This window comes from Odocoileus virginianus, chromosome 1 (genome assembly GCF_023699985.2).
Source record: "Odocoileus virginianus isolate 20LAN1187 ecotype Illinois chromosome 1, Ovbor_1.2, whole genome shotgun sequence".
NCBI lineage: Eukaryota > Metazoa > Chordata > Mammalia > Artiodactyla > Cervidae > Odocoileus > Odocoileus virginianus.
In genome coordinates this window covers 19752617-19824705 of record NC_069674.1, presented here as the reverse complement: position 1 = coordinate 19824705, position 72089 = coordinate 19752617, and the positions used below count along the sequence as shown (strand labels likewise).

The 72089-nt window shown below is 40.9% G+C and overlaps 1 protein-coding gene across 2 annotated transcripts; it reads left to right on the top strand.

Moving 5' to 3' along the window:
• Nucleotides 1-41209: 41209 nt before the first annotated feature.
• Nucleotides 41210-71817, top strand: BPGM (bisphosphoglycerate mutase). 2 transcript variants are annotated; one of them, XM_020880062.2, is made up of 4 exons: nucleotides 41210-41518; nucleotides 51122-51247; nucleotides 53225-53886; nucleotides 69577-71817. In XM_020880062.2, the coding sequence occupies exons 3-4, from the start codon at nucleotides 53286-53288 to the stop codon at nucleotides 69753-69755; spliced, it is 780 nt and encodes a 259-aa protein (XP_020735721.1). In that variant the 5' UTR covers nucleotides 41210-41518; nucleotides 51122-51247; nucleotides 53225-53285; the 3' UTR covers nucleotides 69756-71817. The 2 variants fall into 2 exon arrangements, with proteins under 2 accessions (XP_020735721.1, XP_020735720.1); XM_020880061.2 differs by lacking the exon at nucleotides 51122-51247 and having other exon boundaries at nucleotides 41212-41518.
• Nucleotides 71818-72089: the final 272 nt, after the last annotated feature.

The following is a 72089-nucleotide window of genomic DNA, read 5'->3' as shown; positions in this document are numbered from 1 at the left end:
TGCTCCAAAACAAGAGAAGCCAACCCAGCGAGAAGCTCTTACACCACAGTGAAGAGTAACTCCTGCTTACGGCAACTAGAGAAAGCCCATGCAGCAACGAAGACTCAGCCCAACCAAAAATAAATAAATTTAAAAAGAAAAAAAAGAAACTTTCAAGATGCCAAGAAATTTAGCCTGCTATTCTAAAAAGTCACTCTAGTTCACTTTTGATGCATAAGAGGTAAACAAACCCAAATTCTCCTCCATTTTATTGAACAAATTGTAGCCTGCCTTTGAGTGAGTTTTCTGTAGTTTACCTGCTGTTAGATCTTCAAAAAGATTTACCCACTCTCCCTTTCACTCCTTGACCTTGGCCTTGGCCATGTGACTTGCTTTGGCAGATGTGACACAAACAGGGGCTTCACACTTGCTTGAGTAGTTGGACTTGCCTCTTGCACCTCTGTCATCACTGTGAGAAGAACGTGTCTTAACTAGTGACTCATCTAAGGACGATGAAGAGCCACTGCCCAGCTGACCTGCAGTTTTGCGAGATTAAATGATTATCGTCTTAAGATACTGAGTTTTGGAGTGGTTTGTTACATAGAATAGGGGGGACCATAGCCAACCAATATATATATTCCAATAGTTCCACAAATGACCAGATTTTCCCCAGTTCTGTTTCAGTTCCCAGAAAATACCATTCTTTTTTTTCCATTTGTTGGAGGCTAATTACTTTACAATAGTATAGTGGTTTTTGTCATACATTGACATGAATCAGCCATGGATTTACATGTATTCCCCATCCCGATCCCCACTCCCACCTCCCTCTCCACCTGATTCCTCTGGGTCTTCCCAGTGCACCAAGCCCGAGTACTTGTCTCATGCATCCAATCTGGGCTGGTGATCTGTTTCACCCTAGATAATATACATGTTTCAATGCTGTTCTCTAGAAACATCCCACCCTCACCTTCTCCCACAGAGTCCAAAAGTCTGTTCTGTACATCTGTGTCTCTTCTTCTGTTTTGCATATAGGGTTATCGTTACCATCTTTCTAAATTCCATATATATGTGTTAGTATACTGTATTGGTCTTCATCTTTCTGGATTACTTCACTCTGTATAATGGGCTCCAGTTTCATCCATCTCATTAGAACTGATTCAAATGTATTCTTTTTAATGGCTGAGTAATATTCCATGGTGTATATGTACCACAGCTTCCTTATCCATTCATCTGCTGATGGGCATCTAGGTTGCTTCCATGTCCTGGCTATTATAAACAGTGTTGCGATGAACATTGGTGTGTACGTGTCTCTTTCAGATCTGGTTTCCTCAGTGTGTATGCCCAGAAGTGGGATTTCTGGGTCATATGGCAGTTCTATTTCCAGTTTTTAAAAAAATCTCCACACTGTTCTCCATAGCGGCTGTACTAGTTTGCATTCCCACCAACAGTGTAAGAGGGTTCCCTTTTCTCCACACCCTCTCCAACATTTATTGCTTCTAGACATTTGAATAGCAGCCATCCTGACTGGCGTGTAATGGCACCTCATTGTGGTTTTGATTTGCATTTCTCTGATAATGAGTGATGTTGAGCATCTTTTCATGTGTTTTTTTAGCCATCTGTATGTCTTCCTTGGAGAAATGTCTGTTTAATTCTTTGGCCCATTTTTTGATTGGCTCATTTATTTTTCTGGAGTTGAGCTGGAGGAGTTGCTTGTATATTTTTGAGATTAATCCTTTGTCTGTTGCTTCGTTTGCTATTATTTTCTCCCAATCTGAGGGCTGTCTTTTCACCTTGCTTATAGTTTCCTTTGTTGTGCAAAAGCTTTTAAGTTTCATTAGGTCCCATTTGTTTATTTTTGCTTTTATTTCCAGTATTCTGGGAGGTGGGTCATAGAGGATCCTGCTGTGATTTATGTCGGAGAGTGTTTTGCCTATGTTCTCCTCTAGGAGTTTTATGGTTTCTGGTCTTACATTTAGATCTTTAATCCATTTTGAGTTTATTTTTGTGTATGGTGTTAGAAAGTGTTCTAGTTTCATTCTTTTACAAGTGGTTGACCAGTTTTCCCAGCACCACTTGTTAAAGAGGTTGTCTTTTTTCCATTGTATATTCTTGCCTCCTTTATCAAAGATAAGGCATCCATAGGTTCATGGATTTATCTCTGGGCTTTCTATTCTGTTCCATTGATCTATATTTCTGTCTTTGTGCCAGTACCATACTGTCTTGATGACTGTGGCTTTGTAGTATAGTCTGAAGTCAGGCAGGTTGATTCCTCCAGTTCCATTCTTCTTTCTCAAGATTACTTTGGCTATTTGAGGTTTTTTGTATTTCCATACAAATTGTGAAATTATTTGTTCTAGTTCTGTGAAAAATACCATTGGTAGCTTGATAGGGATTGCATTGAATCCATAGATTGCCTTAGGTAATATAGCCATTTTGACAATATTGATTCTTCCAATCCATGAACACGGTATGTTTCTCCATCTGTTTGTGTCCTCTTTGATTTCTTTCATCAGTGTTTTATAGTTTTCTATGTATAGGTCTTTTGTTTCTTTAGGCCGATATATTCCTAAGTATTTTATTCTTTTTGTTGCAATGGTGAATGGTATTGTTTCCTTAATTTCTTTTTCTGTTTTCTCATTGTTAGTGTATAAGAATGCAAGGGATTTCTGTGTGTTAATTTTATATCCTGCAACTTTACTATATTCATTGATTAGCTTTAGTAATTTTCTGGTAGAGTCTTTAGGGTTTTCTATGTAGAGGATCATGTCATCTGCAAACAGCGAGAGTTTCACTTCTTCTTTTCCTATCTGGATTCCTTTTACTTCTTTTTCTGCTCTGATTGCTGTGGCCAGAACTTCCAAAACTATGTTGAATAGTAGTGGTGAGAGTGGGTACCCTTGTGTTGTTCCTGGTTTTAGGGGAAATGCTTTCAATTTTTCACCATTGAGGGTAATGTTTGCTGTGGGTTTGTCATATATAGCTTTTATTATGTTGAGGTATGTTCTTTCTATGCCTGCATTCTGGAGAGTTTTAATCATAAATGGATGTTGAATTTTGTCAAAGGCTTTTTCTGCATCTATTGAGATAATCATATGGTTTTTACCTTTTAATAAGATAAAATCAATGTGGTGTATCACATTGATTGATTTGTGGATATTAAAGAATCCTTGCATTCCTGGGATAAAGCCCACTAGGTCATGATGTATGATTTTTTAAATATATTGTTGTATTCTGTTTGCTAGAATTTTGTTAAGGATTTTTGCATTTATGTTCATCAGTGATATTGGCCTGTAGTTTTCTTTTTTTGTGGCATCTTTGTCTGGTTTTGGAATTAGGGTGATGGTGGCCTCAAAGAATGAGTTTGGAAGTTTACCTTCTGCAATTTTCTGGAAGAGTTTGAGTAAGATAGGTGTTAGCTCTTCTCTAAATTTTTGGTAGAATTCAGCTGTGAAGCCATCTGGTCCTGGGCTTTTGTTTGCTGGAAGATTTCTGATTACAGTTTCGATTTCCTTGCTTGTGATGGGTCTTTAAGACCTTCTATTTCTTTCTGGTTCAGTTTTGGAAAGTTACACTTTTCTAAGAATTTGTCCATTCCTTCCAAGTTGTCCATTTTATTGGCATAGAGCTGCTGGTAGTAGTCTCTTATGATCCTTTGTATTTCAGTGTTGTCTGTTGTGATCTCTCCATTTTCATTTCTAATTTTGTTAACTTGGTTCTTCTCTCTTTGTTTCTTAATGAGTCTTGCTAATGGTTTGTCAATTTTGTTTATTTTTTCAAAAAACCAGCTTTTAGCTTTGTTGATTTTTGCTATGGTCTCTTTAGTTTCTTTTGCATTTATTTCTGCCCTAATTTTTAAGGTTTCTTTCCTTCTACTAACCCTGGGGTTCTTAATTTCTTCCTTCTCTAGTTGCTTTAGGTGTAGAGTTAGGTTATTTATTTGACTTTTTTCTTGTTTCTTGAGGTAAGCCTGTAATGCTATGAAGCTTCCCCTTAGCACTGCTTTTACAGTGTCCCATAGGTTTTGGGTTGTTGTGTTTTCATTTTCATTCATTTCTATGCATATTTTGATTTCTTTTTTGATTTCTTCTATGATTTGTTGGTTATTCAGAAGCATGTTATTTAGCCTCCATATGTTTGAATTTTTCATATTTTTTTCCTGTAATTGAGATCTAATCTTACTTCACTGTGGTCAGAAAAGATGACTGGAATGATTTCAATTTTTTTGAATTTACCAAGGCTAGATTTATGGCCAGGGATGTGATCTATTCTGGAGAACGTTCCATGTGCACTTGAGAAAAAGGTGAAGTTGATTGTTTTGGGGTGAAATGTCCTATAGATATCAATTAGGTCTAGCTGGTCCATTGTGTCATTTAAAGTTTGTGTTTCCTTGTTAATTTTCTGTTTACTTGATCTATCCATACTTGTGAGTGGGGTATTAAAGTCTCCCACTATTACTGTGTTACTATTAATTTCCTCTTTCATACTCGTTTGCGTTTGCCTTACATATTGTGGTGCTCCTATGCTGGGTGCGTATATATTTATAATTGTTATATCTTCTTCTTGGATCTTTGATCATTATATAGTGTTCTTCTTTGTCTCTTTTCACAGCCTTTAGTTGAAAGTCTATTCTATCTGAGTATTGCGACTCCTGCTTTCTTTTGGTCTCCGTTTGCGTGGAATATTTTTTTCCAGCCCTTCACTTTTAGTCTGTATGTGTCCCTTGTTCTGAGGTGGGTCTCTTGTAGACAGCATATATAGGGGTCTTGTTTTTGTATCCATTCAGCCATTCTTTGTCTTTTGGTTGGGGCATTCAACCCATTTACATTTAAGGTAATTATAGGTATGGTCCCGTTGCCATTTACTTTGTTGTTTTGGGTTTACGTTTATACAACCTTTCTGTGTTTCCTGTCTAGAGAAGATCCTTTAGCATTTGTTGAAGAGCTGGTTTGGTGGTGCTGAATTCTCTCAGCTTTTCCTTGTCTGTAAAGCTTTTGAATTCTCCTTCATATCTGAATGAGATCCTTGCTGGGTACAATAATCTAGGTTGTAGGCTATTCTCTTTCATTACTTTAAGTATGTCCTGCCATTCCCTTCTGGCCTGAAGGGTTTCTATTGATAGATCAGCTGTTATCCTTATGGGAATCCCTTTGTGTGTTATTTGTTGTTTCTCCCTTTTCTGCTTTTAATATTTGTTCTTTGTGTTTGACCTTTGTTAATTTGATTAATATGTGTCTTTGGGTGTTTCGCCTTGGGTTTATCCTGTTTGGGACTCTCTCGTTTTCTTGGACCTGTGTAACTATTTCCTTCCCCATTTTAGGGAAGTTTTCAGCTATTATCTCCTCGAGTATTTTCTCATGGCCTTTCTTTTTGTCTTCTTCTTCTGGGACTCCTATGATTCGAATGTTGGGGCGTTTCACATTATCCCAGAGGTCCCTGAGGTTGTCCTCATTTCTTTTGATTCTTTTTTCTTTTTTCCTCTCTGCTTCATTTATTTCCACTATTTTATCTTCTATCTCACTTATCCTATCTTCTGTCTCCGTTATTCTACTCTTGGTTCCCTCCAGAGTGTTTTTGATCTCATTTATTGCATTATTCATTTTTAATTGACTCTTTTTTATTTCTTCTAGGTCCTTATTAAACATTTCTTGCATCTTCTCAATCTTTGTCTCCAGGCTATTTATCTATAACTCCATTTTGTTTTCAAGATTTTGTATCATTTTTATTATCATTATTCTAAATTCCTTTTCAGGTAGATTCCCTATCTCCTCCTTTTCTGTTTGACTTGGTGGGCATTTTTCATGTTTCTTTATCTGTTGGGTATTTCTCTGCCTTTTCATCTTGTTTAGATTGCTGTGTCTGGAGTGGGCTTTCTGTATTCTGGTGGTCTGTGGTTCCTTTTTATTGTGGAGGTTTCACCCAGTGGGTGGGGTTGGACGATTGGCTTGTCAAGGTTTCCTGGTTAGGGAAGTTTGCGTCGGTGTTCTGGTGTGTGGAACTGGATTTCTTCTCTCTGGAGTGCAGTGGAGTGTCCAGTAGTGAGTTTTGAGATGGGTCTATGTGTTAGGTGTGACTTTGGGCAGCCTGTATGTTGACACTCAGGGCTATGTTCCTGTGTTGCTGGAGAATTTGCGTGGTATGTATTGCTCTGGAACCTATTGGCTCTTGGGTGGTGGTTGGTTTCAGTGTAGGTATGGAGGCTTTTGGATGGTCTCTTATTACTTAATGTTCCATGTAGTCAGGAGTTTTCTGGTGTTCTCAGGTTTTGGGCTTAAGTCTCCTGCCTCTGGATTTCAGTTTTATTCATCCAGTAGTCTCAAGACTTCTCCAACTATACAGCACTGATAATAAAACTTCTAGGTTAATGGTGAAAAGATTCTCCACCATGAGGGACGCCCAGAGAGGTTCACAGAGTTACATGAAGGAGAGGAGAGGGAGGAGGGAGATAGAAATGAGCAGGAGGAGAAAAGGGGAGACTCAAGAGGAGAGAGACAGATCTATGCAGTTCTCTGTTCCCAAAGTGTTCTCCATAGCCCAGACACCCACAGAGATTCACAGAACTGGATTGGGAAGAGAAGGGGAAGGGAGAACATAGAGGTGTTCTGAGGTAGAAAACGGAGAGTCAAAAGTGGGAGACAGTAACCAACACACTCCTGAGTAAAAATGGGTACTGAATATTGGATTCTTAAATGTCCAGAATTGATATATCAAATATTGAAAAACAAAGATTAAAAATCTAGAGGTTAGACTCTTAAAAATACAATATTAAAAACAAAAACAAAAAAACACAAAAAATTTTAGAAATATATATGAAGTTCAGTTTAAAAATAGAGCTTTTCCTTTTTTTTTTGCGAGGTTATAGTGAAATGAAAATGAAAATTAAGGAGCAATAGAGGAGTAATAGAGGACTTTAAAAGAAAATAAGAGAAAAAAATAAAACAAGGAAAAAAATTTTTTTCCTAAAGAAAAAAAATAGTAAAAATATATGAAAATGAAAGTTAAGGAGTAATGGAGGAGTAATAGGGAATTTTAAAAGAAAATAAAAGAGAAAAAATAAAAAAGAAAAGGAAAAAATTTGTTTTAATTAAAAAAAAAAGTAAAAATATATCTAGGAATTTCTCTGGAGTTGTTGTGGTCAGTGTGGGTTTGGTTCAGTTTCAGATAGCTCCTCGTTCGAGCTTACACTCCTCGATATCTATAGGCCCCTTCCGGTGTAGTCGGTGTTACCTACAGGGATTTTAATCTGTTGCAGTGGTCACTTCTGCAGCCGTTCCCTTTGTTCACTTGGCTTCTGTTTGCCGGTCTCTTCAGTGTCTAATTTCCTCCCTGACACAGGTGGGTGGAGGTGGTCTCTTGTTCAGGTTTGCTGGTTCAGTCGTGCTGCGGGGAGGGAAGGGCGCTGTAGACAAATGTCACCGGCGTGTGTGGGTAACACTCAGTTACCAGTGTTCTGGCCACACTGGGTTTGCCCCCGCTCATGGGTGTGTGCTTTCCCTGTCTACACTGCTCAGGGTCCCGGCTGCTCTATGTGGCGTGGGCCCTGCGTGGCGTGTGGTTCCAGTTTTTGGGTATTCCACAAAAGCACAGACTCGGTTGGGCCTGCATTTTGTGCCTTCCCTGGCCTGAGCAGCTCAGGCCGCCAGGAGTTTGATGAGCGCACTCTCCCCGGGTGCAGGGCGCCTTATCCCCTCCGTGGTCCCAGCCTCAGTTTCCGCGCGCGCCAGTCAGATGCATGCAGCTTGTGTCTATTTGTGGGAGCTGGCCTCTAGCCGCGACCCTCCCGGTGGATGCTGACCATCCAGAATCTCAGAAAGTCTTTGGTTAGAAACTGGAGGCCTGTTTGCAGTGTGGTAGGGAGTGCCATCTCTGGGGCCGAGTTTGCCCCTTTCCCCTCCCCCCTGCCTCCTGCCTCCGGCGGGGTATGGGCCAGTCCACCAGTGGCTAGCTCTTCTCTGGAATTGCTCAGTCCCTTTGTTCTGCGAAAGGCTGGCAGTGTGTTCGGGCCGGTTAATTTTCTCTCTCTCTCTTTCTTGCTATCCCACTGTTTAAGTTGCTATCTCACTTTAGCTCCCTCTGATTGCCCTCAGGGCATTCGGGCCCGATCCTTACCCTAAGCAATGCCGCCTGCTCCTCTCCGTTCTGCCCCCACTTGCTGGTGGCAGATGCGGGCATCTGGGGTACTTTTCTGCTGGGAGTTGCTTTTAGGCATGTAATCTGTGGGTTTTATTTATTTTTCCTCCCAGTCAGGTTGCCCTCCGAGATTCAAAAACTTCCTCCAGACCCGCCAGTGCGAGGGTTTCCTGGTGTTTGGAAACTTCCTCTATTAAGACTCCCTTCCCGGGATGGGTCTCTGTCCCTAGCTCTTTTGTCTCCCTTTTATCTTTTACATTTTGTCCTACCTCCTTTCGAAGATGATGGGCTGCTTTTCTGGGCGCCTGATGTCTTCTGCTAGCGGTCAGAAGTTGTTCTGTGAAGTTTGCTCAGCGTTCAAATGTTCTTTCGATGAATTTGTAGGGGAGAAAGTGGTCTCCCCGTCCTATTCCTCCGCCATCTTGGCTCCTCCCTCTCACCCAGAGGCCGAGAATGATGGAGAATTTGGCTACTGACTCCCATCTGTCATTAGCTCGGGAGCTGTTCCCAGAGATGTTAACTCCCTGGCACTTCCAGTCAGCCTGGCACCCAGCATGCTCCTGTGGTCAAAGAAAGCTCTTGGGTGAAGGGAGGCAGGGATGGGCAACAGAAAGCTATCAGTGTGTACAGGAATGTTGAGTGCCAAGGGGTTATGAGTGGTGCCAAAAGTATCTACTTCAGAGGCATAGCTGACTATACAGACACTACTGAAGCTTCCTCTTAATGGGAGGAAACCAAAAGATCAGCAACCAAGGGTGGCAAGATGTGGAAATTATAAACTGTAACCATTGTGGTAGCAGTCCTATTCTCTTCCCAGACGGATCTTTGCATTCTTCTCCTCAACCCCCAAGCAGTCACTGAAGGTCAGGCTAAGGGAGGCTTGAGAAAATTTCTGCCTATCTTCTTCAAAGACCCTGGAGACAGTTCAGAGGAGGAGTTTTACAGAGCACAGCCAGCAAGAGAATACAGTGCCTTTCTCATCAATGGGAACTTCATGCCTATATTCCAAGAAAGTAATATTTCTTTCTCATGCTATAAATTTGAACCATCCTATTACTGTACAGGCTTGACGGCCACAGGATTATTTCCCTTCAAAGGGAAAGACTGAAGCTGAGGTCCTTACCATTCTTCAATATAACTTTCACATAGCACTTTCCTTTTAGAGTTTATGATATGCCCCAGTCTCCATGCAAGTCCCAGCCATAGGAGCTTTTTGTACCTCTTAAAATCAAACTGAGTGAGTAACTAAGACTTGGGCTGTTTGTAGTCCTTGAGCTGGACAAAGAGGGAGGTGCAGGAAAGGAGAGCCTCCCCAGGCCTAATATTGCAGGGCACTCCAGAAAGACAATGGTTGGCACTGATTTTAGAAGACCAGTTCTCATGAAGCTGATTTTCTTTTTTCTTAACTTCCCCAGAGGAAGGATTCCTTTTATTAGTGGGAAGTACAAGATAAGGAGAGCTTTCCTGGTGGCTCGGATGGTAAAGAGCCTGCCTGCAATGTGGGAGATCTGGGTTCAATCCCTGGGTTGGGAAGATCCCCTGGAGAAGGAAATGCCAACCCACTCCAGTACTCTTGCCTGGAGAATCCCATGGATGGGGGAACCTGGTAGACTACAGTCCATGGGGTTGTAAAGAGTCAGACACGACTGAGCGACTAACACTTTCAGTTTCACAGGATAAGGAATAAGTAGTTAACTAGACAAGGATGGTAGTTAAGTGTTGTGGGCAAGAGAACTGCATGTGAAAAATGCATTAGGCCAAAGTAGCAAGCCGCTGACAATGTGCTCCACACTAGTCATTAAGGAAATTCAAATAAATATTAAACTGACAGGCTACTCTACACTCGGGCTTCCCTGGTAGCTCAGCTAGTAAAGAATCCACCTGCAATGCAGGAGATGCTGTTCAGTCCCTGGGTTGGGAAGATCCCCCGGAGGAGGGCATGGCAACCCACTCCAATATTCTTACCTGAAGAATACCCATGGACAGAGGAGCCTGGTGGGCTACAGTCCACCAGGTTGCAAAAAGACACAACTTTTTGGACACAACTGAGCAACTAAGCACAGCACCGCTCTCTGCACTCCCTGGAACAGCTAAAATAAGACAGACAATACCCAGTACTGTGAGAATGTGGGACAGTCAGAAGTCAATTAGAGGTCACATGTATTTCTAGTGGGGAGTAAAATGGTATAACCACCTTAGCAAAGAATGTGGTAGTTTCTTAAAAACATATCCTAAACCAGTGATTCAGTCCATTTAGTTCACTGATTTCTAAAATGTCGATGGTCACTCCTGCCATCTCCTGTTTGACCACTTCCAATTTACCTTGATTCATGGGCCTAACATTCCAGTTCCTATGCAATACTGTTCTTTACAACATCAGACTTTACTTCCATCACAAGTCATATCCACAACGGGGGGCTGTTTTGGCTTTGGCTCTATTTCTTGTTTCTGGAGTTATCTCTTCACTGTTTTCCAATAGTATATTGTGCACCTACTGACCTGGGGAGTTCATCTTTCATTGTCATATCTTTTTGCCTTTTCATACGGAAGTGTTTTGCCATTCTCTTCTCCAGTGAACCAGGTTTTGCCAGAATTCTCCACCATGACCCATCCATCTTGGGTGGCCCTACACGTCATGGTTCATAGTTTCATTGAGTTAGACAAGGCTGTGGTCCATGTGATCAGTTTGGTTAGTTTTCTGTGATTGTTGTTTTCATTCTGTCTGCCCTCTGATGAATAAGGATAAGAGGCTTATGATCTTAATGGCTTACGACCAAAAAAGATCATAATGACCAAGATAACAACGATGGTGTGATCACTCACCTGGAGCCAGACATCCTGGAGTCCGAAGTCAAGTTGGCCTTAGGAAGCATCTTCAAACAAAGCTAGTGGAGGTGATGAAATTCCAACTGAACTATTTCAAATCCTAAAAGATGATGCTGTAAAAGTGCTGCATTCAATATGCCGGCAAATTTGGAAAACTCAGCAGTGGCCACAGGACATGAAAATGTTAGTTTTCATTCCAATCCTTAAGACAATGACAAAGAGTATTCAAACTACCACACAATTACATTCATCTCACACACTAGCAAAGTAATGCTCAAAATTCTCCAAGCGAGGCTTGAACAGTATGTGAACTGAGAACTTCCAGATGTTCAAGCTGGATTTAGAAAAGGCAGAGAAACCAGAGGTCAAATTGTCAACATCTGTTCGAGCATAGCAAAAGCAAGAGAGTTCCAGAAAAACATCTGCTTTAGTGATTTTGGGCATACTGACTATGCCCAAAGCTTTACTGACTTTGGGCATATTGACTATGCCCAAAGCCTTTGACTGTGTGGATCACAACAAACTGGAAAATTCTTCAAGAGATGGGAATACCAGACCACCTGACCTGCTTCCTGAGAAATCTGTATGCAGGTCAGGAAGCAACAGTTAGAACAGAACATGGAACAACGGACTGGTTCCAAATCGGGAAAGGAGTACACTGAGGCTGTGTATTGTCACCCTGCTTATTTAACTTAAATGCAGAGTTATAGGTCATGTGGAATTCTGGGCTGGATGAAGCACAAACTGAAATCAAGATTGCAGGAGAAATATCAATAACCTCAGTTATGTAGATGATACTACCCTTATGGCAGAAAGTGAAGAGGAACAAAAGAGCCTCTTGATGAAAGTGAAAGAGTGAAAAAGCTGGCTTAAAACTCAACATTCAGAAAACTAAGATCATGGCATCTGGTCCCATCACTTCATGGCAAATAGATGGGAAGACAATGGAAACAGTGACAGACTTTTTTTTTCTTGGGTTCCAAAATCGCTGCAGATGGTGACTGCAGCCATGAAATTAAAAATGCTTGCTCCTTGGAAGAAAAGCTATGACAAACCTAGACAGCATATTCAAAAGCAGAGATGTTACTTTTCTGACAAAGGTCCATCTAGTCAAAGCTATGGTTTTTCCAGTAGTCATGTATGGATGTCAGAGTTGGACCATAAAGAAAGCTGAGTGCCAAAGAATTGAAGAGTTTGAACTGTGGTGTTGGAGAAGACTCTTGAGAGTCCCTTTGGACTGCAAGGAGATCCAACCAGTCCATCCTAAAGGAGATCAGTCCTGAATATTCATTGGAAGGATTGATGCTGAAGTTGAAGTTCCAATACTTTGGCCACCTAATGTGAAGAACTGACTCATTGGAAAAGACCCTGATGCTGGGAAAGACAGAAGGCAGGAGGAGAAGGGGGCGACAGAGGATGAGATGGTTGGATGGCATCACCAACTCAATGGATGTGAATTTGAGCAAGCTCCAGGAGTTGGTGATGGATAGGGAAGCTGGCATACTGCAGCCCATGGGGTTGCAAAGAATCAGACACAACTGACTTAACTGAATTGAACTGACCCCAGTGATCCAGCAATTGCAGTCGCAGGTAATTATCCAAGATAAGTGAAAATACTTATTTATAAAAGAACTTGTATGAAAATTTTATAACAGCTTTATTCATGATAGCCCCAAATTGAAAACAACCCAAAATTCATCAACAAGAGGATGGCTAAACAAGTTGTGGTATGTTACCACTTGGCAGTAAAAAGGATGAATTATTGTACCAATACATGCAACAGCATTACTGAATCTCATAAACATAATGCTGAGAGAAAAATCTAGGCACACACAAAAAAAGGAGAAAATTGTATGTTTCCACTTAAATAGAAAAAGCAAAACCAAGGTTAAACAAAGTTAGTGGTTGCTTTGTGGAAGTAGGGGGACCATCTGGGAAGGGAGTACTCTTTTTTTCAGGAAATTCAGGAGATCTTGTAAGGGTATGAGTACACAAGTATGTCTAGTTGTTAAAATTGTTCAGTATGTAAATCTCATCTTAAAAACTGTGAAAGTAATGATAATCAAATGGAGGAGTTGGTAGTGGATGGTACAGATGAAACGAGTGCTAGAACATTAATTGAAGTTGAGTGATGAATTAGTGGGGTTCATTATACTATGCTATTTATCTATGTTTGAAATTTTCCACACACAAAGAATGACTTTTTAAAAAAGACAGTAAGCAAAAATTATCAAAAAGCTTTTGGTGAACTAAAAATAATTTAGTACAGCTGGTATGGGGAGTGTCTTTTCCACTGTTTCATTTCATAGGAATCTTCCCAGACAGTGGTAGACTGCCGACACCAAATCTCTTAGTCACACTTCATCGGAGACAATGGAAGGTTACAATGACTAGCTAACAAACAAATAATTGTGGTGGGAAAAACAGCCACGTGTATCTCATGTGTAAATAAAGCTTACCAAATATTGTTCCCTGAGGTACCTTGCACTAATTGGAAAAACAGGAGCCATTTAGTTGCCATGGAATATGGGTATGTTTATTGGTACATACTCAGACCAGTATAATCCCTTTTCTTAACTTAGTAAAACCCCCAAAGTGGCAGTAACTAAAACACACCACACCCAATCAACAACTAATTAAGAAAAAAGTATGAATGTCTTATAAATTTACAATTATATCTGAAAATATATAAAAATACGCTTCATATATCACTTTCTATTTTAAAATAGTTTAATGCCAATGTTTTTTTTGGTATTTCCTGAGAGTCTACATTAAATTTCCTTCATCTAGATGCAATGCATTTGTACATGTTTATGTGTAAGTGCATGAAATCAGGGGTCTCCATAGACTTGTTAGAGTGAATACAGATTTCTTTTTTAGGAAAAACAAAATTTCCCTTCAATTTTACAAATAAGGGAACTGAAACCAGGAGAAATGAAATGACTTGTTTAAGGTAACAAGGGATAAGACCACCACTCAGATCTTCTGATTTCCTCAAATTGAGGTAGACTGTTCTGCAATGTTCATGGATATGAAATGCTTTCCATTAGCTGTAGAAATCCATACTGAATAACTCAAGAGAACATTATCTTGGCAATTCATTGAGTACTATACAAATGCAGAATTTTTCGAAAGGTTTCCAATGCATTAGTAGAAACATTTTGCCCTAAGGAGATTCCAATCCTAGAACAGGGTGAGATCATCAAAAGATTTTGAAAAATACTGGCAGTTCATCCTCTGCTGATGCTTGTGGTACAGGATTGTAGTCAACATTGAACTGCTCAAGACCCTTTCTTCTCTTATTTTCTCTTCTTTGTTGTTGTGATACTAAGTCATGTCTGACTCTTTTATGACCCCATGAACTGTAAAACTCCAGGCTCCTCTGTCCATGGGATTTTCCATGCAAGAATACTGGAGTGGGTTGCCATTTTCTCCTCCAAGGGATCTTCCTGATCCAGGGATGGAACCCGCATCTCCTGCACTAACGGGTGGATTCTGTAGCTGAGCCCCCAGGGAAGCCTTCACTGGGTGTCACCACATGCTTTTTACACTAATTTTTTTCTTTTTTCCATTTATTTTTATTAGTTGGAGGCTAATTACTTTACATCATTGCAGTGGTTTTTGTCATACATTGAAATGAATTAGCCATGGATTTACATGTATTCCCCATCCCGGTCCCCCCTCCCACCTCCCTCTCCACCCGATCCCTCTGGGTCTTCCCAGTGCACCAGGCCCGAGCACTTGTCTCATGCACCCAACCTGGGCTGGTGGATTATAATCCATTTAATGGGTCATGAAATCAACTTACTGGGACATGATTAGCATTTTAAACAATGAAATTAATTAGGTTAGAAAATATCAGTATATAACACATTCAACCAGCATTATTTTTTGAAATTTTTGTTTCTGTCATATACATATGTGTGTGCACTGGGTAACAATTTCTAACTGCATTACAGTCAAAAACACTTGAAAGTCAGTGGCTCTCATGGGGTCTCATAGGAACTCTAAAATACTTTAACTCTGATTACCCCTTTCTCAACTCATGTTTGTACTGTGTGCTATTTTTTTATCTCATTTTAAGAAAAACACATATAAATAATCATTTATCATAATATACAATATACAATGTCTGGTTTTACCCATGTTTGCTGATTTTTTTTATATCTGTGAACTTTTTTATTACAGTAAAACACATAAAATTCAGTTCTAACCATTTTATAATGTACAATTCAGTGGCATTTAGTGCATTCACAATGATGTGCAACCATCATCCCTATCTGGTTCCAGAATGTTTTGATTACCCCAATAGGAAAATCCATGCCAATTAAGCAGTTACTCTCCATTCCTTCCTCTTCCCAGGCTCTGGCATCCAGTAATCTGCTGTCTCTATGAATCTGCCTACTCTTGACATTTCAAATAGAATCATAAAGAATTTGATTTTTTGGGTCTGAATTTTTTCACTTGGCATAATGTGTTTGAGATTTATCCATGTTGTAGCAAGCATCAGTACTTCTTTTTTTTTTTTTTCTTTTGTGGGTGAATAATATTTTATTGTATTAATATAGCAGATCTATTTATCCACCATCCATTGATGGACATTTGGTTGTTTTTACCTTTTGGCTATTGTGAATAATATTGCTATGAACATTTGTGTCCAAGTATCTGTTTGAATATCTGTCATCAGTCTTTGGAGCAGGAAATGACAACCCACTCCAGTAATCTTGCCTGGAAAATCCCATGGATGGGGACTGGTAGGCTACAGTCCATGGGGTCGCAAAGAGATGGACATGACTGAGCGACTTCACTTTTACTTTTCACTTTCATGCATTGGAGAAAGAAATGGCAACCCACTCCAGTATTCTTGCCTGGAGAATCCCAGGGAAGGGAGAGCCTGGTGGGCTGCCATCTATGGGGTCCCAAGAGTCGGACACGACTGAGCGACATAGCAGCGGCAGCAGCATCAGTCTGTGGGGTTATATACCTAGAAGAGGAATTGTTGGGTCATATGGGAACTCTCCATTTAACTTTTTAAAGAACTTTCAAACTTTTTTCCATAGTGAAAGTGAAAGTGAAGTTGCTCAGTCCTGTCTGACTCTTTGAGACCCCATGAACTGCAGCCTATCAGGCTCCTCCGTCCATGGGATTTTCCAGCCAAGAATACTGGAGTAGGGTGCCATTTCCTTCTCCAGGAGATCTTCCCGACCCAGGGATTGCACCCGGGTCTCCTGCATTGCAGGAAGTCGCTTTACCGTTGGAGCCCCCAGGGAAGTTTTCCATAGTGGCTGGATGACCCCATGGACTCTAGCCTACCATGCTCTTCCGTCCATGGGATTTTCCAGGCAAGAATACTGGAGTGGGTTGCCATTTCCTTCTCCAGGATATCTTCCAACCAGGGATTGCGCCCGGGTTTCCCACATTGTAGGCAGACGCTTTACCGTCTGAACCATCAGGGAAGTTTTCCATAGTGGCTGCCCATTTAAAATTTCTACCAGCAATGTATAAGGGCTCTAATTTATCCACGTCCTCATTGATATTTGTTTAAAAAAAATTTTTTTTTATTGGAATATGGTTGATTTACAACATTTTTTAGTTTCAGGCGTACAACAAACTTTATCAGTTAACCACCCATTTTTTAGATTCTTTTCTCATATAGGTCATTATGAAGTACTGAATAGTTTCCAGTGCTATACAGTATGTCCTTATTAGTTATATATTTTATATATAGTCATGTATATTTCAGCCCCAATCTCACAATTTATCCATCACCCTTTCCTCCTGATAACCGTAAGTTTGTTTTCTGTATCTATGATGTTTATTTTATCCAAAAAATAATCAGGCATTCTACTGGTTATGAAGTGGTATATCCTTGCAGTTTTGACTTGCAGTTCCCTAGTAGCTAATGATGCCAAACATTTTTTTGTGTGCTTACTGGCCATTTATATATGCTCCTTAGAAAAATGTTTATTTAACTCATTCGCTCCCTTTTTGATTGTTTTGTCTTTTTGTTGTTGATTTGTAGGAGTTCTTTATAAATTCTGGATACTAGACACATCATTTATATAATTTGAAAATAATAGTTCCAAGTCTGTATGTTGTCTTTTCACTTTCTTGCTAACATCCTTTGATGCAGAAAAAAAATTTTAATTTTGATGAAGCCCAGTGGATTTTCTCTTCTGTTTCTTGTGCACTCGGTGATATCTAAGAAACCATTGCCAACTCCAGTATTATGAAGATTTACCCCTATGTTTTCTTCCCAAGGTATGGTTTTAACTTTCACATTTAGGTCTTTGATCTATTTTTAGTTAATTTTTGTACATGATGTAAGATAAGTGTCCAATTTCTTTTGCATGTTGGTATCCTGAAATTGTTTTTAGAATCATTTTTCTTCTTTCAGGAGTGCATTTTTGAAAATGCCCCTTTAGGGAAGTTTTGTTGGAGGTAAATTCAGTCTATGTCAGTCCGACTATGTTTCTGTTTCCCTTGTCCTTGAAAAATAGTTTTGCAAAATCTAGGCTGATGGTTATTTTCTCTTCAGAACTTTGGAAGATGTAATTCTACTGTGTTCTGTCTTCCATAATTGCTATTGAGAAACTAGATACCTACTTGTTGTTCTTTGTAAATTACCTTTTTTCTCTGCCTGTTTAAGAACTTCTCTGTCTTTGATATTCTTTGCTTTTACTAAAATATATCTGGGTATAACTTCCTTTTTATGTATCTATTCTGTCTTGGACTCATCTGTGGATTCATGTCCTTTTATTTGTTTTGGGAAATTCTCAGCCTTTGTGTCTTCAAATGTTGCCTTTTTTCTATTTTTTCTTCCTGGAACTCCAATTAGATGTGCTACACTTTCTCATTATATCCTCCATGTGGTTGACTCTCTCTTTCATATTTACTGCTCTGTCTCTATGCATTACAGACTGAGCATTTCCTTCAGACTTAATATTTTCTTCACTTGCATATATTGTGCTGTTTAATTCATCCAGTAAGTTATTAATTTCAATAATTATGTTTTATTTATAAAGGTTCTTTTTTTTTTAATATGCCAGGTATTTTTTTTATTGGCTGTATATTTTGGTCCTTTTCCAGTTTTTAATTCCATCTTTCAATATATAATTTCTCAAGAATTTAAATGTATTGTTACTGTTTACTCCTATCTTCCATCCAGGATATGTTTTAAAATTTCTAATTATATTTGATTATATTTAATCTTTGCAAATCAGAAGGCCTCAACCAGGGACATGGATTTGTTTCTTCATGAATATGAAGGAGTTGGGGGGACAACTGATTTGAAACCACTCTGGTCCCCTTCAAAGAGCTTGACTTAATGGAAGAGTCTCACTTTCCATTCTGGGGAAAGCCAAAGGTTTAATTTTCTAATCTCAGTGCTGGTATTGACATTTTCCCTCAAGGCAGTCCTAGCCTTTTCATTTGTTTAAACTGCTCTTCATTCCAGATTTAGTTGTTTTCCTTTTCCATTTTTGACATGTAGGGATACCACTTTGTATGTTAGTAATGTATTAAAACTATATTTGAAATTTATTCAGTTTCTAGTCATCTATCTATTCCATCATAGTCCTAGCTGTGAAAGTGTGAGAAATATTTTAATCTATATAGTTGAACGTTATTAACTTTAGAAGAAAAAAGAAGTGAGAAATAAATAATAAGCCATGTAGATGTGTTACATAACAGGATTTAGCTTCTTGGGCCATGATTATATCATGTGTCTTTTTCTGGGGGCTAGAAAGAGGGACTGGAAAAGGTCAGTTTTCATTCTAATCCCAAAGAAGGGCAATGCCAAAGAATGTTCAAACTACCATACAATTGCAATCATTTCACTGCTAGTAAGATTATGCTCAAAATCCTTCAAGCTAGGCTTCAGCAATATGTGAACTGAGAACTTCCAGATGTACAAGCTGGGTTTAGAAAAGGCAGAAGAAACAGAGATCAAATTGTTAACATCAGTTGCATCACAGGGAAAGCAAGGGAATTCCAAGAAAACATCTGTTTCATTGACTATGCTAAAGCCATTGAATGGGTAGATCACAACAAACTGTGAAAAATTCCTAAAGAGATGCAAATACCAAGACTATCTTACCTGTCTCCTGAGAAACCTGTATGCAGGTTAACAACAGTTAGAACTGGACATGGAACAAGTGACTGGTTCAAAATTGGGAAAGGAGTAAGACAATGTTGTGTATTGTCATCCTGCTTATTTAACTTATATGCAGAGTACATCATGCAAAATGCTGGGCTGGATGAATCACAAGCTGGAATCAAGATTGCCAGGAGAAATATCAACAAATTCAGACATGCACATGATACCACTCTAATGGCAGAAAGGGAAGAGGAACTAAAAACCTCTTGATGAGGATGAAAGAGGAGAGTGAAAAAGCTGGCTTAAAGCTCAGTGTTCAAAATATTAAGATCATGGCATCCAGTCCCATCATTTCATGGCAAGTAGAAGGGTAAAAAAGGCAACAGTGACAGACTTTATCTTCTTGGGCTCCAAAATCACTTCAGGTGATGACTGCAGCCATGAAATTAAAAGATGCTTGCTCCTTGGAAGGAAAGCTATGACAAACCTAGATAGCATATTAAAAAGCAGAGTTATCACTTTACCAGCTTTCCAGTAGTCATACACAGATGTGAGAGTTGGACCATAAAGAAGGCTGAGCACTGAAGAACTGATGCTTTTGAGTTCTGGTGCTGAAGAAGACTCTTGAGAGTCCCTTGGACTGCAAGGAGATCAAATCAGTCAATCCTAAAGGACATCAATCCTACATATTAATTGGCAGGACTAATGCTGAAGCTGAAGATCCAATATTTTGGCCACTTGATGTGAAGAGCTGACTCACTGGGAAATATCCTGATACTGGGGAAGACTGAAGGCCAAAGGAGATGGGGCAGGAGAGGATGAGATGGTTAGATAGCATCACCAACTCAATGGACATGAGTTTGAGCAACCTCTGGGAGATAGTGAAAGACAGGGAAGCCTGGCATGTGGCAGTACACTGCATAGCAAAGAGTCAGACATGACTTAATGACTGAACAACAACAAGTATGAGAAATATTAGAATAGATGAAGAGAGTTCAGTTCAGTTCAGTTGTGTCCGACTTTTTGTGACCCCATAGACTGCAGCATGCCAGGCTTCCCTGTCCATCATCAACTCCTGGAGCTTACTCAAACGCATATCCATTGAGTTGGTGATGCCATCCAACAATCTCATCCTCTGTCATCCCCTTCGCCTCTTGCCTTCAATCTTCCCCAGTAGCAGGGTCTTTTCAAATGAATCAGTTCTTTGCATCAGGTGGCCAAGCACTGGAGTTTCAGCTACAGCATCAGTCCTTCCAATGAATATTCAGGACTGATCTCCTTTAGGATGGACTGGTTGGATCTCCTTGCTGTCCAAAGGACTCTCAAGAGTCTTCTCCAACACCACAGTTCAAAGCATCAATTCTTCGGCGCTCAGCTTTCTTTATACTCCAAGTCTCATATCCATACATGACTACTGGAAAAACCATAGCTTTGACTAGATGGACCTTTGTTGGTAGAGTAATGTCTCTGCTTTTTAATATGCTCTCTAGGTTGGTCATAACTTTTCTTCCAAGGAGCAAGTGTCTTTTAATTTCATGGCTGCAGTCACCATCTGCAGTGATTTTGGAGCCCCCCAAATAAAGTCTCTCACTGTTTCCATTGTTTCCCCATCTATTTGCCATGGAGTGATGGGATAAGATGCTATAATCTTAGTTTTCTGAATGTTGAGTTTTAAGCCAACTTTTTCACTCTCCTCTTTCACTTTCATCAAGAGGCTCTTTAGTTCTTCTTCACTTTCTGCTGAAAGGGTTGTGTCATCTGCATATCTGAGGTTATTAATATTTCTCCTGGCAATCTGGATTCCAGTTTGTGCTTCTTTCAGTCCAGCATTTCTCATGATGTACTCTGCATATAAGTTAAATAAGCAGGGTAACAGTATACAGCCTTGATGTACTCCTTTCCCAATTTGGAACCAGTCTGTTGTTCCATGTCTGGTTCTAACTGTTGCTTCCATCACCAGTCACATCCACAACTGGGTGTTGTTTTTGCTTTGGTTCCATCTCTTCATTCTTTCTGGAGGTATTTCTCCACTGATCAGTAGCATATTGGGCACCTACTGACCTGGGAGTTCATTTTTCAGTGTCCTATCTTTTTGCATTTTCATACTATTTGGCAGCTGCATGGCACTGGAGTGGATACCCCATGTCCAAGGGCAAATGATAAATTTAATAAAAAAATAATAATAATAAAAATAAAATATTAAATTAAATTAAAAAATTATTAAAAAACAAAACAAAACAAGGCAAAGGAGCAGCCCCAGCAAGATGGTAGGAGAGGCAAAATCACATTTAGAATCAAACCCCATACCTGCCAGAGATGCTCAGAGAGCTCAACCAAATGTGCACACCAGGACCCAGAGACCCCACAGAGACTGAGCCAGAACTGTGTTTGAGTGTCTCTTGTGGAGGTACGGGTCAGCAGTGGACTGCTGCAGGGACAGGGGCTCTGGGTGAAGCAGACTTGGGTATGGCATAAGCCCTCTTGGAGGAAGTCGCAATTAACCCCACCATAGGGCTGCCAGAACTTACACAGTACTGGGGAAACAGACTCTTGGAGGGCATAAACAAAACCTTGTGTGCACTAGGACCCAGGAGAAAGGAGCAGTGACCCCATAAGAGACTGTACCAGACTTGCCCCTGAGTGTGAAGTCTCCGGTGGAGGCGTGGGTCGGTGGTGGCCTGCTGCAGGGCCGGGGGCACTGAGTGTAGCAGTGCGTGCATGGGACCTTTTGAAGGAGGTCGCCATTATCTTCATTACCCCCACCATAGTTTGGCCTCAGGTCAAATAACAGGGAGGGAACACAGCCCCTCCCATCAATAGAAAGTTGGATTAAAGATTTACTGAGCATGGACCTGCTTATCAGAACAAGATGTTTCCCCCTCAATCAGTCTCTCCCATCAGGAAGCTTCCCTAAGCCTCTTATCCTTCTCCATCAGAGGGGAGACAGAATGAAAACCACAGTCACAGAAAACTAACCCATCTGATCACATGGACCACAGCCTTATATAACTCAATGAAACTATGAGCCATGCTGCATGTAGAGCTACCCAAGATGGACGGGTCATGGTGGAGAGTTCTGACAAAATGTGGTCCACTGGAGAAGGGAATGCAAACCACTTCAGTATTCTTGCCTTGAGAACCCCATGAACAATTTGAAAAGATGAAGAAATGTTAGTTATAAATGGGGCTAAAATGATTTGAACCAAGTTCACTCTAAAGATTGAAAAAGACAAATGTCATCTTATATCTGACTACTTAAATTTTAAGTCACATTTTCATGAAATGATATGTTTCTTGAGAATAAGGACTATATTTTTCCCATTTTACTCAGGGCCCCAACATAAGATAAGTACTCATGTTCTTTTGGGGATTTGAAACTGCTATGTTTAAAAGATCTTTGAAGGTTATGTAGTCAAATATCTTAAATTTACAGACAAATAAATTGGATAACAGTTTTATGGAATTTATCCTGAGGTCACATGAGTTTGAGCAAACTCTGGAAGATAGTGAAGGACAGGGAAACCTGGTGTGCTTCAGTTCATGGGGTCACAAAGAGCCAGACACAACTTTAGTAAATGAACACCACCACCACCAACACACAGCTAGTATAACAGATCGTGGGAGTAGACCCAAAGTCTCCTGACTCCAGGCCACGTTTGTGCATTATACAACACTATACCACTGAATTGAGTCAATGTGAATTGTTCTACTGTGTGGCTTTGCATACCAGAAAAATGGGAGAAAATTCTCTTTGAATGAATTGTTTTTCTTCTTTTCCTTTTACAGAACTAATGACTTCATACATAACCTTGTTTGCTGAAAGAAGCACTATTATTAGTGCTAGTGCTAAACAGTGCTAAAAGAAGCACTATTAAAGGAGGATTATTTTCTATGAATATAAATCCTCTACTATATTTTCAAAAAATAATTTATACCATAAGGGCAATTTTCTGGGGTAATAGTTCAACTCCTAACCTCAGTGATTAAGGATATGCCCAGGAATAAGCAAGAACTACAGCTTTAGTTAGAGATCAGGAAAGATCTGACTTGTGCATAAGAATCAAGGTGTCTCAGACAGAGATGTAACTAGCAAAGAAGTGAAGAGGGAAAGAAAGAGCTGTATATGTGTGAGGTGGGTCAAGTTGGGACCTGAAATCCTAAAAGATGGATGTGCTTAGCTGATTTGGGGGAGGTTTTGAAGAAGGGAAGACTAAATGTATACTGTCTTTGTCTACTTTTCCACCTCCCTTTAGGGTGAGGCTGAGTAGAATCGGATTGGAGTTTCTATAGTGATTTGTTTGGTAAAAGGCTGCCACACAGTTGAGGGTTTGCTTGTAGCACTATAAACTCCCATTAGACCACTGACTGCTCACTTGTTTTACGCAATGTTAGGAATACAAGATAATATATACAGGGTATCTTAACTTTCTTCCCCATAACAGAGGTGAACTATGGGGGCAGGGTAGGGAGGATGTATAGGATAGACATAGCTGGGCTGAATAGAGCAGGGACTCATGAAAGACAGGTGTTTGTAAATATAGGTGAGAAGAGCAAGAGATGTAAGTAACATAATGACAACTCTCCATGCCCAAGAAAGGCTGTCCATAGCTCATAGACAGGATTAGTAACGGGTCACCTAGAAAGAGACTACACCTGTTTTGTTAATTAAATAGTCCCTTTGGGCCATTGATGGATACAGCAGGGAATAATAAAAGATGCAGTGGAAAAAAAAAAAAAGATGCAGTGGATACACAGAGAGAGAAGGTGGTTAGAGTGGGTATGGAAGACTAGTCAGGAGGTGCAACCCCATGTACTGTAGCCTACGAGGCTCCTCTGTCCATGGAATTCTCCAGGCAAGAATACTGGAGTGGGTAGTCACTTCCTTATCCAGGGGATCTTCCTGACCCAGGGATTGAACCCGGGTCTCCTGCATTGCAGGTGGATTCTTTACCATCTGAGCCATCGATAACTTCAGCCAAAGTGAAATGATACCAACTTAAATAACAAAAGGGTTATAAGTACAGTCAAAAAGATATTTGAAAGTTCTAAGAAAACATTACATAAAATTTTGGTGCCACAAACTTGAAAATCTAGATGAAATGAATGTTACATAGGAAACATGAATTACTGATACTGACTTAAGAAAAAGAAAACTTCAGCAGACTGGGTTGCACCAGGGGTGAGAAGTGGGACTGAGGATAGATATTTTTACATGCTTTTTACCCCGTCACTCCCACCTCTCAAGCTAGGATGATTAACCAAAAGGATTCTATCAAATATTCAGAATGAAAGTTATATGTATGATATTCACATTTTTCCAAAATCAGAAAAGAAGTAATTTTCCCAATTCATCTTACACAGAATAACCCGGGGACCAAAATCTCGCCACGAATCATTCAAAACTGTAAACCAACCTCTTAAAATACATAAATAATAAAATATAACAACTGGTTCTAATGGCATATTTGTAAACTATATTGTGCCCAAATATGCTTTATTTCAGAAATGAAAAGCTATTTAAATACTATAATATCTATTTATTAACAGAATAAAAGATTTAAAAAGCAGAAGGCCAAGAGCCAGTCATTATAGCATAAATCAGAGGCTTAAGAAGCAGCCAGTGTGGGCTCCAGTCAAGAGAGGTAAAGAGGATTATTCTAAGCAAAGAAGAGGGACAGTGAGTCAACTAAAAACAATGGGTTGAGTCTGTAAATTAGAAATTTGGTGATCTTTCCTGTTGTTTTTTTTTTTTCCTGAAGGGTCATTCAACTACAGTAGAAAGGTCCATTGCATTGTGTGCTTAGTCGCATCCAACTCTTTGTGACTCCATGGACTAGCCCACCAGGCTCCTCTGTCCATGGGATTTTCCAAGCAAGAATACTGGAGTGGGTTGCCATTTCCTACTCCAGGGAATCTTTCCCACCCAGGAATCAAACTGAGTCTCTTGCGTTTCCTGCATTGACAGGCAGATTCTTTACCACCGAGCTACCTGGAAAGCAGAAAGATCCTTCCTAAGCACAAATAATTCAAGCTGTTTAGTATTCCCCATGAGGCTCCCACTGGTGTGTTACCAGTAAAGCTGGAATTTAAAAACAAAACTAGTAGTATCTGATAAAATCACAGATTTATTTGTGAAGTTGGCTGGTGATAAGAAGTCATATCAGCCCAGAGATTATACCTGTGAGATGTAAAGATCTCTAAGGAGAACTCAGGTGATCAACAGACAATTGGGTTAGATGATACATATGGGCTTTGGCTGCACATGGCCCTGAGGAGGAAATTGGCCCTTGTCACTCACTTGGTGACCTTGGGTCATTTACTTCAACTGTCCAAGAGTCTATATTCTCATCTGTAAAGTGGGGATAATATGACATATCTCTCAGGGCTGTTATGAGAATTAAATGAGATCATGAAAATGAAGAAGTTAGAAGAAAGTCTGGCATGTAGCAAAGCATAGTAGCCCTTACCTTATATTGATTATCTGTTGAAACTGAGGCTGATGGCCAACATTTCACGCGTGCTTTCTCCTCTGACCACCAGGGAGCACACTGAAGTTGCCCTTCCCAGGTGACAAATGCCTTAGTTCTGCAGTCTGAGACCTCAGAAATGCTCTGGGTAAGTCACTCAGAAGGGCAAACCAACCTTCTGGAAAGGCGTAAACAGAATATCTGCTTTCCTCCTGATATGTTAGTTCAGCAAGGAGTGCACAGGATAGAAGTTAAATAGTGGCTGAATAAAAAATTATATATAAACATCAAGGTACACTAGGTTTCTGGCATTAGGAAGCAAGGTGATTTGAGGTATTAAGTTTCTTTTTCTTTTATATTTCAGAAAACTTTATCACTTCTTTGAAGTATTATTCTACACATAGCTTCATTTTCTCCCTCAAAAGAACACTGTGAGGCACACAGGGCAAAGAACAAATTTTACCTATTTAACTGGTATGAAAACTGAGGCTCTGAAAAGTTTAGTGATTCACTCAAAGTCAAAGAGGTATTTGGTGTCAGAATCTGAACCACCCAGATCTTAAGATATCATTTTCAGGAATGCTCTTTTGTTTTTTTCTTTCCCTACCTCGTCCATCCCTACTTCCTTCCCTCCCTTTTTTTCCTTCTTTTCTCTTCCTTCATTCCTTCCAGCTCCTCCCCTTTTCTTCTTCATTATGCAGTATTTCACACATACATATGTCTGATCTAAACAAAATGAATGCCCATTAATCCACCATCCAGCTTAAGAAATTTCAATACAACCAGTATTTGTGAAGCCCCACAAATTCCTAACTGTCATCACTGTCCTGGATTTTGCCATAATGGTTGCCTTTTCTTTCTAGTTTGATCATCTTATCACTTATGCATCCCTACAATATCTATATTGCTTTATTCTGCCTATTGAACTTTCTATAAATGGAATCATACAGTCTGTGTTCTTTTTGGCTAATATTATACATCTGAGATTCATTCCTGTTGATGTGTACAGCTGTAGCTCATTTTCACTGCTTTAGAATACTCCATTGTATGAATATACCACACTTTATTCATCTCTTCTCCTACTGATGGGCATTTGGGTTGTTTTCCATTATGTGCTAGTCTAAACAAAACTGCATACAACTCTTGTATATGTGCAAGAGTTCCTCCAGTGAAATCACTGACTCATGGAATGTACCTACCTACGCTTTAGTGGCTAATGCCAAATTGTTTTCCAGACCGCCTGCACCAGTTCCCATAAGCCTATGAATTCCAATTAGTCGTTATTTTCATCAACTTGAAATTGTCAGAAATTTTAACCAATTTCACACCTTGTGCTCATATGTTGGATTCTAAACTCTGCTCTCTAATAAAAGGAATCAGAGTTTCTTGGGGAAATTGTTGATTCCAGGGCAGGTAATATAAAGATGAACTTAGAATATCTTTTCCCAGATGGTAATAACATGATCCAAACGCAAAACAAAATACAGGGACCAATCCAAAGTAGCTCCTAAGGAAAACAGAAAGAGAAATTAAGGAAACAATACCATTCACCATTGCAACAAAAAGAATAAAATACTTAGGAGTATATCTACCTAAAGAAACAAAAGACCTATACATAGAAAACTATAAAACACTGATGAAAGAAATCAAAGAGGACACAAATAGATGGAGAAATATACCATGTTCATGGATTGGAAGAATCAATATTGTCAAAATGGCTATACTACCCAAAGTAATCTATAGATTCAATGCAATCCCTATCAAACTACCAACAGTATTTTTCACAGAACTAGAACAAATAATTTCACAATTTGTATGGAAATACAAAAAACCTCGAATAGCCAAAGTAATCCTGAGAAAGAAGAGTGGAACTGGAGGAATCAATCTGCCTGACTTCAGACTCTACTACAAAGCCACAGTCATCAAGACAGTATGGTACTGGCACAAAGACAGAAATATAGATCAATGGAACAGAATAGAAAGCCCAGAGATAAGTCCACGAACCTATGGTCACCTTATCTTCGACAAAGGAGGCAAGGATATACAATGGAAAAAAGATAACCTCTTTAACAAGTGGTGCTGGGAAAACTGGTCAACCACCTGTAAAAGAATGAAACTAGAACACTTTCTAACACCATACACAAAAATAAACTCAAAATGGATTAAAGATCTAAATGTAAGACCAGAAACTATCAAACTCCTAGAGGAGAACATAGGCAAAACACTCTCCGACATAAATCACAGCAGGATCCTCTATGACCCACATCCCAGAATTTCAGAAATAAAAGCAAAAATAAACAAATGGGACCTAATGAAACTTAAAAGCTTTTGCACAACAAAGGAAACTATAAGCAAGGTGAAAAGACAGCCCTCAGATTGGGAGAAAATAATAGCAAATGAAGCAACAGACAAAGGATTAATCTCAAAAATATACAAGCAACTCCTCCAGCTCAACTCCAGAAAAATAAATGACCCAATCAAAAAATGGGCCAAAGAACTAAACAGACATTTCTCCAAGGAAGACATACAGATGGCTAACAAACACATGAAAAGATGCTCAACATCACTCATTATCAGAGAAATGCAAATCAAAACCACAATGAGGTACCATTATACGCCAGTCAGGATGGCTGCTATCCAAAAGTCTACAAGCAATAAATGCTGGAGAGGGTGTGGAGAAAAGGGAACCCTCTTACACTGTTGGTGGGAATGCAAATTAGTACAGCCACTATGGAAAACAGTGTGGAGATTTCTTAAAAAGCTGGAAATAGAACTGCCATATGACCCAGCAATCCCACTTCTGGGCATACACACCAAGGAAACCAGATCTGAAAGAGCCACATGCACCCCAATGTTCATCGCAGCACTGTTTATAATAGCCAGGACATGGAAGCAACCCAGATGCCCATCAGCAGACGAATGGATGAGGAAGCTGTGGTACATATACACCATGGAATACTACTCAGCCATTAAAAAGAATTCATTTGAATCACTTCTAATGAGATGGATGAAACTGGAGCCCATTATACAGAGCGAAGTAAGCCAGAAAGATAAAGACCATTACAGTATACTAACACATATATATGGACTTTAGAAAGATGGTAACGATAACCCTATATGCAAAACAGAAAAAGAGACTCAGATGTATGGAACAGACTTGTGGACTCTGGGAGAAGGCAAGGGTGGGATGTTTCAGGAGAACAGCATTGAAACATGTGTATTATCTAGGGTGAAGCGGATAACCAGCTCAGGTTGGGTGCATGAGACGGGTGCTCGGGCCTGGTGCACTGGGAAGACCCAGAGGGATCGGGTGGAGAGGGAGGTGGGAGGGGGGACTGGGATGGGGAATACATGTAAATCCATGGCTAATTCATATCAATGTATAACAAAAACTACTGTAATGATGTAAAGTAATTAGCCTCCAACTAATAAAAATTAAAAAAAAAAAAAAAAAAAAAAGCAACAAGAAAAAAAAAAAAAATAAAACCTATAACCATAAAAAAAAAAAAAAAAACAAAGTAGCTCCTAAGTGCGAGAGCCGGAACAATTTGAGAAGCAAAATAAATAATTATAGTGTTAGACTATAATTCATAACTATCATAAATGAGCCAATACTGGTAAAATAATCAAATAAATAAATGGTAGAAATGGGACAACTCTTCCTTATGGTAGAATTTGAATTAATATAAAAGGAAAGAGAAAAAAAAAATAAAATCACCATGCAATACCACAATAATAACTTGAAGACAAGTTGCATCAATAGATGATAAAATTGGTGGGTAAAAGTTTGAGGAGACATAAAGCCTGCATGATTATAAAAAATCTCCCCCAACATACTTATTAATTACAAAGGGAAAGACATGATTTTATGGGGGAGAAACTTGGCAGAAACCATATTAACCAACTGGGTTAACACCACCAGTAATAAGATATATCAACATAATGAACCCTGTGATATATGATGCAAGCGAGGATAATAGTATTTCATGGTATTCTCACCTACCTGGAGAAGCTCAGTCCAATCATGAAAAAAACATCAGGCCAACTCAAACTCAGAGACATTTGGCAAAATCACCTACACTCTTCAAGAATATCACAATCATGAAGGACAAGGAAAGACTGAGGTGCTATTACAGACTTCAGGGAACCAAGGACAATTAACAATGAAACATAATGTGAAATATTAGGTAAAATCCTGGAATAGAAAAAGGACATTAGTGGGAGATTTGTGGCAAAATTTTAATAAGTTCTTCAGTTTAGCTAGTAGTACTGTACCTATGCTAATTTCCTGGTTCTGATATGCTTATGTCAGATGTTAACATTGGGGGAAGCTGGGTGAAGGATACATGAAAAGGTACTAATCTGGCACCTTTTCTATCAGTCTAAATTTAGTTCAACATAAAAAGTTCTAAAGACAGTTCTTCACTAATCCAAATTTGTAAAATTGGTAACTAAGTGTGAAAAGAAATAGGTGCAGGTGTATGAAAATAAAGGTAGAAGAAGAATATCATCTGTATGCTTGATTAAGAGCCTTGTGATGAGGGTGAGAGAGTGAAAAAGTTGGCTTAAAACTCAACATTCAAAAAACGAAGATCATGGCATCTGGTCCTATCACTTCATGGCAAATAGAAGGGAGAAAAGTGGATTTTCCTGGACTAAAAATTCACTGCAGATGGTGAGTACAGCCATGAAATTAAAAGATGCTTGCTCCTTGGAAGAAAAACTACAACCAACTTAGCGCATGAAAGAGCAGAGACATGACTTTGTCAACAAAGGTCCGTATGTTCAAAGCTATGGTTTTTCCAGTAGTCATACATGGATGTGAGAGTTGGACCATAAAGAAGGCTGAGTGCTGAAGAATCGATGCTTTTGAACTGTGGCATTGGAGAAGACTCTTGAGAGTCCCTTGGCCTGCAAGGAGATCAAACCAGTCAATCCTAAAGGAAATCAGTTCTGAATATTCATTGGAAGGACTGATGCTGAACCTCCAATACTTTGGTCACTTCATGCAAAGAGCTGACTCATTGGAAAAGGCACTGATGCTGGGAAAGATTGAAGGCAAAAAGAGAAGGGGGTGGCAGAGGATGAGATGGTTATATAGCATCACTGACTCAATGGACACGAGTTTGAGCAAACTCTGGGAGATAGTGAAGGACAGGGAAGCCTGGCATGCTGCAGTCTATGGAGTTGCAAAGAGTCGGACATGAATTAATGACTGAACAACAATGCTTGAAAAAGTTGTTGGATAATGTGGCTCAAGTATGAATGAGGCAACAGTAAACTTCTTAATACCATCCCCAAACCTAGACAGACTGACTATCCACCTAGATAGGAAGCACTAGACCCTAAGACCTATCCAGCAAGGGCAGTGGCTTTATAAATAAGGTCACTCATGCACTTTCTCTCTGAAACAAGCCAATTAAAGGAGGTAGAGGTAAGGTGCACTCAAGCTTATTCTCCTATATTTACTAATGAGGAAGTTTTTTTCCCATTCCCCAGAAGATAAGTAACCTTGAGAGCTAGACAGATACCAGCTATATTAGACCAATACAGTTCCTTCCACGTGGTAGCAAATATCAAGCACTTGGAATAAGTATTTCCTGCAATCCTCAGCTATAGAATGTTCCAGGTCAGTGATTTTGGTAGGGGAAGATTTTATACTTTAGATTCATTCCTTTATTGATTATGGAATGATTCAGGTCTTCTATTTCTTCTTGAGTCAATTTTAGTAAGTTATGTAGTTTTTATATACTTTTTCATTTAATCATTTAATATACTTTCATTTAATCATATGTATTTTCAAAATGTATTGTCATAAAATACCACCACCTCTGCCCCATCTCTGGAAGCAAGCGTCACCTTCTGGGCCTGGGGAGGCAGGGGTTGGCCAGTGGTGGGCATTTTATCTTTTGCCACCTATGATGATGGCTATTCCTATCTCCACACGGGTGGCAAGCTGTGACTTGACCTCACAGACAAGAAGAGAGCCTCTAGTGAGAGACAGGATTGGGGAAGTAGGAGATCCCAACATCTGTATGTTTGAAACATTACATAATTTAAAAATTCTAAAAAATAAAAGAATGATTAGGGGTTAGTTAAGTGAAGGAGGAAATAAACACATCGCAGGTGGAAAGAGCAGCGTGTGCAAAGGCATGCAGAAATATCATTGGAAGTATGGGTAACACGCTTGATGAAGGTGCTTAGCAAGCAATGGAAGATGAGAAATGGGAGAGTATTGGGGGAGGGGGTGAAACCATGTAACTCAGACTGGGACTTGGACCTACAGTCTTTTAATTGCAATCACAGACCTGGTTCCAGGACTTAATGAAGCTCAGGTTTGAGGTCTCATTTACAGGAAGAATTCAGGGAGAGACAAAGTGATAGGTAAGGAGTGAAATTATTTAGAAAGAAACACACTCCACGGAGTGTAGGCCATCTCAGAAGGTGAGAGCAGCCCCAGGGTATGGGGTTGTTAGTTTTTATAGGGGTGAGTAATTTTATAGGCTAATTTGTGGGAGGAATATTCCAGCTATTTGGGAAAGGGGGTGGAGATTTCCAGGAATTGGGCCACCGCCCACTTTTTGACCCTTGCAGTCTGCTTTGAAACTGTCCTTGCACCTGTGGGTATGTCATTTAGTTTGCTGATGTGTAACAATGATTGTATACGGAGGCTCAAGTCTGCTGCTGCTGCTGCTAAGTCACTTCAGTCGTGTCTGACTCTGTGTGATCCCATGGACGGCAGCCCACAAGGCTCCCATGTCCCTGGGATTCTTAAAGCAAAAACACTGGAGTGGGTGAGGTTCAAGTCTAGTGGAAGACAATTCATTTGCCATCTTGGAGCCATTTGGTTCTAGTCAGTTTATGTGGTGCCATCAGGCTATATAATTCCTTTTTTTTTTTTTTTTTTAACATTGTTTATTTTTGGTCGCACCTTGGGGCATGTGAAATCTTAGTTCCCCGACCAAGGATTGAATCCATGCCCCCTGCATTGGGAGCACAGAGTCTTAACCACTGGACCACAAGTCCCTATGGCATTTTTTAAAAAAAAGTTGTGCTCCACCCCCTTCTCTCCTGTTTCAGGAAGGGGTATCAGAGTCAAATTCTACTGAAAGGAAGTCAAAAGAAGCTATAGCTGCTGCCAAACTACTTAAAAGATAGAGCAAAGAGAGGTGTTTGATAGACAGCACATACAAACTCTCATTAAGCATCCCAGTGAGAGGGAATATTTCATACTGAGCATTGATAATGTAGCAGGAGCTTTACATACTCCATCCCATGTAATCTAGAGAGCTAGAGAGAATAGATCATTATTCCTCCTTCACACTGAGGTTAACTAACTTGACCAAGATCACACAGCTAGTAAATTACAGAGCCAGGAATCGGTCCACAGGTGTCTGTTTCTAAAGCCAATGTTCTTAAGAAAAAAAATATATATCATAAAATGCAGCCATTTTTAGCACATAATCCAAATGAGTTTCAGTGAGTTTAGTACAATTGCGAAACTGTCTCCACAATCCAGTTTTGGATTCTGGCTATAAGTCTACTCAATTTTTTTTAATCATTGTTTACTTTAGCTCTTCCCCTATGTATTTAAATTTCTCCCATCCCATGGACTCTTCTCACCCCTAACCCCTCCCCCTACACACTTAAGAACCCCCCTCCCCCAGCCACCAAAACACCTTGAGTCCTCAGTAACTGCACTTGCATCTGTTGGACTGTAATTCATAGTTCAGGAGTTCTCTCTTACTAGGCCATGCTCCGTGAGGACGAGGACTCTGTTTCACTTTGTTTCTCTTGCTCCTGGTACAGTTTATGGTCGGTACTAAAAATACTGTTAATTCTCTTCCTTCAAAACTTCAAAATTAGGACGTTTAAGAACTTCTTGGGCTTCCCTGGTAGCTCAGCTGGTAAAGAATCCGCCTGCAATGCAGGAGACCTGGGTTTAATCCCTGGGTTGGGAAGATCCCCTGGAGAAGGGATAGGCTACCCACTCCAGTGTTCTGGCCTGGAGAATCCCATGGGCTGTATGGTCCATGGGGTCGCAAAGAGTCAGACACGACTGAGCGACTTGCACTTCAAGAACGTCTTAATACAATCTCTTAAACACTAGGCGAAATTCAATGAATAATTGGTTACTTTTTAGTTTGATTTGCTGTTTAAGACCAGATCCTGTGTACTTCTGATGGTTTCACTTGTTTTCGCCTTCCTTTTCCTATTTTTGTCCTTCTTTCTCACCCATTTCAGAGAAGGCAGAGAAACACAAAGCTTGAAGAAATTAAATGCTTTTAGGTAAAGAGGAATATATACACATATACACACACACTTACCATTTTTGGATTAAAAAAATGAATCCTCTATCATAATACTTTGTTAAAAGTTGACCTGTTATTAATATCCTGCCTAATATGACTGGATCCAAGAACATGGGTTTTTTTTTCCTACTGGTCCTAAAAATAATTTTCAAGGCAAGTTTTAGCAAGCCATAGATGCCTGGCCTTTATACACTTGCTTAACATTTCAAAGGTGAAGAAATTAGGTCATTTGGCATTGTAGTTCTCCACCTCAGCCATCACTGGGTGACCATGGATCACAACCACCTGAGTTTCAGCCCATCCTCTCTCCAAGAACCATCAAGCAGTAGGGCCTTTGCCATAACTCTTAAGTCTAAATAGTCTACAGAACACCATGTGCGAGGATAGCTTTTCTTGCTAATTTTTACATCCTATGGCCTACAACAGGTGATTTACCTATTCCTTCCTCTTATCGGACCTCAGAGAGAGATGGTGGCAGAGACTAGGTAGGAGATTCAGTGGGCATAGGGAGGTCAACAAGTGACTGGAACTCACTCATGGTTATCAAACTCATAACAAATTCTGTATTCTCATTATTCTTTACTTGAAAACTCACTAGTAAGTGAAGCCAGTCAAACTATTTTGTAAATTTAATTAATAAGGACTCTGTGAGTAATTAAATGGGGGCTACAAAGAGCTTTGTCTCACTCAAGTTGGAGTCTCAGATCCACAGTAAAGTAGCTTCTCTCCTCTAGGTACAAAATAGCACCTAGAAGTAGCTAGAAATGATGGGTCTCAAAGCTGCCAGAGAACATTCTAGTAAGAAGTTCTGAGACCTCAGATAGCCTCCAAAATGTTTATCACATAAGTAGAAGATCTTTTATATGATGGGGCTTAGATGAGAAGCTGAAACTGATTTCATCTGTAAATATATTATCTTTTTGTCTGCTGTTGTGATTTTTTTAATTTTAGATTTTTTTTTTCCTTGTGCATTTCTTAAACCCCTTTAGGCTTCATATTATCTCAGTTCACTGGCATCTGTGGCCTGGCACCTGTTTTGACTAAGTCATCACATGTCTTTCCCTACATAGTGCAGCCCCTGAAGCCTTATCTGCTAGGACCAGCCTTTGGCTGCCCTGGGAGGGCCTCCGAGTTGCTTGCTGTATCTGTTTTTCTCCAGAAGACAACAAGAGAAAATTAGCAAGGTTGATTTTACCTTCCACATAAGGAATTATATTGAGGCCTTCATTTATTGTTGAGGCTTTTAAAAATTTACTGAGTTCTTTCCATGTATTAACTTATTTAAATAGTATAACTTTATGAGGTAGATACCCTTGTGTATGTGTGCTAAGTTGCTTCAGTTGTGTCTGATTCCTTGTGACCCCATAGACTGTAGCCAGCCAGGCTCCTCTGTCCATGGGATTCTCCAGGGAAGAATACAGGAGTGGGTTGCCATACCCTCCTCCAAGATACCCTTATAGTGGCCCATTATACAACAGAAGAAATAAAGCAAGGGTGTTGAAAAAAATTTTGCCCAATATCATGTGGTTAGTACAGGATAGAACCAGGACTGGAATCCAGGCAGACTGACCCTAAAGCCCACACTCTTACCCACTGTGCTACTGAATTTCCTTTGATCCTCCAAATCATGTTTTCCCCCTGCTGGACAACAACAAATCCCCAGGAACACACTTCTGTTAGAGATTTAGTCTGGGAATTATGAAAATTGGATCCGTCTTCTGCGCTTTAACCACCTGCAAAGAAAGAGCATGCTAGGTAGGTAAAATGCTTGTGCAAAGGTCTAATGGCTGTAGGGGAGAAGAAAGGCCAGTAATAGGGGCAGTGGGAAGCCGCTGTGGTGTTTAAAGCCGGGGGAAGGAGGGGATTAGCTGTACCACAATGACAAAGCTCATCCTGTCTAGCTAAAAGGGAGCAAAAATGGATTCCAGGAGATTTGTTACTGATAAAATCCAGCCATGAGGTGATGGTAGCTTGGGTTAGGGTATTGCTATAGTGTGTGTGGCGGGGGTGGGGGTGGGAGGGCAAAAAGCTATCTTAAAAAAAAAAAAGGTATTTATTTGGCTGCACAGGGACAGCTTGCAGGATCTTTAGTGCAGTATTTGAACTCTTAGTTGAGGCATATAGGACCGAGTTCCCTGACCAAGGACTGAACCTGGGCCCTCTGCATTGGGAGCACAGAGTACTAGCCAGTGGACCACCAGGGAAGTCCCCCAAAAGTTATCTTTCTGGTTAAAACTGTGATTTGATGATGCATACAGCCTTTAACAAAACATTCCAGAAATTACACTTCCAAATATGTGTTATTGCCTTCAAAGTGTCATATTGGGAGGTGATACACCCATTTTAACGATGCTGCATGGCTCTAAACAATTTTGTAAAGCCTTTTAGGACTTCCTTCAGAACCAGTTTATAACCAAACCAGAGAAAAAGACATTACTCTCTATACAGTCATACTTCATAACTCCCCAAAGCTAAGGGATATGTAACATTGTTAAACTGATGCAGCTTAAAAGAACTTCCCTTTATGAGTCTGACTTCCCAACATATATAGTGAGAACACTTTAGTACGAAAACAAGCAAATATATGGGGGGGGGGGGGGAAGCTAAGTTGTCTGATTCTTCATCAAAGAATGAGGATACATTCTTGAGGCAAAGAAGGAGCCAACTTGGGAAACTCAGAGGCAGAAGAAATTCTTGGACAGTCAGGAGGAAATTTTTTTTTTAAGGGAGCAGATAACCAATAAATCTTAGGAGACTGACAACATATTTCTCACAGGGAAAAAAACGAAAGAATGAAGTTATAGCCATCAGTTTTTAGAAGTAGAAGCATGGTGGGGAAGAGTTCAAATTTCAGAACCAAGTCTAGGAGTCAAACTCAGATGCTCTAATTAGCAGGTTTGCATAGATTCTCTCTGTGCCCTACTTTCCCCATCTGTAAAATGAAGACACATATGTCAGGAGTTGTGTAAGGTTTAAAGTGGAGCCCAAGTCAACCACTCCCCCAATTTCTCTCGTCTCAACACCGTTTCTTCAGGTTAAAGAATAGGAAACTGGAGAGAGGGAGGCAGGGGTGAAAGGGCAACCCTCCAGGAACTTTCAGGCTTCCCTGGCTTCAGCCTTCTTAGCTCTGCAGTGCCAGGGCACAGAGTGAAAAATGCCTGGCAGCTTTATCAGCCTCTTTTCAACAGACATTCCCAGAGCACCCTGTTATTTAAGGAAAGCAGCAGCCCGTTTAAATCTCTGAAACTTTGAAAATAATGGAAACAACCTCAACGCACAAGAGTAGGAGACTGGTTGAATTGTGAGACGTAATACCCAAAGGTAGTCACATGACGGAATTGTAATCGGACACTATTAAATGACATGGGGAGATGTTCATAATGAATTAAGTAAATACTGCCATGAAACAGTATATATACTATAGATTCCCATCTTTTTAAAATAATTGGTTTATAGGGGAAAAATTAGAAGGAAATAAGAATTGTTAACAATTTAACAAATGTTAAATGTAAAGAATTTTAACAAATTCTAAGTGGTAGGAATATGGTTGTTCAAAATTTTTTCCTTTATAAGCCTTGTACAATAAACATAATATTTTTAACATACAGTATTTTTTTTTAACATACAGTATTATATGTAAATCTGACATGGCATTTGAAAAACAACTCCACAGGGAGAAATTATGACCACTTTGTTCACCCTACGATGCTCCATGTTGAGACATATAGTTCAGACTTCCTAATACCACAGGCTCCTGGCCCCACAGTGGGTTTGTACCCTCTTCAGCATTCACATCTTGACAGTCACCTCTCTGGTTTGCAGCAAGATTAACAAAGGAAATTCCTGTCCTATAGCCTCTGCAGAAGACCAGATCCCCACTTAAGTAGACAGTGGGAAAGGGGAGGAAAGCATATGGCCCAGACTTCCTTGAGTTTGTAAAACAGGAGTATAGTATGAGTAGTTAAAAGTGTGATACATTTTATCACTGCTGTAGCTGTTAAGAATAACTACCATTTACTGAACACTTCCTTTGTGCTGGATGCCTCCTGCATCATCTAATTTTCATGATGGCCAATTAAGTATTATCCCTATTTCACAGATAAAGACACAGATAAAGAGGTCAGACAATGTGCCTAAGTTCCCAGTGAGAGGAAGTAATAGACTAAGGTGCTTCGGAGATTGCAAAACTGTTTCAAAATGGCCTCCATCATTCTTTGCACTACTCTGTGAGATGACCATTCTATGATTTAACTTGAGAAATGGAAGGGACAGATGGCTTCAAAGGCCTTTCTAAGGTTCTTCATGGCTGATCCCAAAGGCCATTTCCAGTTTTTGGCTTCAGTAGAGGAGTCGTGTACTGAATGGGTCAATGGTGAAGCCAAACATTTTGGGTATGTTACCGCAGATGATGAGAAGCAGATTTTAATCTGACCTTGAAGAAGGCAGTGTGTGGTGGGAGACCAGCAAACAACCAGATCATGGTGGTAAGATTGCTAAGGGAGATAATCCTGTACAGAGGATACAGGACCAGCTACTTTGAAGCTTGCTGGTAGAAAGAAGAGAGCCAAGGCAGAAGAGCTTAGGTTCTTGAATGTGGTGCACCAGCTCAACCCTACCTGTAAAAGGTAGCGGCTCCATTCACATAGTGGTGAAATTATTTTGGCCCAGTGTGTAGGCTATCATAAAACTGTATTTTATTCAGGTCCTGAATAAGACACTCTGCTACTAATTCTTAAAGTACTATATGTGCTAATATTTACTTTTTGATATACTCACATAACAGAAAGAAAGACAACATGGCTATAATAATTTACTGCATTTTCATTTCTTATTTGGGACAATACCAAACATTGTTTGAAGTAGTGAACTGGGACATTGAGCTATTTGCATACTACGCTGCAGCTGCTGCTGCTAAGTCACTTCAGTCGTGTCTGACTCTGTGCGACCCCACAGACAGCAGCCCACCAGGCTCCCCCGTCCCTGGGATTCTCCAGGCAAGAACACTGGAGTGGGTTGCCATTTCCTTCTCCAGTGCATGAAAGTGAAAAGTGAAAGTGAAGTCGTTCAGTCGTGTCTGACTCTTGGCAACCCCATGGACCGCAACCTACCAGGCTCCTCCATCCATAGGATTTTCCAGGCAAGAGTACTGGAGTGGGGTGCCACTGCCTTCTCCAACTATCTATACTATTTGTTATATCAGAAGTAAATGCTCATGACTGGTCTTAATGGAAGTAAATTTTCAAAATTTTTGTTGTTTAGTTGCTAAGCTGTGTCCGACTGTTTTGCAACCTCATGGACTGAAGCCTACCAGGCTTCTTGGTCCATGGGATTTCCCAGGAAGAATACTGAAGTAGGTTGCCATTTCCTTCTCTAGGAGATCTTCCCAACCCAGGGATCGAACTCACATCTTCTGCAGTGGCAAGTGGGTTCTTTACCACTGAGTAACCAGGGAAGCCCCAAATTTTCAAATTAGTGATCCTGGCAAATTTTAAACTTAGTAATCTTGATTTTTTTTTAAAAAATTGCTTTGTGTGTGTGTGTGTGTGTTAGGAGAGAGGGAGAGGCAACAGAAGAGGAAGCATTTTCCCAGAATCATGAATTAGCAACCTTGGATCCTTGTCACTCCAGTATCCTTGCCCAGAAAATCCCCTGGACAGAGGAGCCTGGCAGGCTATAGTCCATGGAGTTGAGAAAAGTCGTGTTGGACTGAGCATGCACTTGCAGATCCTTGTCTAGGCTCCGCCCTCACCTAGCTAAGTAATTCTGAATAAACCTTTTAATCTTCAGATTACTCACCTGTACAATGAGATTCTAAAAGACAGGTGATGTTTGATGTTGTTAATATTCTGTGTGACAAGCTAGCATTCCACAGGTATCCATAACAACAGTAAATAGACCTTAAGTCCAGAGTAAGTATCCCTAAATGTCAAATGCTATAAGATGGACATTTGTGAATGGCTGTCTTTATTCTCCAGGGTATGGATAGTGAGCACTCTAAGTAGAGAGCTTTGATGTCAATCTGTAGGAAAGTTTCCCCTCACTTTGTCCTCAGCTGGTGTGGAGAAAAGGAAGAAGAAGTGGGTAAAAGTATAGGATTTGGAAGCTGCATTCTTGGGAGTCCAGACTGGAAGTCGCCTTCTCCAGTTGCTCAGACCTGACCTCCAGTTGATGACAAATACAAGCTGAATTCAACTATCCCTGGATGGTATCAACCCCTTGCTGGGATTTGTCAAGCCTTGGATTTGTGATCTTCCAGAAGTAGGGATGGATCTGTTCTTTGAGATCCTAGGAGAAACTGTTATGCTCTGAGGATAACTGAGATAATAGAACTAACTACAAATGCTTAGGTCTTAATTCAATACAGTGGATCACAGAGTTTAAAATGTGGAAATTACCTTTTCAAATGTATGTTTAATTATTCTGAGGATCTGGTTGCCTGTCAGATATCTACTGGACTTGTTATGAGGATGAAACAGGAAAAACTCAAAAAGAAGACATTAAACACTAGGAAGGACAGCTTTCAGAAATACGGGAAGGGAAATTTCCCATGTGGTCAGGCAAACACACCAATCCTTACTGTCTTTCTTGCCCACCAAAGAGCTCTAACAGTAATGCTTCAAAGGCTTGTGTGGTGGTTCAAGCCTACTTAGAAGTTTACAGGGCCCTATGTTAAGCTTCGGGTATCTTTATAGGTTCCTCTTGTTCAGTAATTGTAGCCTCCAAATTTATAATTCTCATTTCACTCCACACTCCCTTCATCTGTCCTCTAGGCTTTCAGTGCCTTCCACGAAACATTTTTCTACCTCCAACCAAAACAGTAAGAGGACTGCCTAAGTGAAAGTGATAGTCGCTCAGTCGTGTCCGACTCTTTGAGACCCTATGGACTGTCCATGGAATTCTCCAGGCCAGAATACTAGAGTAGGTTGCCATTCCCCTCTCCAGGGGATCGTCCCAACCCAGGGATGGAACCCAGGTCTCCTGCATTGCAGGCAGATTCTTTACCAGCTGAGCCACAAGGGAAGCCCCTGAGTGCCTAAGGGGAACCTATAAAAGTATTAGCAGAGAGTGAGGGCCAGTTACTGCTCATAAGTCGGGCACTTTAAAGGCTCTTACTTGAATCACCGTTTAGGATTTAAAACACCAGGAAAGAGGAGCTTTCACTACTCACTCCGCGAGGAGTGCCCACCTTCATCCCCAAGCTGCAGTTTCCCATGAGTAAAGATAGGCATCACCTCATCACTTCAAGATTCCGTCGACACTTCTCTACGTTGGCAGATAGTTCCTTTTCGACGCGTAAGCGCTTTCTAAGCACCTCAACTGCCGAAGAGGTTCTGAGCCTCACCTATTGCCCAGGCGACGCGCCGGGTTTTGTTTTTCTACGTCCCCGCCGGAACAGGCCCGCCCACTAGCGTCAGAGCTAGCTCTTCACTGGTCCGGAAGTGTGCTCGTCTCCTCAGAGAGCCAATCAGAGCCTCACTTTCTACTCAGGGGATTTGAAAAACGGAAAAGACCTTGACCTGTTCCTGGGAGTAGGGCGGGGGTGTGAATGATTGACAACTCGACTCTCCAATAATCAGAGCCCTAGGACCTGCCCCTTCTGGCTCCAGGGCTAGAAAAGAGAGTCGATGCCGGCCGCAGTGATGAGTCCTGGGAGATCCTGGTTGTTCGGCGGTCCTGAGGAGCGGCTGCTACTGGTGGCCTTTTGGCAGGTGAGTGGCTGCTGTTGTTGATAGTGCTGTTGCGAAGGTTTTGCATTTGTCAGTGATGTGGTGGTTTATTTCGGCGCGCTGGAGGGCCAGTTTCTTTCCTCCCCAGGTTCAGTCTGTGGTGGGAGCCTGGCACTCGCACGCCCACCCCTCAAACTCCGACCCTCACTTATCCCCTAGGTCCCGCTCAGCTGTCTCTTTCTCAGAATAAGCCTGTCTAGTCTACTAACGGAAAGGAGGACTCCGCGTTGGTAGTGGTGTCTTAACGGCAAGAATAAACAGGGAGTCGAAGGGAGTGATAACTCCACTCCCCTGGACGTCTCAGGTACCGGGTGTCAGTCCTTCGTAGGACTCCCCTTGAAAGGGCGCTTCCCTGTGTTTTCAGGGCCTTGGCGCTATATTGAGGGCGATGGCAGACTTGGCCCTTGAAGGCTCAGTAGATAGAAAAAACCTGAACGTCATGAAAGGAGAAAGGTAAATATCTGCAGTGGTTTCATGGAGGGTTCGAATCTGGAACTAAATCACAGGTTCTTTGAACCACTACAAATGAAAAAGTAAGTGTATTTCTTCTTCTTTCCAAGGGATGAGGGCCATGTTACTGGAGAAAGAGTAGAAATGCGAATGGAAGTGAAATTCACAGTTGAGTTTTGAGGAGTAATTGTTTGTTGGCTGACTTACTATAACTCTCATTACCTTATGCCTCCCAAATTATGGAGGCTTAATGGCTTGTATGTAGTACCAGAATGTTAACTGCCCACTTTGGGGAGAACGAAATCAGATGCAATCTTTCACCAGTAGTTTCTAGGGTTTTCTATAATGAAAGCAGAACACATGGCATTTTGTCTTTTAAAACTGTCTCCCCTGAGGCCAGGGGACTAGGTTTGTTCCATCCTTGTATTCCTATGCACCTCACATACCACAGATGCAATACTCAATTGTGGTGGGGTTCAGAGAGGCATAATTCAATCAAATGGTGTTGTGGAAGGAGCTCTGAGTTGGCAGTCAAGACACCTGGTTTTAGTCTTGAAGTTGTGTGATCTAGTGAAGTGAAAGTCACTCAGTCATGTCTGACTCTTTGCACCCCCATGGACTATACAGTCCATGGAATTCTCCAGGCCAGAATACTGGAGTGAGTAGCCTTTCCCTTCTCCAGGGCATCTTCCCAACCCAAGGATTGAACCCAGGTCTCCCACATTGCAGGGGAGTTCTTTACCAGCTGAGCCACAAGGGAAGCCCAAGAATACTGGAGTGGGTAGCCTATCCTTTCTCCAGGGGATCTTCCTGAACCAGGAATCAAACCAGATTCTCCTGCATTGCAGGCATATTCTTTACCAGCTGAGCTACCAGGTATAATCTTAAGTCATTTCAACTCTCTGACTCTTAACTTCTGCCTCTTTAAAAAGTGAAAGTTGCATTAGATTATTTCTGAGGTCCATGCCTGTGTTCAAAGTCTGTTTTAAACTAAAGATTCTTAAACATTTTCCACCACAAGTACATCAGCAAAATCTCATTACAGTAAATTCCTAACCAGTCTGTTAGCAAATGAAAGCTCCCAGCTACAAGGGTCATACCTGGTTCTTTTGTGTCCATATTTAAACCAAACCAAGTGGGTCATTGTCCAGAATGAACATTGTACAGAAGTAAAACATGGCAGAAAATGTCATCCTTTATTCCACTACTCAAAGACAGCTGCTGTTGGTGTCTGGGTAGATCTTTCAGTCTCTCTTCCTCTTTTGCCTTCTATGGTTGGTTGAAATTACGTGGCACATTTCATTTTAAATTTATGTTAAGTAATGACATCTAAATTCAGCCACACCTTCATCTTTGTCTTGTGCCTAGAGCACAGAGGACACGCCAGTGTCTGAACTGATGATGGGTCACTTGAACATCTTTGGAATGAAATCTGGTGTGAAGGGATATTTGTATGGGGAAATAGGACTAAAAGTATCTCTGAATAACAAAACTCTTTAACTGAAACGTGGCCACAAATATGAAAAAAACATAGTTTATAAAATATAAAATAAATGTTAGCCACTTCACCAAAGCATGTGAATTATAGAATATCACTTAGTATTTGGTATGCTTCTAGGACTGTATCTTACCATCAGCACCCCTGCCCTGAAACACATACAGCATTTGATTGCATTTCTCCTTGCCCTACCTAATTTAACTTTTTCTCCTTACCCCCGCCCTCATTTTATTTTATCTCCGGCTTTTGTTTCTGCTCATGCCATCAGCAAGGTAGGATCACTTTCAAGGGCCTGAGGTCTGTATCAGTCTTCATGCGTTAGTCAAAGTCTGCGCCATTCAACCCAGAATACCTTGCATTCTTTGGTAGGGCGCTTCACCATCATCTCATTTAGTATTCCTCATAGCCCCTTGAGAAACAGTAATTTCATTATCCTCATCTTTATGGACAAGGAACCTGAGGTGCAGCAGATAACTTAAATAGTCAAGATGACACTGTCACTAAGTAGCAGAGCTGGGACTAAAGTCCCATACTTTTAAGATTTGGTGGAAATGGTTTGACACAAATGCTACTACTGTAGGGTAATAAGTAACCAGAGATAGGAAGGAGACATCTTGAGTGGGTATTCTGCACATGAGTGATGCCATGCCAGCTGGAACAGGCCACATGCCCCATGCACACACATCTCATTGCTGGACACTTCCCTGTGAATAAGGGTCTACCTGCTATGGTTTGTTACTTCTGTAACATGGGGTCAGTCAGGGCTGTTAGAAGGTATAAAGTTGGAGAATGACAGGGTAATAGTGCCTGGAAAACACCTACAAGTAATAGAGTTTGCTCCTGGTAAAATAGTTGTTCTTATAATGCAAATACAAATGGAAAAATTACCATCATGCTTTCGGAAAAGTAATAGATGAGGAACAGGAGGTACTTTTGGATACAGGCTTGTTTGAACTTTTCATATTGAGCTGGGCTGGGAGAATCTTAGGAACTGAGCTCCAGATTTCATTTCCCTTAAGAACTGTTCCTTTTTAATTTATCAGAAACTTGGTTAATCTCTCTTTTTCCTATCCTCAAGTCTAGCCAGTCTGTCTTCTATAGAGCTAGATCCCTAATGCAGTGGGGGTTGAGAGTCATTCAAAGCTGCATAGTGAGGATTTAGACCTCCAAGTGGTGCAAACATGGAAACACTCAAATGGTCTAGGGTAGCATTTGTTTATTTATTATTGAAGAGAAAGCTTTGGATTAAAGAAACTCTCTGGCTCTGCATCCCTTATTTTATATTGCTTCAACATTCTATCATTGATCACATTTCTTACTCAATTTTTGGAAACAGAAAACAAGCTGAGACTGGACTTTATCCTATAATTTTTCCCACCTGTTCATGAGTTGCCAGGTATGTATTCACCTGAAGTGTGAAGCACTGTGACAATTTATAAAGATGTCTAATAAAAGTAAAGCATGTCAAAATGACAGATTATATTTTTGAAGTTGGTTAACAAGATGAATAATTTTTTCCCTATTGTTCTATCTTGAACCCATTATTAAGTAATTTGATGAAGCAAAATAAACTACTCAGACTGATTTAAATGTGCTCAGTATTGTCTTATATGAAGGATTAAAAACAGTTATGAATGGGATTCTATTATTCAAAGTACTTGGAGTGCTGGCCAAGAATAAAATCAGGTGATTTTAATAATGTTGGGATTATCCTATGGCAGGATGCTTAAACGCTCAAAATGCTGATGTGATTAGTAGATCTGAGTAATCTCAGCTAGACCAGGGTTTAGGAAGCTAAGACCTTCTGGCCTACTATCTTTCCAGCCCACAAGCTATGAATGACTTTTACATTTTTTTAATGGTTGAAATAAGTCAAAGAATAACAATATTTCATGTGCATGGAAATTATATGAAATTCTCATTTCTTTATCCATATGTAAAAGACAAAAAGTTCCAATATGTTTATTGGAACATAGCCTTATTTGTTCATATATGCATTGTTTATGACTGCTTTCAGCTACAGTGGCAGAATTGAGTAATTTTAAGAGAGACCATATCATCCACAAAGCCTAAAATATTTACTCTTGGACCTTTTACAGAAAAAGTTGCCCCCCCCCCCCCGCTTTTTTTGCCTCCAGCTAAGCTGAAGTATCTCTCACATCATTGCCTTCATCCCATTTCAACAGCAATTATGCTGCCCCAGGTCTTCATTAAATGTTACCAGAATAGTTGCAAAAGATTCACAAGTATTCACATCCATTTCCCTTACTTGTAAGTGCTGCCTGATCCTCCTAAAATACACAGTATTAAAGCTTTAATGATGTCCCAGTACTTGCAGAAGAACCTATGTTCTTTGACACAATGTCCTTTCAGGGCCACTATTCAGCCTTATCTTTCTAGACTAGTGTCCTCCTTCTTCCTTATTATACCCTATACTTAGTACAGGATGATCATATAATTTTCAGGATGGGACCTTCAAGTGTGAAAGGGGCCCTATAATAATTATGTTGGGGAAACAGGTCTAAAGCAAGACTGTTCTAGGCAAACCAGTTTGAATGGTTCTCCATAAATACCATTCCCTTACATCTACTCACTGTTCCCTTAGACCAGAATTCCTTTTCTTTTTTCTTTTTCTTTTTTTTATATATATATATTTTTATTTAGCCTTTTTTTTCCCATTTATTTTTATTAGTTGGAGGCTAATTACTTTACATTATTGCAGTGGTTTTTGTCATACATTGAAATGAGTTAGCCATGGATTTACATGTATTCCCCATCCCGGTCCCCCCTCCCACCTCCCTCTCCACCCGTCCTTTTCTTTTTTCTATAAATCTTAAACATCTTTTCAAATCCAGCTTAAATAGTGCCATGTCCACGAAGCATTATTCAAAAAAACAAAAAAACCTCCTTTTCCATCTCCCTTATACATCAAGTGCTTTCTCGTGCTGTGGATTACTTTCTGCTGTCGTAATACACACATGTCACTTTTCCCCCATTAGTCCCTTGGAGGTATCATTCATGTTTGATTCTGTGTTCCTCCCAGACCTAGCTATGTGCCATGTTCAAATGAGATTTGCAGCACATGTTTGAAGAATGAGTTGTTTGACCAGACTGGGCAGACTGATGAGTACCTGGGGCTGTCAATGGATACATCATGCATTTTAATGTAATTAAAGTCATGAGAAAAGTGGGGTTTCCAGGGTAGGAAGACAGAGCCTTGGGTGCCCATATGGTAGTGGAGCAGAGTGGGTCAGGGTGTATGTATAGGCTTTAGGGTCCAGGCTGGCCTGATATTGAACTCCTGCTCTGCCAGTTACAGTCTCTGTCCTCTTGGGCAAGTTAGCCTCTTCTGAGTTTCTGCATCTATAAACTAGGAGTAATTGTAGTGACCTGTCCATAGAATAGTGGTTGAGAATTCAAATCGTCCCAAGCACACGATGAGCACTCCAAGAAAGGTAGCGGCCGTGGCGTCTTACAGGCTGCCCTGGTGGCTCAGATGTTAAAGAATCTGCCTGCAGTGCAGGAGACCCAAGTTCGATCCCTGGGTGGGGGAGCTATGCTGTGATACATGCTTCACCATCCCAGTACTGTTGCCAACAGGTAGGCAGCACCAGGACGTAACAGTAGAAGAGGTGGGAGAAATGCAGCCCTGAAGTCTTAGAAGAATTTTTCTTCCCTTGATGGAAGTGCTCAGCTTCAGAGGGATCAAAGCAGTGGGAGTCCTGAGTGAAGATGGTCTCCACTTTCCAAGAAGTGACTAATCAGCAGTCTTTTGAGAGACTGTTTCAGTAGAGTGGGCAAGGTACAAGGTAGGTGTCAGACGACTGAAAAAAAATAATGGCCAGAAGGAGGGAAAAACAGCCAAGAGGAAAGGGCAGGAAGAGGAGATGCAGAGTCATGTAAAAGATATGTTTGCTTAGTATTTTTTTTTCCTTTGAGCCACATCATATTTTAAAAAGGAAGGCGCCCTGAAGTGTGGTTCCTCAGTGATCTGTGTGGCCGCTTGGGGGTATGAAGTAAATCGTTGACTAAAATCAGCACTTAATTCAAGTGCCAGTAACGCTTGCTGAGAGGATAAATGAGGACCCTTAAAAATCAACGCCAACATGGTAAGCTTTACCAAAAGCAGCACACACCTCCCCCCGCCCAAAGCTTGATTTTTAAAAAGAATAGTTTTTAATTCTTGTCATGGCCCCTCTTTCTAAGTCGGGAGTGTCTGTTGCCTGATTCGACGTTGTGCCTTGAGGTTCTCATGAGCAGTCACACCCCGAGCCCTCCTTTATACTCACCTTGTTTGTGAGCAGCTCATGAAATGTCTGCCTGGGTTGGAAAGACAAGCTGTGACTGGAGATGCTCCTGTGAAGCGAAGCCAAATGAGCCTAGATGCTCACACCCAGACTCGCAAATCTTCCATGGTGAGGTAGAAAGAGCATAGGTGTCAGAGGCACAGGGCCTGGACAACAGGTCCAGTTTCATTTAGTGCCTCTGTGTTTTTGAACAAATCAATCTCTCTTTTCTCTGTGCATATTGTTAAGGCCATTTAGGAACATACTAAACTGTAACAGATACAAAAATATGATGGATGATTGTTCTTGGCTCTGCCTTTGCCATCAAATACATTGGAATTCTTGAGTTAAAACTTCCTAACATCTTGGACCTGCCAACTGACTGTTGATTTGTTTTTTTGGCCATATCGTGTGACATGTGAGATCTTAGTTCCAACCAGGGATGGAACCCACACTGCCAGCAGTAGAAGGGTGGAGTCTTAACCACTGGATTGCCAGAGATGTCCCCAGCTGACTGTTCTATGCTTTGGCAGTTACCACTAAAACTATTGGACTTCCCAGCTGGCATAGTGATAAAGAATCCACCTTCTAATGTAGGAGATGTCAGAGATGTGGGTTCAATCCCTGGGCTGGGAAGATCCTCTGGAGTAGGAAATGGCAATGCCCTCCAATATTCTTCTGGGAAAATTCCATGGGCAGAGGAGACTGGCAGCCTACAGTCCATGGGGTTGCAAAGAATTGGACACAATTCTGAATACTCATTGCACCATGCTTAGCCTTATTAGCACAGTGTAATCATTTTTGCTTGTCTTTGATTCAGTCAACACACCTACTAAGTACCTAGTATGTGTCAAGAGTCATGCTGGGTTCCAGATATAGGCAGTGAGTCATCAGCTCTAATGCAGTTTACAGGGCACACAGACGGGGAACAAGTGACCTGTCACAGTGACCCATCACAACTGCACCCAATGTTATAAAGCAGGGGGCTGTGGGAAGGCACCTCGTCACTTTCAGTGGGTGGGAAAGAAGGGCACACACAGAAGTCTGAAAGCATTGTCTTCAAACCAGCAGCATCAGCATCACCTGGAATCTTGTTAGAAATACAGTCTCATGCCCACCCCAGACCTACTCATTCAGGCTGTGGAAATGGGGCCCAGTAATCTGAAACAGTTTTCTTGGTGATTCCAATGCACATTAAAGTTTGAGAAACCACCAGCCTAGAGGAAATAACATTTAAACTAAGCTCTATAGTCACACCATTCAATGTAGTAACCACTGGTCATGGGTGGCTATGGAGCCCTTGAAACTTGGCTAGTTCAAAGTGAGTTGTGCTTTTAAGTATAAAATGAAGATCAGGTTTCAAAGACTAAGAAAAAAAAATACCTCATTAATTATTTTATATAGATCATATGTTAGAATGATAATCCTTTGAAACTAAAGGGTTAAATAAAATGAATTATTAAAATTTCACCTACTTTTTTCTGCTTAATATGACTTTTAGAACATTTAAAATTACCAATTTTAAAAAGCCAATTATATGTGGCTTGCATTACATTCTGATTGGACACAGCTGATGACTAGTGGGTCCAAAAAGCAGAGTGGGATTGAAGTGGCAGTTGGAGGGGAGGTGATGATGGGCAAGGGTTCTGTGTAGGATCCAGAGTGTGCAGAGTTCCTGAGGCCAGAAAGAACATGGTATGTTCAAGGAAATAAAAAAACCAAAGCCTTGCTGGTCACATTAAGGATTTTGAGTTTTGTCCTAAGATCAACAGGAAGTAATTTGAGGGTTTTAAACAGGGTACTCGGTTTTCAGGAAGTTTGTAGCTAATGCATGAGAGTAAGAGAACTACGGCTCAATGTTGCACGACTCTCGCAATCAAAGCTCCCTGCCTCCTGCCCAAAAGATGGTGGGGGTGGAGGCATTGGGTCAGGCGGTGCCATCAAGAGGGAGGGACCAGGACCCTCACCATCCACTGCCCCCACCCCAGGATATGAGGCACAAATACCCCTGCTAAAGGGAAAAGCAGACACCTGGGAATAGTTCTGTGCTCAGTTCATTTTCAGCTTGGTCAGTGTTGAGAGCTAGAGGAAGCATTCCAGAAGAGTCCAAAGTTGAGTCGGAGTTTGATTACAGAGCTGGGGCTCTGCAAGGCACTGGCAACGGTTTGGTGAAGGGAGGGTCGGGGACGAGGAAGCCCGGCGTATGTGGGGATTAGCGGGTCTGTCCTCTGAAAGAGTGCGCTGGGCAACCACAGAGAAAGGGCCAGGGTTAGAGCCTGGAGGCCTGGGCTCTGACCAGCTCCAGGAGGTGGGGGTGGGGCTCCCCATTCACTGTGACCTGGAGGAGCTTCCCCTTTAAGTCACAGGTCATACACTGGCAGACTCAAGCTACTCTCAGACAGGTCTTGTTTAGCTCATGTTTTCTAAAATGTATTCTAGTTAGTTGCTAGTAGTTATATCAGATATCACATGAAATTCACATTTCCAGTTCTTTTGAAAATTGAGGACCTCAGTTCCTCAGTCTCCCAGAGAAATGGGCTGGAGCTAAGTAGTAGCTACTCCTTTCATTTTTCCTATGAACTTTTAAGCTGAAATGATCACTTTACAAAAAAAAAAAAAAAAAAAGACATTTTTGTTACTCTTAAGAACAAAACAGAATCCACAAGTTCTTTCTGGTCTGAGTCTTGCATTCTCTCCAGTCTTGTTTCCAGCAGCCTGCAGCTTCTCTTTGTTCTCCAGAAAAGTTCTAGAATGGTAACCTTAGCTCAGTGAGACTAGATTATACAGATGCTCCATCCGTGTGTCAGAGTGCATGAGTTGCATCCATCAGAGAAGCACATATGTTCTCTGCAGTTCAGCAATGTTCCCACCACCCATGCAGCCCCACACGGATCTGCAGCCCCTGCCTGAAACTTTAAATGAAACTGACAGCAGTGTTGTGTTTGTTGGTAAACACTTGGCATACCAGCTCCCACAGAGACTGAATCATAAAGATGCAAGCTGTAAACCTCAACAGCTCTTTTGTAAATATTCAGCCATTAATTAAATGGCAAAGGTCAGTTGATAGCAAGGAGGAGAGAGGGAAGGGACTTTGTTGACCTGAAGTAGATGCTCCACTTTGCTATCTTATCCTGTGTTTGCCCTCTGTGCACCATAATAAGGGGCTGGTGTATTTGTAGAGTCTTTGTGGCTGTAGCACTATTTTCTCTGCTCCAGTGTATTTATTTTGAGAGGGAAGAAACAGAAATTGTCTTATTTCTTAAACAAATAGAACTGATTAAAATACTGTAAAGCTTCGTGATAGGTGCCTGAGTGTTCGTGATGTTATTGCTACATTTTTTTCTCCCTCAGGATAGTTCATCATCAAAAGATGATGGAGAGGTGCATCTGCCTACAATATTTGTGCATCACACCTTCTTCGTTTGAAGTGAAAAATAGTTTCTTTGCTATAACGAGCTTCTTGCTTGACAAGACACGGTAAGGGCTGAGGTAGAAAACAATCGACAGCTTCTCTTTTCTCCATCCCCCTCCACCACCAGAAGCAGAGCAGTGAATAAAATGTTGCATGGGCAGGAATCCAGGTTTTGATGGGCCTGAAGCTTCTAGCACTTAGTGGAATTGGGGTGGGCTCGTCAAAAAAATCAATACCCAAGTGTCTTTCTTTTGCTGATTAAACACACATACACATTCTCATCCATGTGAATTCATTATTTGGTCTCTCCCAGCACCTTAGAAGGAGTTTGTTCAAGTGAGGGACCCTAAAGCTTGAGCTTCATTCGTTTCATGAGTACTCCACTTCCAGGCACCAGTAATCACCTAGCTAAACACTGCCTAGCTACCTCATCCCATTTTCAGTTTTCTGCCCCTCGATGCCCATCTGGGTTGAGCGGAGAGGCATCTTTCTCCCTCTGGAAAGTCTCAGCTCTGCAAGGTACCTTCACCTGCGTCCTGAGCCCAGGCTCTTCCAGTAACCTGATGCTTCCCTGTTGCACATTCACTAAATAAAGGTCTGACTTCATTGATGCCCGATGAGAAGGGAAGGTCATAAACCTAACTGCTGTCACCTTTCAACCACTTGCAGATCATTTCCATCTGCTTCCTCCCTCAGGTCTGCTCTTGGCCCTCTGAAATCGGAAGCTTTGTTGTAAAGACTCCCCTCCCCCACAACACTTGAGAATCTCTTGGGATTAACTAAGGAAAGGAAGAAATTAGATCCAGATTCCAATTAACTTTGTCACTGGTTATTATAGAACTGTGGGCGAATCACAGTTTAAGTGGGACAGAGTATCTCCGGTTCATGGAAGTTGCCAAGAATGGCAGAAGACCAGGCCCTAATGTTTGTATAATCTGTATTCCCTGGTGTGGAAAGTGCTGGGCATGTAAACCGAGTAGCATTTGTCAGTGTGGATGTGCCCATCAAAAGGCCAGTGAGGCAGGCTGGTGCAGCCAGGCTGCAGATTTTCTCCAGGGGACAGAGTGGGCCCAGATTTCTGCTCTAGCAGCTTCAGTTAGGGGGTTCAGGAACACTCCAGGGTTGCCTGTGCCACCTTACTAGAGTCTTCCTCTGTGATGTGGCTGGCATGTATAGGAAAGCTGAAGGGTTGAGAGGAGGAGATGTGGCCTCCTTATCTGTGTGCTTCCTCTTACTCCTGCAGACCACCTGCTCCTGGTAATCTCATTCTACAGGCAGCATCTCTCAGCTGCTTAATTTGATAGCTTGTTTTGCATCCAGATTTATTTCTGCCAAAAACTGTCATCTTGAGTCAGGTGAGAGATTATTTAAGTGACTACCGTATTGGATGCTAAGGTTGATTGAAATCATCTAGGTATTGTTTAAATGTTGAAACTTAGATTTTCTTGTGTGTGTGGTGTAGACTATGGCATTAAAGAGCCAGTTGTCTCCATTCGGTGATTTACATACCAGGTGAATGTGGTGGTTTATAGAATTAGCATGTTTAATAACTTCTGTAATAAGATGAGACTGTAAATATTTCTTTCTTCACTAGAGGGAAAACAGAATGAGAAGGGTGTTCCTTCAATCTTGAGTCAGCTTCTCAAAGCTGGGAGTTCCCAGTTACAAGTCATCATTTTAGACACGTACAACTCATTCTATTAAATCCTCTCTTCTGTAAGCAGGAACTGCCTTTTTATCTGGTGGACTTGTAGCATGCCATTAGAATAAAGTGTTCTGTTGTTTTACGTCATACAATTAACATATACTATCTAACCATCAGATAATTAAGCCATCTAACTAGGTTCCCTGTAATTGTCTGTAGACTCTGCCCATATGTGCCATAGTGTGTATGAGTTGCTGGATGCCTGATGTCAAAACGGTTCAAGGAATCATTCCAGTGTATTTTAGAAACTGACTGTTGGAAAGTTGTGCTTCCACTCCCAGGTAGTCAGTTGAATGAAACATATAACTTTTATACTTCTTGTTTCTTCTCCATGCAGATATATTGTTGTCACTGAACACCAACCCTTTGGAAAGCCCTAGGAAAGCTCAGCCATCAATATGTCCAAGTACAAACTGATCATGTTAAGACATGGAGAGGGTGCTTGGAATAAAGAGAACCGCTTCTGTAGCTGGGTGGATCAGAAACTCAACAGTGACGGCCTGGAGGAAGCGCGGAACTGTGGGAAGCAACTCAAAGCACTAAACGTTGAGTTTGATCTCGTGTTCACATCCATCTTGAACCGGTCCATCCACACAGCCTGGCTGATCCTGGAAGAGCTGGGGCAGGAGTGGGTTCCCATGGAGAGCTCCTGGCGTCTCAACGAGCGTCACTACGGAGCCTTGATCAGTCTCAACAGGGAGCAGATGGCGTTGAATCACGGCGAGGAGCAGGTGAGGCTGTGGAGAAGGAGCTACAATGTGACCCCTCCTCCCATCGATGAGTCCCATCCTTACTACCACGAAATCTACAACGACCGGAAATATAAAGTGTGTGATGTGCCTTTGGATCAGCTGCCACGATCCGAGAGCTTAAAGGATGTTTTGGAGAGACTCCTTCCCTATTGGAACGAAAGGATTGCTCCTGAAGTATTACGTGGTAAAACCATTCTGATATCTGCTCATGGAAATAGCTGCCGGGCACTCCTGAAATATCTGGAAGGTACCATCTTCACGCTATTACTAACCGGGTCTTAGTCTAGAAAGAACATGGTTTCTAAACTAATAATGCACAGTTTACATTATAGACTTTCGTTCCCTATCACGTTTTGTCACTTCAGTCGTTTAAGGATTGTTTTGTTCCATCAGAAATCCTGGGTCTTTTACGTTTGTATTATTTGCTCTAACTTCGGCAAGCCTCAGAATCACCTGAAGGGAGGAAGCACTTGGACCACCCCTGGTTTCTGGCCCCACTCTTGGAGCCTGTAGGCCCGGGGTGTGGCACCATAATTTGCTTTTTCAAAGAATTTTCAGATGATGCCAATACTGCTGCTTGGGCTTCTCCAAGTGCTTGAGAACCACTGATTTAGAAGATTATGTGACTTTTGTTGTGACCAGGTAAGAGGAGGCTGGGGAGAGAAGAGGTTTCTGTAGGAATGGTGTGCAAGATACATTTTTGTTGTTGTTGTTTGTTAAGTGTTTCACGATAAGTAAAATTATATAGATTTTAGTCTTGCTCATGTTCTTCCAGCTTTAAACAGCTATTGCTGTATTTTCAGACCTAGGTTTCCTGGATAATTGTTTTGTTCCAGTCTTCTCTTTCCAGACCAGATTTAGTTATCGACTGGGAGAAAGTTCAGGAGAAGGAAAAGAAAAGGATGGCTTATTAGAGATAATCAGTAACTTTAATTTTAATTCCTTGATGTTGTCTTCTAGAAAGTACTATTGTTACCTATCTCTTTAAGCAACATGAACTCTTTGGAGGACTCGAGCTCACCAGTTTGGGGCACCGTGATTGCACTGTGACCCCTTCAGGGGTTTTTTCTCTCCTTTCTCCCTTCACTAAATAATCCCGGTTGTTATTCAGTTGAGTCCGATTCTTTGCGACCCCATGGACTGCAGCACGCCAGGCTTCCCTGTCTTTCACCATCTCCTGGAGCTTGCTCAAACTCAGGTCCATCGAGTTGGTGATGCCATCCAACCATCTTGTCCTCTGTTGTCCCCTTCTCCTCCTGCCTTCAATCTTTCCCAGCATCAGGGGCTTTTCTAATGAGTTAGTTCTTCACATCAGGTGACCAAAATATTGGAGCTTCAGCATCAATCCTTCCAATGAATATTCAGAACTAATCTCCTTTAGGATTGGCTGGGTTGATCTTCTTGCAGTCCAAGAGACTCTCAAGAGTCTTCTCCAACACCACAGTTCAAAAGCATCAATTTTTTGGTGCTCAGCCTTCTGTATGGTCCAACTCTCATCCATACATGACTACTGGAAAAACCATAGCTTTGACTATACGAACCTTTGTCAGCAATGTCTCTGCTTTTTAATACACTGTCTAGATTTGTCATTGCTTTTCTTCCAAGGAGCAAGCATCTTTTAATTTCATGACTGTAGTCACCATTTGCAGTGATTATGGAGTTCAAGAAAATAAAGTCTGTTTTTATTTCCATTGTTTCCCTATTTATTTTCCATGAAGTGATGGGACCAGATGCCATGATCTTAGTTGTCTGAATGTTGAATTTTAAGCCACCTTTTTCACTTTCTCTTTCACGATCATCAAGAGGCTCTTTAGTTCCTCTTCGCTTTTTGCCATAAGGGTGGTGTCATCTGCATATCTGAGATTATTAATATTTCTCCCTGCGTTCTTGATTCCAGCTTGTGCTTCATCCAGCCCAGCATTTTTTTGCATGATGTACTCTGCATATAAGTTAAATAAGCAGGGTGACAATATACAGCCTTGATGGGCTCATTTCCCAAATAATCCCAGATGGTTGTGCATTTTGTGTGATGGGCTCTGCTGGTGTTTTCCTGTCTCTCATCACTGTCAGCAGTTAGCCCACTGGCATTAGAATGCATTTCTCCAACATTCCCTTTTCATTCTGCTTTGCTTTTCTATACGAGGCTGTGAAAAATGAAAAGGTTGACCTTGCACATGAAATAAATGAAATAGGTTATTGTTAACAAAATGAAGTGATCTTTATGAGATTTTAATGTAAACCTTTTAGCATGTGTTTTTTTCCCCCTCTAATTTTTATACCATGGCCAAGAGCCAAGTCATTACTCATAAACCTGACATCCATTCCTTATGCAGAGATCTGAAATCTATAGACTTTATTAGCTGTTAAAAACTTTATTGGCCAGGCATGGTGCTTGATCTGTTTATGTGTGGGTATGTGTGTGTATCTTATTTACTCAACTGTATAAAGGGTTTTATTCTTCCTTGTTCAGAATAGTCAGATATTTGATTAAATATGTATATATAACTTCATCATTACTGGGTTTATTATAGTACTTTATTGTTTGAAGAAGAGTTGAGGCTCCTCTCAGGAGAACAACAAACTGAAATTCAGAATTTCAAAGTTTCTGCCAGAAGATGTATTCTCTTCTCCCCAGACTAATTCCTTTTTTCCAGAGATGGAATTTAGATCTCTCTGTGGCCAGATTCCCTTCCTTCAGGAAAATGCCATCATCTCCTTACGGATCCTCTTCTCTTCCCCATCTCAGCTCAGAAATCCTCCTTTTAAAGACAGTTTCCTCCTGTCTGGTACTATTTACTCTTTGCCTATCTTCAGGTTTAGAGCGCTTAGATTATTCTACAGCCCCAACCATAGCTTACTGTAATACCCCTTTCTATTAGTGCATTGGTAGTTTAACCATCTGTTATTTTTCTTTTTTTGAAAAATATAGGAAGGCTTAATAAATGGTGGTAAGGAGGATTGCCATCTTGGTGGGGTTGGAGAGAGAATTACTCTTCAAGGGCAAGGTAATACATAGAAGAGCTGACTATATTTGAGGGAGGTTTTGAAATCACTAATAATTTGTTGAAAACAACCAAATGATACAGCTTTTTGAGAAAACAATCTGGCAGTTCCTTTATGGTGTAACAGTGACCCAACAGTTCTACCCCTAGATGCATTCCTGTATTCATTTCCTAGGGTGACTGTAACAAAGGACCCCTAACTGGGTGGCTCAGAAAAACAGATAATAATTGTCTCACAGTCCCAGGAGCTGGAAGTCCTAAATCAAAGTATTGGCGGGGTCCTGCTCCCCCTGATGGCTGTAGGAGAGAATCCTGTCTTGCCTCTTGTAGTTTCTGGTGTTTGCCAGAAATCCGTAACATTCCTTGGTTTGTAGATGCATCAGTGCAACCTTCCATCTTCACTTGGGTTTCTCCCTGTCTCTGCATCTTGTCCAAATTTTCCTGTTTATAAGGACACCCAAAATATTGGACTGGAGCCTAACCCAGTGACCTCATTTTAACATTATTGCCTCTATAAAAACTCATTTCCAAGTGAGATCACATTCTGAGGTGCTGGAGTTTACCTTCAACATATTTTTTGGGGGGGAAATACAGTTAAGTTTATAATAATACCTAAGAGAAATGAAAACATATGTCCAAACAAAAACTTGTACACAAACTTTCAAAGCAGCATTATTCATAAAAGACAAAATATAGAGGCAACCCAAATGCCCATCAATGGGTGACTGGACAGATGAAATATGTAGTATGTCCATACAATTAAATAGTATTTAGCATTAAATAATTAGTGAACATGCTATAATGTAGATGAGCTTTGATATCATTATTACATGAAAGAAGCCAATCACAAAGGATCACATATTGTAGGATTGTATTGGTATAAAATCTCCAGGATAAGCAAATCTATATAGACACAAAATAGATTGTTCTTCTCCTGGGACTGAGTTGGAGGGGAAGAGGGTGGAGTGAAGAGTGACTGCTGATACATGCAGGATTTCTTATTGGGGTGGTGAAAATGTTCTAAAACTGATTGTGGTGATGTTTGCACAACTCTGAATATACTAAAAGCCATTAATACATTAAATAGGTCAGTTGTATGTGGTATGGTATGTGAATTACTAAAACTACAAAATAATTTAATCAATGAGATTTAAAAATGAGAGGATTTGATATAGCCTTGGAAAGCAGTAGTTTGGGGCAAATACATGGAAGTGACAGGTAACAAAGGATGTGGAGTAGAATAAATAAAAAAATTAAAACACAGCTTTGACCACTGGGGCAGAAATGGATTTATAAGCATTACTGAGGCTTCCCTGGTGGCTCAGATGGTAAAGAATCCGCCTGCAATGCAAGAGACCTGGGTTTGATCCCTGGGTTGGGAAGATCCCCTGGAGAAGGGAATGGCAATCCACTCCAGTATTGTTACCTGGAGAACCACATGGACAGAGGAGCCTGGTGGGCGACAGTCCATGGGGTCACCAAAGAGTCAGACACGACTGAGTGGCAGACACTGACTGACTGAGAAAACAGTGGGCATTTGTTCTTAGGCTTCATTTAACTTTTCTTGTGAAGGTCTTTCTTCCTTTAATTTGGAGTGTATGGAACTAAATTACCTTTCAGAGATTAGTGATGTAGGAGCGACCTTAAATTATAACTCCTAGCCCTGTCACTGTAAACAGGCTGTATAGAAAATGTTTTCATTTGGGGAATAACTGATTTAAAATAGCAGTGTTCATGCTCAAAGAGGTCAGTTATACAAAGAGTAGAAGGTATGTGTAGAGAAGGGTATAAGGCTGGCAGGTGTCTGCAGGAGAAGAGAAGGGCGGTATACGGGAGGGAGATAGGGAAGGTAGAAATGGTAGAGTTGGTAACCAGGAAGTATGGCAGACATTCAGGGGGGAAAAAATTGGCAGAAAAACCAGAACATACCATTAGGCACCAGCCAATAGCTGGGAAACGAATGAGTGAAGATTGCAGTTTGTCCATAGGAAGTCTTTAAAAAATTTTTTTAATTATTTATTTTAATTGGAGTCTAATTACTTTACATTGTTGTGATGGTTTTTGCCATACATTGGCATGAACCAGAGGAAGTCTTAAGAGTGGTTTGTGATCTTGGCTCCCCCATCCTTGGGAGGAGGGCAACTTTTGGTTGCCTTTGTTCCCTTTTGGTCTATAGTACCCCCTGGTGGTACTGTTGTTAAGATTCATCAAGGTTCTTTGCTGTTGCTAAGATTCCCTGTAGTAACTTCCATGCCTAACATGGAAGAAAATGACTTCATGTGCTGGAAATAGCCTGGACTAGATTTTAGGATCACATCATAAATTATTTGTTATCTCTTGTTTTAGGAATCCTCTAAATGCCAATTCCCTCTACTAAAATTTCTCTTACAGTGTATGTTGAAAAATAAGTTCCAAGTATTATATGCCACAGCTCCAAGAATTAAGCATAAGTCACTTTTTAAAGATCAGAGGAAAGTGTTTATTTCTTCCATGTCATTTCTGATAATTTAGTGAGATCACAGCCCTTTAAAAACTTTATTGTAGATGTATATACTCACTGGAATAGGAACACCAAAATTAGTTATCTTATATGTCATTAACCTTCAAGAGTCCATGTGTGAAGGCTACATATGTTATGTTAGTCGCTTCAGTCATGTCCAACTCTTTGTGGCCCCAAGGACTATAGTTTGCCAGGCTCCTTTGTCCATGGAATTCTCCAGGCAAGAATACTGGAGTGGGTAGACATTCTTTTCTCCAAGGGCTCTTCCCAACCCAGAGATCTAACCAGGGTCTCCTGCATTGCTGGTGGATCTTCTTGGAAAGTTAGGAAACCTAATTTTCATGTGGTACTTGAGAAATTCTCAATCTAAAAGAAACATTCTATTGAATTTGGAAAATATATTGATTCTGGTAAAGATAGAAGGCAGGAGAAGGGGATGACAGAGGATGAGGTGGTTGGATGGCATCACCGACTCAATGGACATAAGTTTGAGCAAGCTCCAGGAGGTGGTGCAGGACAGGGAAGCCTGGTGTGCTGCAGTCTGTGGGGTCACAGAGTCGGACACAGCTGAGCCACTGAGCAACAACAAATTGAATCCAGATACTGACTTTCCAAGATTCCAAAAATTAAGTGAATCTTGCTTACTTTAAGGGCTTCCCAAGGGGCACAGTGGTAAAGAATTCGCCTGCCAATGCAGGAGATACAGGAGACAAGGTTTCAATCTGTGAGTCAGGGAGATTCCCTAAAGTAGAAAGTGGCAACCCACTCCAGTATTCTTGCCTGGAAAACTCCATAGGCAGAGGAATCTGGTGGTCTACAGTCCATGGGATTGCAGAGAGTCGGACATGACTGAGCAAGGAGCACACACACCCTTACTTTAAGGGGGGAAATACAAGATTTTTCTAATATAAAAAGATGATTGGCCAATTTATCTGTGTGTATATGTGTTTATTGTGTTAAAAAAATGTAAAGGACTTCCCTGGCCGTCCAGTGGTTAAGAATCTGCCTGCCAGTGGAGGGGACATGGGTTTCAATCCCTGGCCCAGGAAGATTCCACATGTGGTGGGGGCATCTAAGCCCATGCACCACAACTGCTGAGCCCATGTGCCTAAAGCCTGTGCTCTGCCAACAAGAGAAGCCACTGCAATGAGAAGTGTGCGCACCGAAGCTAGAGAGTAGGTCCCACTTGCTGCAACAAGAGAAAACCCTCACGCAACAATGAAGATATTTTTTAAAAGGACCAGAAAATGTGCCATCTTAATTGCTAATTTATTTTTACTGTGAATTTATGTTACTGTACATCCCCCTGTTTTTGGTTAATGTCTGTTACCCTAGTACAGTTATTCACAGCATCTCCTTTCACTTTCTAAAGTGCCCCAGTTTGGATGATAAATTATATGGTCATCTTATTATAAAGGTTATTCATCTGTATTAAGAATGAATCTTTGAAATGGGTGTGACAAGATTCCATATTCCCTATAAGTACAAAAGTTGCTAAATTCTTTGCATTGGTCACAAAGGTAAAAATGAATGTTGTTGTAGACTGATCTGATTCCTAGTCCTGTTTTCTAGATATGTTTATGTAAAATTCTCCCCTACAAACAGGATCTTTCAAGGAAATGGGCAATTTTCCCCCATACTGTTCTTAAATTGTTTGACATACTTAAAGCATCTTACCTTCTGTTGGGCAGAATACGGTAACTGATAGAATCAATGACAGCATACTGTCTTCTAGAAATACCTTATTGTAACTTTGGATTGGAAAGAATGATAAGCCAGTCACGGAACTAATTGGGAAATTGGTCTGCCCTGAAGTCTCCAAGGGCCTTAAGATCGTTTGGCTCAGGGTATACATGTGTTACTCATCTGCTATATACCCCAACAATGGAGAAAGTTCCTAAGATGTTATTTTGTTTCTAAAATATTTGGTGCTATGATTCTACCCTGCTGCTGCTGCTAAGTCACTTCAGTCTGTCTGACTCTGTGCGACCCCATAGACGGCAGCCCACCAGGCTCCTCTGTCCACAGGATACTTACCACCTGAACTGTTTTAGTTTTTTTCCTGAAAAGTAGCCCTTCCCTTGATCTATTCTGTTTGAAATACTGTTATGAGAAGCTGACTCGAGTATCTTTGGCACATAAACTATAAAAAGGTAATTTCATGCAACTAATTGAGTCTTATGGTTTTACACTGTGGTTTGTGAATGACACTCCCTGGTACAGCTATACAAGATGGCCCTTTTTTGAGGGCATACTATGCGCTAAACACAGTACTAGGCATTTTGCATACATGTTTCTGGTAGGAATTAGAACAAGTGCTTGAACTTATTGGAAAACTGTGGTTCGGTATTTTGTTTTGCTTTGTTTCTCTGTCTTCCTCTGCTATTTAGTGTAGCCAAGTCATGTTTTTTTTAATTTTTAAAATTTATTTTTGGCTGTGCTGGGTCCTTGCTGCTACACGGGCTTTCCTTTAGCTGTAGCGAGAGGGGCTACTCCCAGCTGCAGTGTGTGGGTCTCTCATTGTGCTGGCTTCCCTTGCGGAACACAGGCTCAAGGGTGCGTGGGCTTCAGGAGTTGCAGCACGTGGTTCAGTTGTTGTGATGGATGGGGTTAGCTCTTCCACCGCATGTGTAATCTTCCCGGACCAGGGCCGGAACCCATGTCTCCTGCATTGACAGGTGGACTCTACCTCTGAGCCGCCAGGGAAGCCTGTAAGTCAGGTTTTAAAATTTTCATTTGAACAATCATTGATTGTTTTCATTTTGTTTTGTTTGTTTGGTTTTTTAGATTTCACATGTAAGTGAGATCACATGGTATTTGTCTTTCTCTGCCTGATTTCACTTAGCGTAATACCTTCTAGATCCATCCATATTGTCACAAATGGCAAGCTATCTTTTTTAACACTGAGGAATGTTTCATTGTGTATATACACCACATCTTGTTTATCCATTAATTTATCATTGAATACTTATGTTGCTTCCATTTCTTGACTATTATAAATAATGTTCCAGTGAACATTAGTTTGCATGTTTTTTTTTTAATTAGTGTTTTTTTTTTCTTTGGATAAATACCCAGAAGTGAAATTGCTAGATCATATAGTGGCTCTATTTTTAATGTTTTGAAAAACCTGCATATTGCTTCCCATAATGGCTGCGCCAATTTACAGTCCTGCCAACAGTGCACAGGGTCCCCTTTTCTCCACATCTTTGCCAGCAGTGGTTATTAGTTGTCTTTCTGATGATAGCCACTCTGACAGGTATGAGGTGGTATCTCACTGTGGTTCTTGTTTGCATTTCCCTGATGTTTAGTACAGCTGAGCGTCTTTTTATGTGTCTGTTGGCCATCTGCATTTCTCCTTTGGGAAACATCTATTCAGGTCCTCTGCCCATGTTTTAATCAGGTTGCTTGCTTGTTTGTTTTGTTTTGGTTTTTTTTTTGGATGCTGAATTGTTTGAACTCCTTGTCTACTTTGGATATGAACCCCTTGTCGGATGTATCACTTTGCAGATATCTTTCCCCATTCCGAATGCTGCCCTTTGGTTTGTTGATAGTTTCCTTCTCTTTGCAAAGGCTTTTCAGTTTGGTGTAGTGACATGGACTGCTTTACTTTTAACCTGATGGTAGTTCTTAATTCCTTCAGAAGAAAGAAGACTTAAATATGTGAAATACTATGTAGTAAGAAAACCTCTACATGAAGGACTGCTTTATTGATTTTTAACAGCATAAACAACTACCCATGCTGTCCTAAGAAGTCTAGATGAGAGCAGAGCCCACCTCTCACCAGCCCACCTTCCACCATGATGACGCCTAGCCCAGGCTTAGTATCTAATAGCTCCCTGCTCCTTCGCATTCCAGACGGGTGTGTTTCTTTCTCTGTGGTTGGCAGAGCCACTTCCTGTTTGTTTCCTGCCGGCCCACATTGGAGGAGAAGTGAGGTATTGAACTGAAGCATTGCATGTAGTCTGCATTTTGCCAGCGGAAGTGGATTGTTTAGTCTGGGTTCAAGAAAGGACTAGGCAGTTTCAAGTTTGGAGTAAAAGTGGCATGCAAAGACAGCCTTGCCCCACTGAAGAACCTTGTGCAGCTGCACACGTATCAAGGCAAAGAAGTAATGAAGTGAAATTAGAGACTTAAGGAGGAAAGGTCAGCTAGGACTTGCTGTGGGGACAGGGACTGACTGACCAGTCACCTTTGGCATTTTGTGGGATATTTTCAGAAGCAGCAAAGTCAGGCCTCTCTTCTATGAAGCAAATGCTTGTCTAGTGGTATGGTTAAGCTTTCTCTTATTATAATTGATTTATAGAAACCTTCCTTTTTAAAAGTTGTAAACTATTTAACTATAAAATTAGATGTATAAAACTCTCTGCCTTATTCTGAATCAGAGGCTGTTATGTTATTATCATGTTACACTACTCAACTAACCAATTTCTAATTGTCCCCTGGCCAGTCTTTTAAGTTGTACATGGATAACATTCAAACCTAAAAGAAATAAAATTAAAAGTAGATGGACCATATATGAAATTCGGAATCTTGTGTCAGCTCTTATTTTGGCAATAGAAGAATACAGAACTCTCATCACAAGTCACTGTCAGTGGGGTTTTAATTGTGACTGATGTGATTGGGAAAAGGAAGTGGGGCACCTCACATTTGTATAATTTGATCGGAGTTTTGCCCTCTTTCTCTAATTCCCAAAAATATGCATCATGGAATTGGGGTTTCCCAGGGCTTCACAGGTAGTGCTAATGGTAAAGAACCCACTTGCCAATGCAGAAGACACAAGAGACTTGGGTTCGATCCCTGGGTCGGAAGATCTCCTGGAGGGGGACATGGCAACTCAGTCCAGTATTCTTGCCTGGAAAATCCCATGGACAGAGGAGCCTGGCAGGCTACAGTCCATGATCACAGAGTTGGACATGACTGAAGCAACTGAGCATGCACACGCACGTTGTCCTGTAGAGATCTGTCTCCCCAAACATCTTTTCTCTTGTTTCCTGATATTCAAAGATTTTGGCAAACACTTTGGAGAAAACCAAAGGAAATATATAGAAGACAAATTTAATTTCAGTTGTTTGCAGTTTGTGTACTAAATACAATGACTTTTTCTTCAACCTTTTTGACCGTCTCTCTTTTTTCCTTAAAAAGGTAATAAAAGAATCACAATCTTTAGTCAGAGCTTCAACAGTAAGGGACCAGATTTAATTTGAAAGCTTAGAGAGTTCAGGTTCATTCATTTCAGCCTTGTGCCAAGGGTCCATTAAGTCAGGTGCCGTATATTCTTGGTACAAGGATGCAGCACCTGGACGTGGACATGCAAAGTCTGTACTTATGAGGCACACTATGAGTCTCCTTTTCAATCTCCTTCTGAAACTTGGCTGGTACTGTACCTCCGACATAGTCCTCTGAGTGCTTTCATGTACAGACTATATGTCTTAGAGCTTTTGTTAACATTCTATTTCTAACAGCCTTTACTTAATTCATATAGTTGTAACATCAGATCATTAAGCTAAAAAAATTCCGGATTCTAGCAGCCAACACATGATAAAATCCCTTACAGTTGAACAAACATTACTGAATTCTTGCATAAGGCCCCATTCAAAAGCATGAGCATCACAAGAGTGGCTAAAACATGGTCTTATAATCCTGGTGGGAGAAGTGAGTATTTGCTCAGCCACCGCTGATAGAAGGCAGAGAGGTAGTGCTGTATATATGTGTGGGGATCTTCATGACTGTCCCTGGTTCCTGTTCCTGTTCAGTGGCTAGGGGAGTCATTGTAGACACAGTCTGGATTTTTGGAAGTTGGTCCTGTGTGCAGAGAATTAAGTTGTTTGGATTTCTTCCCATATTGGCTTTGAGTTACTCCTTTGACTCACCACCAAATTTTCATTATTTCTTACTTGAAATATCCCAGTCATTAAAATGGATTGCAGTTAACTTTCAGATGCTTCTACATGGAAGATTCAAGAATTAAAGACAACAGTCGGGAGTTGGTGAAGGGGTTGATGCGGGATTAGATATTTCCCTTCCAAACATTCTTAGATGCCGTTTAAAACAATCTAAGCCCATTATCAGATGGAGGATGTGATATCTGGCCACTCATTATAACTTTCATGTGATATTCCAGTTAATGCATTTGTAATATGATATTGCATAATATAGTATTGATTCGGTTTGATTTAATCCAATGCAGATGCATTTTTCAGCCTTAGGAGTTCTGCTTGCTTCACTCTCTTAGGACAAAGAATGTGGCTTATGCCAAAATTGAGTAATGAGTAATGGCTTCATTGTGGTTTTTCCTAATTTGCTTTTTTAAAATGTCAGTCACTAAGTCTGTTGACTGATTATTAAGCAATCTAAGTATTTTAAATATTTGTGAGTAATTAGTCTGCTCTGTGAATGGCTTGAGTAGTCATTAAAGTGGAATGTCAACTTTATTTATTGAAATATTTCTACTTCTGTTGAACTCTCCTTTCTTTATAGGTGAAATATTGTAGTTCTCGTGGCCTTTGTTTAGTTTGCTCTTTCATGTGGTCCCACACAAAGCCAGGTTGTTATCTAAGCCATAAGCATGAGCTTGAGAGTAACGCTCTTAAAAATAACACTTGTTACCCCTGGTTAGATCTGAGGCCATGGTCAGATGAGTTCCATGTGTGCCCCTTGACTCTTGCCAAAAACCTAGCACTTTTCTCTGAGGTCACATCATAACCCCTAACCCTGCCCCATGATAATCCCCGTGTATTAGCTATTTCAAGGGGGAATCAGACAAGTCAGTTCATCCCTGTTATTGTTGTTTAGTTGCCAAGTTATGTCCTACTCTTCTGTAACCCCATGGGTTATAGCATGCCAGGATCCTCTGTCCATGGGATTTCCCAGGCAAGAATACTAGAATGACTGCCATTTCCTTCTCCGGGGGGTCTTCCCAACCCAGGGATCAAGCCCTGGTCTACTGCATTGCAGGTGGATGCTTTACTGCTGAGCAGTAAACAGGCAAAACCTGTTCACACCTGTACTAGTCTTGAAAACATGAGACCACTAGATTCTGGTGTCCAATTAGCACCCAGCCCTTCGCAAGGGCAGAACATGGACATAAGCTTTCTCCTCTCTCATTGTGCCATATTTCCATAGAGGTGGAAATAGCCATCGACGAGTCAGATGACCAGAGCTGAAGTCCTGGAATTTGGAAATTTTTTTAAAAGTCCAATTTTACTACCTTAACTGTCTTGTGATTTGAACCATAAACTTCTCTGGATCTGTTCAGTAGTTTTTCAGACATCTTTCTAGAGTTATAATTCACATGCCATACAGTTTATCCATTTAAAGTGTATAATTCAGTGACTTTTCACAGAGTTGTTTATTCACAGAGTTGTCCATCTATCAGCACAATTTCAGAACATTTTCATTATCCTCAAAAAAAAAAAAAAAAAAAATCCCCATACCTGGCTGTCACTGCCCAGACCTCCCATCCCCTCTGGCCCTAAGCAACCACACATCTATTTCTGTCATTGTTAGATTTGCCAGTCCTGGCCCTCATTCGTGCTTGGTTGCTCAGCCTTGTCCAACTCTTTGTGATCCTTTGGATTGTAGCCTACCAGGCTTCTGTGCCCATGGGATTCTCCAGGCAAGGATACTGGAGTGGGTTGCCATGGCCTCTTCCAGAGGATCTTCTTGACCCAGGGATCAAACCCACGTCTCCTGTGTCTCCTGCATTGGAAAGCGGATTCTTTACCTGCTGAACCATCTTGGGAAGGCACCATTTGGTATAAATGGAATCATGGAGTGTATACTCCTTTGCGACTGGCTTCTTTCACTTAGCATACTGTTTCCAGGGGTTATCAATGTTTAGCATGTATCAGCACTCCATTCCTTTTTATTGCCAAATAATAATCCATTGTCTGGATCGACCACATTTAATTCATCCATTCATCACTTGGTGGACTTTTAGGCTGTTTTCATGTTTTGTCTATTATGAATGATGCTGCTCTGAGGGTTCGGGTATAGGCTTTTGTGTGGACATATGTTTGCATTTCTCTTGGGTGTGTACCTAGGAGTGAAATTGCTGGGTCCCATGGTAATTCTGTGCTTACCTGTTTGAAGAATTGCCAGACTGTTTTCCAAAGATTCCATAGGATCTTATACCCTAATTTACAATGTATTAGGATTTCAGTTTCTCTATATCCTTAGCAGTCACCTGGCTCTAAACCGTGTGCTGTTGCATTCCACTCTGACTGTCTCCAGGGGTTGCGTGTGGCAGCTGCTGTGCGTCCAGCTGACAGATCTGACCTGACGGAGCCCGTGCACTCTTAAAATCCAAGGCAGTCATCTCCCAAGTAAACAGCTGGCTGCTGGTCCAAATGTATTTGTTCTTGCCAGCTTTAGTTTGGAATGGTAATCTTATGTAGGGTTGCAGTGTGAGGGTGGGGCCTTCGCAGGGCAAAGTAGTGTGTTAGTAGCCTTCTCTTTAAATCTTCAACCTAGAAGAGAATTCCTAGTGGAGAAAGAAGAAATACTTTTTGTGCAGTCCTTCTTCATGTCTGTTCTCTTTTTAAGTCCGTTCCTTCTACCTCACACCCTTGGTAATGGTGGTAGAGAAGAGTGTGTGTTTCTTTTTTTAATTAGACAGAGGCAGTGGAGGCCCAGAGAGGGCCTCTGAGTTATGACCATTGGTTAATAAAAATGACAGAGTGCATTGATAACTAACTGCCACTAACTTATTCTGCCATTCTCACCTTCCAAGTAAAGGAGGACCCTTGAACTTGCCTCAGAACTTGCTCTACCTAGGTCCTTTCTGTTAATATAGCACAGAAGCATATGGTTAGAGTTTAGAAGTCTATATAATAAATGTCTGTTTTTAAAGCAGATAATTTGAACATTTTCAGTTGCCTTTTAATTAGCTTAACTCCATCTCTTCAGGTCTCCTCTCTTCTTTTTGTCCATTTTGAATCAGAGAAACTTGAAAAACATTGTATAATAATTGCAGACACCTAGGGTTCAGTTCAGTTCAGTCACTCAGTCATGTCTGACTCTTTGCAACCCCATGAACCGCAGCACACCAGGCCTCTCTGTCCATCACCAACTCCCGGAGTTTACTCAGTCTCATGCCCATCGAGTCAGTGATGCCATCCAGCCATCTCGCCCTCTGTCGTCCCCTTCTCCTCCTGCCCCCAATCCCTCCCAGCATCAGGGTCTTTTCCATTGAGTCAACTCTTCGCATGAGGTGGCCAACGTATTGGAGTTTCAGCTTCAACATCAGTCCTACCAATGAACACCCAGGTCTGATCTCCTTTAGAATGGACTGGTTGGATCTCCTTGCAGTCCAAGGGACTCTCAAGAGTCTTCTCCAACACCACAGTTCAAAAGCATCAATTCTTCAGCCCTCAGCTTTCTTCGCAGTCCAACTCTCACGTCCATACGTGACCACTGGAAAAAACCAAAGCCTTGACTAGATGGGCCTTTGTTGACAAAGTAATGTCTCTGCTTTTCAATATGCTGTCTAGGTTGGTTATAACTTTGCTTCCAAGGAGTAAGCGTCTTTTAATTTCGTGGCTGCAGTCACTGTCTGCAGTGATTGTGGAGCCCAGAAAAATAGTCAGCCACTGTTTCCCCATCTATTTGCCATGAAGTGATGGGACTGGATGCCATGCTCTTAGTTTTCTGAATGTTGAGCTTTAAGCCAACTTTTTCACTCTCCTCACCTAGGCTTAAATCCAGGCCTTGCTATTTACAGCCTGTGTGATCTTGAATTGTTTGCTTAACCTCTCTGTGTTGAAATTGTTACATGGAAAAATAATAGTGCATATCTGATTTTAAACAAGTTAACACACATAAAGTACTTTGAAAAGTCCCTTGAATGTGGAATGTACATTAGCTATTTATCGTTTAAAGCACTCATAAAAAAAAAAGACCCCATAAACCTATAACCACCACGGCTGCTTCTACCCTTGCCACAACTCCAGCTCTTCTGGTCAAAGTTGAACAACCTATGATTCAGGTTACTTAAAAAAGATCTGATGGAATTCCCTGGTGGTCCAGTGACTAAGGACTCTTGGCTTGCATTGTCAAGGCTGTGGGTTTAATCCCTGGTCTGGGAACTCAGATCCCACATACACCTTGCTCTCCCAGCAGTTAGAATGTTAAAGGACAAGAGGAGGATGAGACCTGTCAATCATTTAGTTAGGAAACAACCAGGAACAGGTTGCCCCAAAACGTATTTTCCTAAGATTTGATGTAATGTAAATTTCTGTCTCATCTTTCTTTTTATTTTTTTAATCTTCTGGGATGTCCTTGGCTTCCAATGACCATAGCTGGAATCCTTCAGTATCTGGCATGGTTCCAAACACACAGTTAATATGGGACTAAGTAAATGTGCACTTAAATACGTAACCAGAGCTTCCTCCTGGATTGTCTTTAACGCCTTGTTTCTCCCCCTCTTGATCTCCAGGTATCTCGGATGAAGAAATTATCAACATTACTCTTCCTACTGGGGTCCCCATTCTCCTGGAATTGGATGAGAACCTGCATACTGTTGGGCCTCACCAGTTCCTGGGCGACCAAGAGGCTATCCAAGCAGCCATTAAGAAAGTTGAGGATCAAGGAAAAGTGAAACGAGCTGACAAATAAAGTCTTTCCCACGTGCTGGCTAGGAATAGCTGCAGAAGGAGTGGCATGCAGTGTGTTATGGGTGCTCATCTTGCTTTTCTTTTTCATTTTTGGTCTCCCTGCCTGATTTTTCCAGATCTAGGCTGTGGGGTAGAGTTTGTAGAGGTAATTAGGTAACTTAACCTTGGCCCAGTTAAAGGCTTTAGGATGCCCAAGTGCTTATGTCATAGCCTTATGTGCTAACCCCTGCCGGCCTCCTTTTAATTAGTCACTAAGTTAGTCACCAGTGGGGCTTAATCAATGTCCTAAGTTTCTGAGATGGGAAAGCTACAAGTGAAGGTCAAGTTTAAGGTTGTCCTCATTCAGTAAATCAGTATTGAGTCACTACTGACAGACCTTCACTTTAATAAGACGTTTGTGTTTATAGAAAATTTCTGGGATGATAATAAAGGATATTAGATACTATGCTCTACTTAAGTATTTATTACTAGTCTTTTCCTCAAGGAAAAGGGGTACTCTCATATGTAAGACCAGTGGCCCATTAAATGGGAGAGTCACAGATGGATTCTTCCAAAGCAGCCAGCTACAAACAGCAAGGCCCTTTGCCTCATCTCTAGTCCAGAGACATCCTGTTTGACATCTGGTGGAATTCCTTTCTGGCTGCTGGAATTAGCAGCATATAGACAACCATAGCTATTCATGTTCTCTTTTGTTTTTAAACATTAATCTTGGGCTCCTTAAAATTGATTTAAAAATAAGTTCTGTGTCTGAAAATGGTACCCCCAAAGTATTTCCATGTGATTCATAAGTATTAAGTAGAAGCTTCTGAATTAGTCTCTGCTCTCATCTTCCTGTAACACAAAGAGTTGTACTTGTTTCAACACACAGACATGCTTAATTCTCTATAAATTGAAGGTTGGGTCAGGGTGAAGATAGAATATAGTGGGTGTAATTTCATTCACTTGAACAGGGGAAATGGTATACTGGCACTTGTCATGTACATTTGTTCTTTATCTGCTGAGGTCAAAACATTATGGTACATAGCCTGTAGTACTCAGGATAGACCACAGACTGATTGATTGATTGCTCATCAATCTTAATGATACAGGATGTCTTTAGATGCTGTAGACAGGTACGTCATCATTTCTTTAAGCTACTGCCTTATGTCAAAGCAAGTGACGTACGTTTCAATGATAGTCATCTTAACAGTTTACATCTATAATAGCTATTACAGGTATCACCAGTTTTTCACGGTTTTCCATTGGTGGATTAGTTTATTTGTGTCCATTTTATAGTAAAATTGGCATTAGAAGGAAACTAATTATAAAACCCTTGCTACTGCTTGGTCTCCACTGATCCTTAAATCAAGACTTAGAGGGACTTTCCTGGCAGTCCAGTGGTTATGATTCTGAACTTCCAATACAGGGGACACGGTTTCCATCCCTGGTCAGGGAACTAAGACCCCACGTGCTGTGCAGTGCAGCCAAAAGATAAAAGATAAAGAAGACTTAGAGCATCAGCTGATAAATAAAGGTGGCTGAAAAGAACATGGTTTGCTCACAGCTGGCCACATCTGCAATGCGTAAGGACACGGAATGTGGCTGCTTGGCATTCCTGACCAACTACTGTCTTTTCTGCTGCCATCCTTCTTTTCACAGTCCTGTTGCCCAAACAAATAGCACTCTTTATAATAATTCAGAGATCAGGGCCACGAATACAACTACCGTCTCTTCCTAGAATTCCAAACCTATGGCTAAACTTCAACTCAGACCATTTTTGAACAGCTTCATCTCTGGAACTGGCATCTGAATTTTCCAGCCCAAGTGGTGACCATGTCTTAAAGCAGCTCAAGAACCCAGATTTGGATTTTCCCCTCGTCCCACCTCTAGACGTCCACCTCCAGAGCACCCCCAGCAGCATGATTGCTCCTATGCACAAAGCTGTGCTCACGCTCAGTCACTTTGGAGTCTCACAGACTTCCGCAGAGAGGGATGATTGTTTGTTGCTGACACATTCTGGTACAATTTTGGTTTTATTGTTTTTGAGATCTTGGCTGAAATAAATGAAGCGAGATTTATGAAAACTTGATGTACAGTTATCTTTAACAACTTTAGCACGTCAACCTTGAGACCACCTAGCGAACCTGTTTTCTTTGCATGGTTTGCAAAGTATTCAGGATTTTTGATGTAGGTACCTTGAAGAATGCCTAACCTGGATCCTTATCTTGGTATCCTCTGTACTATGTCAAGCTGGGACCATAAATAGGGGGAATTTTTTAAATGTAAAAAATGATAGCTTATCTAGAAATTTGGTCCTTGGCGGGCCAGGTTTGGCTTGCCTTGTAACCACCTAGCC

Bases quoted from the DNA above. Each gene is read 5' to 3' on its own strand.
- BPGM (XM_020880062.2), top strand. From the start codon at position 53,286: ATGTCCAAGTACAAACTGATCATGTTAAGACATGGAGAGGGTGCTTGG. The intron at 53,887-69,576 runs GTACCATCTTCA...CTTGATCTCCAG, and splicing joins ACTCCTGAAATATCTGGAAG to GTATCTCGGATGAAGAAATT.